The 66,524-nt window shown below is 59.8% G+C and overlaps 4 protein-coding genes and 1 long non-coding RNA gene across 9 annotated transcripts; 3 read left to right on the top strand and 2 right to left on the bottom strand.

Moving 5' to 3' along the window:
- The first annotated feature begins 1,617 nt into the window (after positions 1 to 1,617).
- B4GALNT4 (beta-1,4-N-acetyl-galactosaminyltransferase 4) lies at positions 1,618 to 13,356 on the top strand. Of its 2 annotated transcripts, XM_065936652.1 has the most exons (20): positions 1,618 to 1,929; positions 4,717 to 4,817; positions 5,167 to 5,262; positions 5,335 to 5,430; positions 5,510 to 5,600; positions 5,673 to 5,773; positions 5,932 to 5,999; positions 6,145 to 6,223; positions 7,389 to 7,455; positions 7,576 to 7,710; positions 7,788 to 7,897; positions 8,016 to 8,116; positions 8,196 to 8,293; positions 8,375 to 9,263; positions 10,993 to 11,282; positions 11,384 to 11,537; positions 11,674 to 11,746; positions 11,849 to 12,002; positions 12,326 to 12,452; positions 12,948 to 13,356. In XM_065936652.1, exons 1-20 carry the CDS (start codon positions 1,779 to 1,781, stop codon positions 13,069 to 13,071), a joined length of 3,105 nt encoding a protein of 1,034 aa, XP_065792724.1. In that variant the 5' UTR covers positions 1,618 to 1,778; the 3' UTR covers positions 13,072 to 13,356. The 2 variants fall into 2 exon arrangements, with proteins under 2 accessions (XP_065792724.1, XP_065792725.1); XM_065936653.1 differs by lacking the exons at positions 1,618 to 1,929; positions 4,717 to 4,817; positions 5,167 to 5,262 and having other exon boundaries at positions 5,684 to 5,773.
- A 9,709-nt stretch (positions 13,357 to 23,065) lies between these two features.
- On the top strand, positions 23,066 to 31,660 carry PKP3 (plakophilin 3). The gene is made up of 14 exons (XM_065936651.1): positions 23,066 to 23,395; positions 24,853 to 25,048; positions 26,960 to 27,036; positions 27,170 to 27,795; positions 27,880 to 28,003; positions 28,494 to 28,698; positions 29,044 to 29,218; positions 29,703 to 29,820; positions 29,893 to 30,060; positions 30,140 to 30,325; positions 30,549 to 30,702; positions 30,925 to 31,117; positions 31,201 to 31,288; positions 31,461 to 31,660. Exons 1-14 carry the CDS (start codon positions 23,315 to 23,317, stop codon positions 31,494 to 31,496), a joined length of 2,427 nt encoding a protein of 808 aa, XP_065792723.1. The 5' UTR covers positions 23,066 to 23,314; the 3' UTR covers positions 31,497 to 31,660.
- Positions 31,661 to 32,861: 1,201 nt separating this feature from the next.
- On the bottom strand, positions 32,862 to 40,816 carry SIGIRR (single Ig and TIR domain containing). 3 transcript variants are annotated; one of them, XM_065938122.1, is made up of 10 exons: positions 40,722 to 40,816; positions 36,679 to 36,841; positions 35,690 to 35,888; positions 35,054 to 35,187; positions 34,831 to 34,971; positions 34,330 to 34,473; positions 34,055 to 34,157; positions 33,839 to 33,989; positions 33,466 to 33,652; positions 32,862 to 33,191 (listed from the first exon to the last, which is right to left on the bottom strand). In XM_065938122.1, exons 2-10 carry the CDS (start codon positions 36,683 to 36,685, stop codon positions 33,028 to 33,030), a joined length of 1,230 nt encoding a protein of 409 aa, XP_065794194.1. In that variant the 5' UTR covers positions 36,686 to 36,841; positions 40,722 to 40,816; the 3' UTR covers positions 32,862 to 33,027. The 3 variants fall into 3 exon arrangements, with proteins under 3 accessions (XP_065794194.1, XP_065794192.1, XP_065794193.1); XM_065938120.1 differs by lacking the exon at positions 40,722 to 40,816 and adding an exon at positions 38,479 to 38,671; XM_065938121.1 differs by lacking the exon at positions 40,722 to 40,816 and adding an exon at positions 38,479 to 38,671 and having other exon boundaries at positions 35,054 to 35,151.
- LOC136169893 (uncharacterized) lies at positions 38,796 to 41,824 on the top strand. Its single transcript, XR_010663457.1, has 2 exons — positions 38,796 to 39,103; positions 41,385 to 41,824. It is a non-coding gene; the product is annotated as an uncharacterized lncRNA (long non-coding RNA).
- Positions 41,825 to 42,620: 796 nt separating this feature from the next.
- Positions 42,621 to 66,105, bottom strand: ANO9 (anoctamin 9). 2 transcript variants are annotated; one of them, XM_065938118.1, is made up of 24 exons: positions 65,969 to 66,105; positions 58,477 to 58,551; positions 58,248 to 58,373; positions 57,920 to 58,062; positions 56,719 to 56,765; positions 56,563 to 56,621; positions 56,408 to 56,481; positions 56,052 to 56,186; positions 55,432 to 55,528; positions 55,238 to 55,298; positions 55,074 to 55,156; positions 54,424 to 54,528; positions 54,182 to 54,343; positions 54,063 to 54,099; positions 53,740 to 53,851; positions 45,607 to 45,664; positions 45,403 to 45,500; positions 45,126 to 45,253; positions 44,892 to 45,044; positions 44,035 to 44,182; positions 43,404 to 43,505; positions 43,233 to 43,326; positions 43,033 to 43,142; positions 42,621 to 42,957 (listed from the first exon to the last, which is right to left on the bottom strand). In XM_065938118.1, the coding sequence occupies exons 1-24, from the start codon at positions 65,972 to 65,974 to the stop codon at positions 42,930 to 42,932; spliced, it is 2,241 nt and encodes a 746-aa protein (XP_065794190.1). In that variant the 5' UTR covers positions 65,975 to 66,105; the 3' UTR covers positions 42,621 to 42,929. The 2 variants fall into 2 exon arrangements, with proteins under 2 accessions (XP_065794190.1, XP_065794191.1); XM_065938119.1 differs by lacking the exons at positions 42,621 to 42,957; positions 43,033 to 43,142; positions 43,233 to 43,326 and having other exon boundaries at positions 43,458 to 43,626.
- Between the last annotated feature and the right edge of the window lie 419 nt (positions 66,106 to 66,524).

The following is a 66,524-nucleotide window of genomic DNA, read 5'->3' as shown; positions in this document are numbered from 1 at the left end:
AAAGGGGGAAAAGGATAGTGTAGCAGTGTTAAGACCACACCTCCCTGGACAACCTTCCCAAGATGAGGGGGGTCCACATCTCCTCCACTGGAGCCAGGGGGGCCACGACAGCAGGGGCAGGATTGGTGTGCGGGGATTCTCCAGGTGTGTTGCCCCATTTGCTGAGTGGCCACCCCCAGGCACTCTGGTTAACCATCCCAGCCAAGCCCAGCCGTCCCTGCCAAGGCCCTGACATGAGGTGCAGAAGTCTTCAGATGACCCCAGCCCAGCCACCAGAGTCACCCCCAGCTGGTCACATCTTCCCACTTGAGGCCTGAGACGTCCTGGAGCAGAGGCGAGCTGTCCTGTGAGGCCACATCTAAACTCTCAAACCAGGAACTCCAGGAGCTTAACCAACAGTTGTTTTACAACCCTGATGCTGGGCCGGTTGGTTACACAGTAACAGAAAAGTGGAGCAGATGGAGGGGCAGAGAGAAGAGTCAGGCTGGCAGCAGGGCAGGGGTAGTGGGGACAGGGCAGGCAGGGGTGGAGGTGGCCAGGGCAGGCATGGGAACCAAACGGAGCAAAGTTCAGCATCAGCCCACACCCCCCTCCCACCTCCAGCTCAGCAAGAGCCACACCCTTGGCTCCAGTCAGAAATGGGAGAGCTGGGTTCCCCCCTACCCGCTTCCAGGCAGCCCCGCCCCTCCTGCCTGGGCCCCTGCCCACCTTGCTCTGCCCTCAGTGGAGCCCACCGCCTCGCGTCTGGGGCCCATGTCCACCTGGGGGCCAGGTCAGACCCTGGCCTCCACGCTGTCCTTTGCTAGCTCCTCATGCCCCTCACTCAGTGTGAAGCCAGGTGTGTTGAGACCCTGCTCAGTCGTGCCTGCATGGAGCCTGTGCACCCACAGCGCCCCAGATGCCCTGACCCACCACCGTCACCTATCCTCCCCCCACCCCCGTGTCTCTCCCCCAGACTTCCTTTTTCTTCCCTCCACGACGTCTGAGCCCCATTCCTCCTAGCTTGTTAGCAGGAGGCTCAAGCTGCAAGCCCGAGCTGGCCACATCTCTCCCCTTCCTTCCACAGGCTCTCACTGTCTCCCCATCACGACTCCCTACAGCCTTGTCCCCGTGTCCCCATTGTCCCCTGATCCATAGCCGGCTCCTCCCGCGGCCTCCACCCTGTGACCCCAGTCCCTGTCCCCAGCACTTCGCGTGCCCCGCGTCCCCCGGTCCTATGCACTACCCCGCGCCCCGTGCATTCTCTGACCCTTGACCCCTGGCTCCAGCCCCGCGCGCCTCCAGGTCCATCTCCCGGGTCCTCTGCATCCCCGGGACCCCGCGTCCCCGCGCTGCGCGGGCCGTCTCGCCCAGGTGGATGCGCGCGTTGCGTGGAGACCAGCGGCGCGCACACCCTAACCTCTGGCCCCGCCTCCCGCGCCGCGGATTGGCTCCCCTCAGGCCGGTCGGGCCGGGATTGGCTCGCGCGGCGCGGCGGCCGGGCCCGTTTCACGGTGGGTAGCACCGCAGCGTGGATGCTGCTGCGTCCCGCCGCGGCCCCCGGGAGCTTGGAGCCCGAGCGGCCGGGCGGGGCCGGGCGGGCGAACCGCCGGCAGCCGCTCCGCCGCCCACCCCGGGCCCTCGGCCAAGGGCAGCCCGGGGTCGCGGCCACAGCCCGGGGCCGCGGGCGGCGGACAAAGGGCCATGCGGGGCCGGGGCACGCGGCGCGGAGCGCGCGGGAGTGGGGGGCCGCAGCGACGCCGCTGAGCGCGGCCCCGGGCGGGGCGGGGTCGGCCGCGATGCCGTGGTTCCCGGTGAAGAAGATCCGCAAACAGATCAAGCTGCTGCTCCTGCTGGTGCTGCTTACCTGCGCCGCGTGGCTCACGTACGTGCACCTGAGCCTGGTGCGCCAGGGCCGCGCGCTGCGCCAGCGGCTGGGCTACGGGCGAGGTACGGGAGGGGGCGCGCGCCCGGGGCGGGGGGCGGTGAGGGTCCCAAGCGGCCCCGGGCCCGGGCCCTCCCCTTGCGCTCAGGTCTCGGCGCGGGCCAGAGCTGCCGGGACACCCGGGCCGCCCTTCCCATCTCGGCAGTATCGGGGCAGGGGGCTCGGTTCGGCTCGACCCGGCCGGAACGCCGGATGACGTCAACCGTGATGTGCGCGACCCTCTTGAGCGTCCCCAAACCCCGTCTGACTCCGGGGTCTGGCCCGGGGCGGATAGCGCCGGGGTAACAGTGGTCTTGGTGAGCCCTCGGCTACCAGGCCCTGCCTGCTGGGATTTCTTGGGCCAAGTCCGGCTGCGCCTCCGACTCTTCGTGCTTAGCAGAGCCTCCGTTTCCCCGTCTGCTGGGGAAAAGGCTAGCGGGGGGGAGCTGACCCTCGCAGTCGGAAAGCTTCCTGGAGGAGGCGCCCTAGGTAAACCTGTAATCAGGGGCTGAGACGCTTGTGTGTTGGGAGTGAGTCATGGGGACAGGGGTGCAGCCTGGGGAGCCCCGAACTGCCTGGAGCGGACGCTCCCAGACTCAGGCCCACGGTCCAGTGGGAACAGACAATGAACCCACAAATCAGGTCCTGGTGAGTGATGTGGGGGAGGGCCAGGGGAGGAGTCCTGCCACCTTAGCTAGGGTATCTTGGAAGGGCTCTTGGAAGTGGTGACCGTTGACACATATTTTGGGGAGGAGGAGCAGAATGCCTAGAACGGGGCGGCGGGTGGGGAGGTTGGTGATGAGAGCAGGAAGCACTTCAGGGCAGGGAAGGTCCCAGCCAAGCTGCCCCTGACCCTTCTCAAGCAAGCGAGGTGTCTTTAGGGTGGGTGATGAGAATCTCGCTTCCTGAGGACTCAGAATTATGATTTTGATCCGTAAAGCCCTGGCCACTCCCACCAAAGGGTCCAAAGCTCCCTGTTCAGTCCCACACCTAGGCCAGGGGTCAGAGGCTGGTCCCAACCTACCCCTCCCCAAAGAGCACACATCTTGCAGCTACTACATCCTCTAGGGGCCCTCAGTTACCATCACATAAGGCAGGACCCCAGAGTGTGACCCAGTGACACAGAACAGAACCAGCCTCCTACCCAGCTGCCTTGTGGTTTTCTGAGCAACCACAGTCCTCCCCAACCTGACTTCCCGAGCAGCCAGGGAGCCTAACTCAGCAGCTAGGAGGGGGCGGAGGTGTGGGAACCCCATTTCTGAGGCCTCCTCTTCTCTCAACTGGGCCAGCGGGGAAGCTGTCCTGCTGTTCCTGAGTGGGCAGGAGCTGTTCAAGGTTACAGACCACCAAACCCTCATGCAGCTCCAGCCAGGAGCAGCCCCAGCCGGCAGGTCTCACCTCCGGCGGCAGCTCCACCTCCTGCCTGGCGACCTGGCTCCACCAGGGCAGGGCTTGTGGAAGCTGAGCAGCTAAACGTGTCTGATGCCTTCCTGACTGTCCCGTCAGCACTGTCTTCACTCCCACCAGAAAGGCTACCTGCCCCGTGTCCAGCAACCTGTGTGGGCAGAGGTCCTGGGCGGAGGGGCTGGCAGGCCGCCATCCGGATCTCACTGCGCTGGGGCTCAGCATATTTCCCAGGTGCTGGAGTGTTCTGTGTTTGCCTGCAGGACGGTGGTAGCAGCCTGGGTGTGGCACCCCCGCAGAAGTTTTCCAGCAGTCATAGAGTCACCTTGGCGGGTGGGGAGCATCGGGGCCAGGCTGGGGGGTTTTGCCGGGAGCCTGTTAGGGGCTCAGCTCCCAGCCGGACAAAGGACAGTAACTGGGGAAAGCCAAGCGGACAGGCACCGCTGGGCTCTCGCAGGCAGGAGACCATGGGCAGCCCCTCTCCCCCAGAGAAGGGGCCCAGGCCTGCTGCGTCAGTATGGTACCCTCGCTCCTGGGGTCTGGATTGAAGTGCAGGCATAGATGTTGAAGCCAGACTTGGCCCTGGAGCAGACGGTTCCTGGACTGGGGGTCCCTGGATGGGACAGTGAAGCCTCACCTTCAGTGGCTAAGACCCCAGGGTACGGGACCCCCAGATCCACAGCGTGAGGAGGAGATCTGGGATGCTGAGGGCATTGAGGTGTGCAGGTGGTCTGCCCAGGCTTGGGGGGTTGGAGTGTGCCACGTTCTGAGAAGTCCACAGAAGGGATCCCGGGGACAGTCTCCCCCCAGGGCCACCTTGGCCCAGAGCCTCTGACAGCCAGACCAGTGTGCCAGTCCCTCCTCTGCCCAGGCAGGTGCCAGGGCTCCTTTGGTCTGGGACCATGGCCTTAAGGGCAGCAGGTAGCACATGTACCACGGGCCGGGGCTAGTGTAGCCTCAAGACCACGGCACTGGCTTGCCTGACGACAAGCTCCAGCACTAATGCTTGGCTGTCACTCCTGGCAAGTGAGGCAGACACAAAACACTCCAGCTCATGGGAAATATGCTGAGGACAGGGCAGTCCTGGGGGTCTTCCTGGAGGCAGTCACTGAGGAGGACACCCAATCGGTGTACATGTGCACACATGTCTGCTAGGATGTGCACACACATACCTGCTCCATCACACCAGTGGGGGCTGGAAAAGTCAGGTGGAGGACTCAGGCAGGGCCATCCCCACAGAGGCGGGAGGTGGGAGAACAGCCCAGTAGAAGGCGCTTCGCTGGGGGCGGGGGGGCAGCTATCGGACGACAGGAGGGGAGGCTTCAGAGGGGACACCACTGGCCGTCCTGCCCCCAACTGACCCCGGCAGCAGGGACTGTGGCCTTGAAGAGCCTGGGTCCCACCCACAGACGGTGAGAAGCTGAGTGTGACTGACGGCCGGGGCATCCGCGCTGCGCTGGCCACACAGAGGGCAGAGGACTCCAGCGAGAGCCACGAGGAGGAGCCGGTGGTGAGCAGGGCTGTGGGGAACCACACAGCCACACGAACGAGACCCAAGGCCACCATGTGCCGCAGCCGTGGGTGGAGGATGCAGCCACTCACGTGCCCAGGCCCGGGGGACGCAGATGCTGCACGCGGGGTGGCCGGGGGGCTTCTGGCGTGCGTGTGGCTGAGCTGTGATGGATTCAGGGCTTCGTGGCTAGATGTGGAGGGCCGTGTGACGGGAACCGGCCTGTGTGGCTGGCTGTGTCACGCACTGTGTCTGAGCCCGTGTGTGTGTGTGTGTGTGTGTGTGTGTGTGACTTCTTCCTGCCCTCACACTTCTCAGCTGTGACCTTGGTGCCCTTCCTCTCCCGCAGTCTGAAGGTCAGGACCCAGGCATGCTGTTTCCTAGGGGGGCTGGAAGACCCCTGGTACTCAACCTCACCCGTCAAGTGCCGGCGTGGCGGGAGGAGGTGAGGTCCACTGGGGCTCGGGCGGGGAGGGCCGGGGCCGCTGGGCGGCCAGTAAGCCCCGCTCCCCCGCAGTACAAGGGGCAGGTGAACCTGCACGTGTTTGAGGACTGGTGCGGGGGCGCCGTGGGCCAGCTCCGGAGGAACCTGCACTTCCCGCTCTTCCCTCACGTGAGTGCTGGGGGGCGGTGGGCCCCAGGTGGGCGGGGGTGGGCAGGTACCTTGACGTCAGCAGCCGCTGTCCCCCCAGACTCGCACCACCGTGAAGAAGCTGGCTGTGTCCCCCAAGTGGAAGAACTATGGCCTCCGGCTCTTTGGCTTCATCCACCCGGCGAGAGATGGTGCGGGGGTGGGGGCGTGGGGGGGGAGTCGCGAGCGCCCCGCCCGGCCCTGAGCCCTGTCTCACGGCCTAGGCGACGTCCAGTTCTCTGTGGCTTCGGATGACAACTCTGAGTTCTGGCTGAGCCCAAACGAGAGCCCAGCGGGAGCCCAGCTGATGGCCTTTGTGGGCAAGGTATCCCTACCCGCCCCTCCATCCACACCCCTTCTGTCTTCACGGGCCTCCTGTGGCCTGGGTCGCCTGTCCCCTTCAACTTCTCAGGAAGGGGCTCTGGGTGGGGCTGGTGCCCCAAGGAGAGGGTGAGCCCCCTGCCCTTTCCTGTTGCCCTCCAGACGGGCTCGGAGTGGACAGCGCCTGGAGAGTTCACCAAGTTCAGCTCCCAGGTGTCCAAGCCCAGACGGTGAGTGACTGGGAGCAGATGTGTGTCTGTGCGTGAGGACAGGGTGACGCATGCACGCATGAAACTGCTGCCGGCCCTGGGACTTGCCGTCTCTTGGGGGCTCCTGGGGCGCAGTGGGGCGGCCCCTGACTCCTCCTGTCCCCAGGCTCATGGCCTCTCGGAGGTACTACTTTGAGCTGCTGCACAAGCAGGATGACCGCGGCTCGGACCACGTGGAAGTGGGCGTGAGTGCAGCTGCTCCCCGGGGGGCTTCTGGAGACCCCCCCCTGCCCTGCCCTGCCCTCCTCCCGGCCACTCCCCCCAGAACAGCAGCGTGGATGTGCCCCCCCCCCCCCAGGACTTCCCATCTAGCTGACAAAGCAGCTGCTCAGGGACGGGACTTGTGCTCCACCGCGCCTGCCCAGGGGCTTCACAGAGAAAGTGGCCCCTGAGCAGATTCTTGAGAGAGAGGTTCACAGGGAGACCCGTGGGGAGAGAATCCGGGGCACGAGGATGAATTCCTGGTCTCAAGAACAGTCTTCTGGAACCCCAAGCAGTCTGGTGGCTAGATCAGGCAGGGCTTCCTTCTGAGAACGAGGCAATGGGATTTGCATGTCAGGGAAAACCCTCTAGCCACTGCCTTTTGGGAAAGATTTTCACAGGTGACCATCAGTCCCTGAACCCGCAGGGCGTGGGGGCAGGAGGAGATGCCCAGTGGCTGAGTCCGAGTTTAGCTGGATGTGGGGTGGTGACCAGGGAGGGCTGGTGGGGGGATGTTACAGGTATCTGGTTTGTGTGTGGAGGGCATCATCCCAACTCAGCTTGGCAGAGGATCTAGACTGGAGATGCAGATTTGAGGTGATCTTGTGGAAGCTGAGAGGGTGACTAAGGGCCCAGGATGAGCTGGGAAGGGAAGAGGGCCTGGGGCAGCCCCCAGGAGCCCAGCGTGAGAGGGATGGGGGAGAGACAGTCTACAAGGGAGACTGAGACGCACAGGCACAGAAGCAGAAGTGGGGTGGGGAGGTCCACCAGGGAGTTGGGAGCCACTGGGGCTTGCCCTCGGAAGGCCAGCTCTGACCTCCAGCAGCGCAGTGGCCGTAGAATCACGAGCAGGTGGGGGCAGAGGTCATAACCAGAAGATTAAGAAGCGCCCAAGGTGTCAGGAAAGGCCTGAAGGGGGCAGAGGAGGTTCTCATCTTCCTCCAGGGACCCCAACCTTCTGGGCCTCAGCAGCTTCCCTGCCATGCCTTCTTAGGACTCCTCTCCCGTCCACCCGCCCAGCTTTCTGCATTCTTAAAGGCGTTGCCCTACTAGCTCCCTGTCCCCATGCCAGGAAGATCCACTCCTCCCTGACCCAGGGTGTCCCCCCCACCCCCTTCTTTGGCCCTGACCACCCTCTCCAACCCCCAGTGGCGAGCATTCCTGCCGGGTCTGAAGTTCGAGGTTATCGGCTCTGCTCACATCTCTCTCTACACAGGTCCGGAGCCAGTGCCTCTGGGGAAGGGGAGGCTCACACGGGTGGTCTCCGGGGTGGCTGGATGTGGGTGAGGAGGGCTCTGTGAACTCCTCGGGGACCTCACACATCCTCTGCCCCTAGACGAGTCAGCCCTGAAGATGGACCACGTGGATCACGTGCCCCAGTCTCCTGCCAGTCACGTGGGGGGGCGGCCCCGGCAGGAGGAGCCCAGAGCTGACATGTTGCGGCCGGATCCGCGAGACGCCTTCTTTCTCAGTGAGGGGGCTCACCCACAGGGTGGAGGGGGTGTCAAGGCGAGGGTCCGGGTAGCAGCCTGACCCCCCTTTTCACAGCACCTCGGGTGGAGCCCGCGGAGCTGGAGAGTGTGCTGGAGCCCTGCGCCTACGCCCCGACCTATGTTGTCAAGGACTTCCCCATCGCAAGATACCAGGGGCTGCAATTCGTAAGTGCCCCCAGCCAAGGTCTTCCCTGGGACCCAGGCCTCCCCCTCTCCAGGGTCCCGGAAGCCTCCTCCAGACCCTCTGGAAGACGGCCCGCCCTGAGCCCGCTGCCCACCCCAGGTGTACCTGTCCTTCGTTTATCCCAATGACCACACGCGCCTGACTCACATGGAGACTGACAACAAGTGCTTCTACCGGGAGTCGCCGCTGTATCTGGAAAGGTGGGTGGCGGGTGGGCGGTGCCCGGGAAGAATGGGCGGCCCTCAACCGAGCGGGTCTCTGACGCCCCGCCCGCCCCAGGTTTGGGTTCTACAAATACATGAAGATGGACCGGGAGGAGGGCGGGGAGGACAGGGAGGAGGTGCAGCGCCGAGCCTTTCTCTTCCTCAACCCCGACGGTGAGTGCCCACGGTGAGTGCCCACAGTGACCCCACGCCCAGCTGGGTGGCCCTGCAGTGGCTCACACGCGCTTCCCACAGACTTCCTGGATGACGAGGACGACGGAGAGCTGCTGGACGCTGGCCTGGGGCCCACCGAGGCCCCCCGAAGGCAGGGCAGCCGCCAGCTCCCGGCCCCCGCAGCCCCCTCGGAGGCCCCAGCCACCCCCGCTGCGCCGACACCCCGGCGCTCCCGGGCGCTGAGCTGGGCGGCCCGCCAGCTCCCCCTCTTCTTGGGCCGTGCCCCGCCCCCGCGGCCCGCAGCCCGGCCCTCCAAGGTGTATGTGACACGCGTGCGGCCAGGACTGCGGGCGCCCCCTGGGGCCCCGCTGCTCGGCGCACGCGGCCCACCCCGGCCGCCCTTACCTGGCGTCTTCCTGCGCCCCCGACCCCTACCCAGGGTGCCGCTGCGGGCGCCCCCACGCCCACCCCGGGCTCGAGGCCACAGGACGAGCAGCCCCCCGGCCACAGAGCTGAGAGCCCTGGCCCCAGCGCCGGCTACCCAGGAGAGCCAGGAGGGCCGGGCGCGCGCGCTGGGACTCGCGGCCCCCACGGCGAACTCCAACTCGTCCTCTGAAGCGCAGCCTGTGACCTCCTTCCTGAGCTTATCCCAGGTGTCCAGGCCACAGCTGCCTGGGGAGGGCGAGGAGGACGAGGAGGAGGAAGGGGACGACGACGAGGAAGGAGTGCCTGGCGACGAGAATGCGTCGGAGGACAGTGAGGAGGCGGCAGGCCTGGTGCGCGGCCGCTGGCGCGAGGACGCCATTGACTGGCAGCGCACGTTCAGCGTCGGCAACGTGGACTTCGAGCTGCTGCGCTCCGACTGGAACGATCTGCGCTGCAACGTGTCTGGGAACCTACAGCTGCCCGAGGCCGAGGCCGTGGACGTGGTAGCTCAGTACATGGAGAGGCTCAACATGCGCCACAGCGGGTACGGGTCAGGGGTGCCGGGAGGAGCGGAGCGTGGCCTCGATGGGACCCTCAGCTCTTCCCCAAGGCCTCACCAGGCACTGCTCTGGGAGTGGTACACACGCATGCACACCCGTCAGAAAGTGTTTTCTCTCCCTTCTGGTTCCCCTGTCCTGCACCTCCAAACCCCCCACCTGCCACCTTGGACCTGAGGATGGATCTGAGCCACCCAGGTCTCTCCTTTAAATAGACACACACAAGCAAAGAACCCCAGGATCCCTCCCCCACCTGCACCATGCTGACTGGGGTCTTAGTCCTCAGAGGTGAGCTCAGGGTTCCTGCCCCATTGACCCCTCTGATTGGGGCCCCCAGGCCCCAGGAATTGAATCCTGTCTCCACCTCAAGCAGGTGTGGGGCTGGAGAATGGGAACCCCAATTTGCCCTGAGGGGTTCTTAGAAATATGCTGAGCCCTTAAGGAGGGGCAGGACCTGCAGACATGAGTGACAGGCAGAGGCTGTCCAGGAGGCTGGTGGGCAGAGGACAGGCCTCATGGGCATCGAAGGCCAGGTTCAGGACTTATTCTTGCCTCTGATACAAAGTTTAGAGCAGGACATGCGTTTGGCCCATCTGGATCATAGATGAAGGCCTTGGAGAGGAGAGGGTGGAAGGTGGAGCCTATGACCTACAGGCTTGGTCCAGGGCAGTGATGGGACGGCCTAGACTTGGCAGAGGCAGGGGCAGATTGATTCTAGGTGGCTGAAAAAGCCAGCCTGCCTTTAGCTCAGAGCCTCTTGAGAGCAGCTTATTGTCCCAGGGTATGAGGGCCCGTCCAGCAGAAAGGTCATGGCTGCAGCCCCATCCTCTGAGCAGGACGAGGGTGTGAGTAGCCCAGGAGCGAAAGCACAGACCCAGAGCTTTGGGGCAGAAAGGCCCTGACACTTGGGGAGACTGTGGTGGGGATGGGCGTGGGGCGAGGGGAAGAATTTAGACCCCTGGAGGTCACACTGGTCGGCTCCCAGGTGAGTGACACCGGCTGTGCAGGGGCATCACATGGCAGAAAGAGCAACCTAGTCAAGCTCAGGGCCGTCTCCCCAAGAGGAGGAGAAACCACTGTTTGTGGGCCGAGTGAAGGTGGAGGTGAGGTGCTCCAGGCCAGGCTGAAGGGGAAGGCTCAGAGGCTTCTTCCCAGAACAGGGGAGCCCTTGGACTTGTGCCAGGGAGGCAGAAAGGAGGTTCCTCAGAGGAGGTATCTAGGACCTTGGAGACGGCCCGTGGGGAGGGTGGGGCCCAGCGTCCAGGCAGGGGCACCGGGACAGAGCCCTCCCCAGAAGAGAAGGCTTGCTTGTCTGCAGCACGAGATACCGAGACAAGTCAGACCATTCACCCGAGTTAGAAACAAGGCATCTGAGTCCCGCCCTGTGGGCAGTGGGTCCCCCTGAAGGTTTCTGAGCGTGTGGCTGTGCACAGCAGTGGTGGCTGGGAGGAGAGAGGACGGCCTGGGCGTGGGGATGACTCCCACGTGGGGCGTCGGGGGAGGAGGAAGCCTGAGATGTGGGTCTGCCTTCTGAGACGGCCTTGGCCTTGAGGGGGGAGGGGTGGGTGGGGGCTGGGACACACGGCCGCTGGTGGGGAGGGGTGCATGGCAGCACCCCCCCCCCCCAGTCACTTCAGTGGCCGCCTTTCTGCTGCGGCGATGGGGGGCGGGGGAGGGCGCGCCTCCACTCTGCGGCTGACCAGGCTCCGCCCCCAGGCGATACGCTCTTCTGCGCATCGTGAACGTGGAAAAGCGCCGGGACTCGGCGCGAGGAAGCCGCTTCCTCCTGGAACTGGAGCTCCAGGAACGCGGCGGGCGCCGCCTGCGCTTGTCTGAGTACGTCTTCCTGCGCCTGCCCGGGGCCCGTGCCGGCGACACTGAGGAAGACAGAGAGAGTCCCGAGCCCGCCGCAGCCTCCTCCGCGCGCCCCGACGGCCGCCCGGAGCTGTGCCGGCCACTGCGCCTGGCTTGGCGCCAGGATGTGATGGTGCACTTCGTCGTGCCGGGTGCGCGGGCTGCGGCGGGCGGCGCCACCTAGGGCTGCGGAGGGGCGGGCGGCGCCACCAGGTTGGGTCCAGGCGGGTTCAGTGTCCCCATCCTCCCCCAGTGAAAAACCAGGCGCGCTGGGTGATACAGTTCCTGGCAGACATGGCCGCACTGCACGCCCGCACGGGTGACTCCCGCTTCAGTGTCGTCCTGGTGGACTTTGAGAGCGAGGACATGGACGTGGAGCGGGCCCTCCGCGCAGCACGACTGCCCAGGTAACGGCGCCCCCACCTCCTTTTGGGGAAGGTGGATCGAATCGTTCCTACTCCCCAACAGAGATGGGTTTTCCTGCCCCCGTCCCGCCCCCAGAGACCGCGGTGTGTGATCCCACCCGCTCATCCCCTCTCCCAGATACCAATACCTGAGGCGAGCTGGAAACTTTGAGCGCTCTGCGGGGCTGCAAGCTGGAGTGGACGCGGTGGAGGTGCGTGGTCAGGGTGGGGCCGGCCAGAAAAGCCAGGTGGGCTGGGGCGGGCACGCCCTTCCGGAGCGGAGGGTGAGGCTCAGACCTCCCCGCTGCCCCCAGGATGCCAGCAGCATCGTTTTCCTCTGCGACCTGCACATCCACTTCCCCCCCAGCATCCTAGACGGCATCCGCAAGCACTGCGTGGAGGGCAAGCTGGCCTTCGCGCCTGTGGTCATGCGGCTGAGCTGCGGAAGCTCACCAGGGGACCCACACGGTAATGCCCTGGATGCCCCCCAGGAGGGCCCGGGGTCCCACCAATGCCAGGGTGAAATCTAGGCTCCCCAGGGGCCTCCCAGCCCGCAAGGTAGGCTTGGGGCCCCATCAGGGCTCCCTGTAATGCCCGGGACTCCTTGTGGCATAGGAGAGCCACTCCACAGTGCCCAGGACCCCAAGTCCCCCCGTAGGAACCCCAGGGTCATGCTTGGCCTCTAGGGACCTCCTCCAGCACCCAAATCATGCCCAGGGTTGGAAGTATGACCAACATGTTGGAGTGACCTTTCAGGACCTGGTGTCTGAAGGGCACCCCCTCCCCACCAGGTTACTGGGAGGTGAATGGCTTTGGCCTTTTTGGGATCTACAAGTCCGACTTTGACCGCATTGGAGGCATGAACACCGAGGAATTCCGGGACCAGTGGGGAGGCGAGGACTGGGAGCTCCTGGACAGGTGACCCCCCCCCCACACACAAACACACAGAGACAAACTCCATGTCCTGCCTTCTGGGTGGGGAGGGGCCCCGGGGTCCTCACTGCTGACAAGACTCTGCTGTCTTCCTCTTCCTACCCCCAGGATCCATAGGCCTAGAGAGATTCTAGATGCCCCCCCATTCCCCTAAACCCCTTCCCAGCTCCAGGGTCCTGCAGACTCAGGGAAGCCCACAGATCCTATAGGCCTGCTGATGGCCCTGGGGTCCCCCTGGCCCCAGTGGGGCCCTGCAGTAGTGGAAGCCCCCCACATCCAGCCCCTGGACCGGATTATGACCTCTTCCATTCCACCCCACCCCATGGTTCTGTAGGCTCAAGGGCTGCCCTGACACACATGCCCTCCCCTGCCAGGGTCCAGAATACGGGTAGCCCCATTCACCCCCAATCCCCAGTCTTGATCCCTCCCAAAGACCCTCCAGGCTGCAGGGCAGCCCTGACTACCCCTCCCTACCCCCAGGGTCCTGCAGGCAGGGCTGGAGGTGGAGCGACTCCGAGTGCGGAACTTTTACCACCACTTCCACTCCAAGCGGGGGATGTGGGGCGCGCGCAGCCGTAAGGCCGCCCGAAAGGAGGCCCCTTGAGGACCAGTGACCCCTCCCAGCCCCACCCACTGGCCTGTGTTGGCAGCTGGAGGCCGGGCCCAGAGCCTGGACCCTGGGGACCCGGCGGGCTCATCCCGGGGGCACAGCCACCATCGTGCCTGCCCGCTCGGGCCCCCAGGCTACTTCGCCCTCGACCCCTCCCAGAGAGGCACCTCCATAGTGGGCGGGGCCCAGGCTCGGCCCCCACGCCCTGTGCAATGATTTCTGTGAAATTTTGCCGTAGCGATGACATTGTTTTCAGGATTTCCAAGAGTTCTGTCTGTTCCATTTTTTATTCAGAATGAAATGAAATATTTTTTTTAGTTCTGACTCGTTCTGTGTGCCTGGATGTCTTGGGGGGGCAGAGGGGCCTGGGTGCTGTGCCTGCTCCTGACTCCCCTTCCTGACCTGAGCTTTGGACACCGTGCTGATCCCACCTTCCTGCACCCTCGCGGCTTCCTGCCTCTCCAACACCTTCCTTTTGAGCTTTGGGCCCTGAGGAGAAGGGGCTTTGGACCTCCTCCCACCACCCTGTGCATGGAGCCACTGGTCATGGGCGAGGCACAGGACCTTTCCACCCACAAACAAATAATATCCGACCACGTCCTCAGTCCCGTTTGTAGTGAAAACCACCTTGGATGTGAGTCCTGCCCCATCCACCTCAAAGAAGCGGGAGCACTCAGCACCCCGCGACTGGGGCGGGGGGTTGGCAGGGGATGACCTATGACCAGGTTGGGGGATATGGTTAGGACTCAGTTGCCATGAATGGAGACCGCGGTGGAAACTGCTTTAGTGAGAGAGTTGCTTGTTTTTATGTTTCTCATGTCACCCTTGTTCAGGGTCAGGAGCCCCCGTGGAGTCAGAGAGAGACTGGGCGGTTCTGTCAACAGCCAGCTCCTCCCTGGGCTGCCTGGTGCTGGGTCCACCTGCCCACATGAGTTGCTTGTGTCTGCTGTAACAAATTTCCGAGAACAAAATGGAATTTCCTGTCTTATAGCTTTGGACATCAGAAGTCCTAAAATCGAGGTTTCCAGCCTGCGTTCTCTCTGGAGGCTTTAGGAATGAACCTGCTCCCTTCCTTTCCCAGTTCCTAGAGGGCGCTGAGATTTCTTGGTGCATGGGCTCTTCCTCCATCCTCAAAGCCATCAGCTTACCATCTTCATATCAATGTCTCTCACCTCTGCCACCATCATCATGCCTCCTCCTCTGACTGACCCTCCTGCCTCCCTCTTATAAGGACCCTTAGGATGACATTGGACCCATGCAGATAACCCAGGACAATTGCTCCATCTCAAGGAACATCCTTCATGGATGGAAACACTCAATACTGTCACAATGTCAGTTTTCCCCAACTTGATTCAATGCAATCCAAATCAAAATCCCACCAAGTGGGGTTTCCCTGGTGGCCCAGTGGTTAAAAACCTGCCATGCAAAGCCCCTCTTGCCATGGAGATGACAACCAGAGGTTCTGAGGCTTAGGGCATGTACATCTCTGGGGCTGTTACACTGTGTATGTCCTTCTTCCGTGGGAAGGCAGCATGTCTACCCAGAATTCCAAACAATTCTCAAGATTTACCTCACCATGGGGAGGATTTCAGTGAAAGAGGGATCAGGCCCTGGGAGGACCCCAGGGATGCCCGTGGCACTCAGCTCTGTGGCTGCTGACAAGGGCAGCCAGTGGGTCTGTGAACATTAAGTCACCTGTGACTTGAACTGCACCGCAAGCCCTCCTGGTTCATAGAGGGCAAGTGCCCACAAGGCGAAGCACGCAGCAGACCTGCCTCCTCCAGCTGCCGGATGCCCAGCTCATGCTGCCCACCCCTTCCTAGTCGTCTAGTTCAGAAGGAATGGTCCCCAGTCACAGATGTTCGTAACAAGAAAGAACTAGCAGTGAAATCAAGAATTGTTATTCAGTCACTCAGTTGTGTCTGACTGTGATCCCGTGAACTGCAGCACGCCAGCCTTCCCTGGCCTTCATAATCTCCCAGAGTTTGCTCAAACTCATGCGCACTGAATCAATGATATCATCCAACCATCTCATCCTCTGTTGCCCCCTTCTCCTCTTGCCCTCAGTCTTCCCCAGCATCACTTTCTTTTCCAGTGAGTCAGCTCTTCACATCAGGTGGCCAAAGTATTGGAGCTTCAGCTTCAGCATCAGTCCTTCCAATGAATATTCAGGACTGATTTCCTTTAGGATTGACTGGTTGGATCCCCTTGCAGTCCAAGGGACTCTCAAGAGTCTTCTCCAATACCACAGTTCGAAAGCATCAATTCTTCGGCACTCAGCTTTCTTTATGGTCCAACTATCACATCCATACATGATTACTGGAAAAACCATAGGTTTGACTAAACAGACCTTTGTCAGCAAAGTAATGTCTCTGCTTTTTAATATGCTGTCTAGGTTCGTCATAGCTTTTCTTCCAGTGGGCAAGCATCTTTTAATTTCATGGCTGCAGTCACCATCTGCGGTGATTTTGGAACCCCAAAAAATAAAGTCTGTCACTGTTCCCATTGTTTCCCCATCTATTTGCCATGAAGTGATGGGACCGGATGCCATGATCTTAGTTTTCTGAACGTTGAGTTTTAAGCCAACTTTCTCACTCTCATCTTTCACCTTCATTAAAAGTCTCTAGTTCCTCTTCGCTTTCTGTTATAAACATGGTGTCATCTGCATATCTGAGGTTATTGATATTTCTCCTGGGAAACTTGATTCCAGCTTGTGCTTCATCCAGTCCAGCATTTCGCATGATGTACTCTGTATATAAGTTAAATAAGCAGGGTGACTATATACAGCCTTGATGTACTCCTTTCCCAATTATCAATCAGTCTGTTGTTGCATGTTCATTTCTAACTGTTGCTTTTTTACCTGCATACAGGTTTTGTAAGAGGCAGCTAAGGTGGTTTGGTATTCCCATCTCTTTAAGAATTTTCCACAGTTTGTTGTGATCCACACAAAGGCTTTAGCATAGTCAATGAAGCAGAAGTAAATGTTTTTTCTGGAACTCTTGCTTTTTCTATTATCCAGCGGATGTTGGCAATTTGATCTTTGGTTCCTCTGCTTTTTCTAAATCCAGCTTGTACATCTGGAAGTTCTCAGTTCATACACTGTTGAAGCCTAGCTTGAAGGATTTTGAGCATTACTTTGCTAGCATATGAAATGAGTGCAATTGTGTGGTAGTTTGAACATTCTTTGGCATTCTTTGCCCTTTTTGGGGATTGGAATGAAAACTGACCTTTTCCAGTCCTGTAGCCACTGCTGAGTTTTCCAAATCTGCTGGCATATTGAGTGCAACAGCATCATCTTTTAAGATCTGAAATAGCTTGGCTGGAATTCCATCATCTCCACTAGCTTTGTTCATAGTGATGTTTCCTAAGGCCCACTTGACTTCACACTCCAGGATGTCTGGCTCTAGGTGAGTGATCACACCATCATGATTATTTGGAGAGTGAAGATGTTTTTTGTATAGTTCTTCTGTGGATTCTTGCCACCTCTTATTAATATCTTCTGCTTCTGTTAGAGTGTTTCTGTCCTTTATTGTGCCCATCTTTTTTTTTTTTTTTTTTTTTGGCCCATCTTTATATGAAATGTTCCCTTGGTATCTCTAATTTTCTTGAAGAGATTTCTAGTCTTTCCCATTCTATTGTTTTCCTTTATTTCTTTCCATTGTTCACTGAGGAAGGTTTTCTTACCTCTTCTTGATATTTTGTGGAACTCTGCATTCAGATGGTATATCTTTCCTTTTCTCCTTTACCTTTCACTTTTCTTTTCTCAACTATTTGTAAGGCCTCCTCAATCACTTTGCCAAAAGGGGGAGAGGGGATGTAACAGCCAGAGGAAGCATGTACATCAGAAAAATAATTACCTCTGGAAGCAGAAAAAAAAAAAAAAAGACACTTCATCTAATCTAGAACACATATATACCATGATTTATTAACCATTTTAACAACTCCTGAGTACCCGCTATGTGCCAGGGACTGACGGAAACCTGGTGAACAAAAGAGACAGGAATCCCCGCCCTTGTAGACTTTACATTCTAGTGAAGGGAGGGGGAGCAGACAATAGACAACAACAAAGAGATGTCTAGTATATTAGCTGGTGGCAGCTGCTGTAGAGAAAAATAAAGCCAGGAAAGAGAATAGTGAGTCTCAGTGAGGCTGACATTGTAAATAGTGGTCAGGAAAAGTCTGAGACGGTGACATCCCAGCAAAGCCCTGAGGTTGTGGTGAGTCTGCCAAGGACACAGATGGGGGAGGGGAAGATGTATGTCAGTGTTCACATTTGAGCAAATGTTAAATCCTTCTCATCACTACTTTTCAATATTATACTGGAAGAACTAGTTAATGCAGTAAGACAAGTAAAGGAAATAAAAGGTTTACAGATTTAGGAAGAAGAAATACAATTGTTTTAGTTTGCAGATGACATACTTGTATATGTACAAAACCCAAAAGAATTAGCCTAGAAGAAAAAGAAAGACACTCCTGGAACTAATAATCAATTATAGCAAGGCTTCAGGATACAAGGTTAATATACAAAAGTCAGTTGCTTTCCTATATACTAGCAATGAACTATTTGAAATTTAAAACACAATAAATAGCATTTACATTAGCACCCCCCAAAATACATAAATACCCAGGTAAAAATCTAACAAAACATATATAAGATCTATATGAAGAAGAAAAATAAAAACTGCAAAACTGATGAAAGAAATCAAAAGACCTAAATCAATGGAGAGAGAGTCTTTGTTCATGGATCAGAAGACTCAATACTGTCACAATGTGTTTTTCCCAACTTGATCTCTGTAGATTCAATACAATTCTAATCAAAACCTCACCAACCGGGACTTCCCTGCCTCTTAATGCCAGGTTACAAACCCCCCTCTTAATGCCGGGGATGTGGGTTCAATCCCCGGTCAGGGAACTAAGAACTCACATGTGGAGGGCAACTGAGCCAGCCCCGCACCGTAACCAGGGTCCCTGCACTGCAGTGAAAGGTCCAGTGTGGTGCAGTGAAGGCTCAGCACAGCGAAATGAGGAAAGCTGCTCTGTTACCAGAGTCAGATAAACGTAGTTTCTCCTCCAATTATTTAAAAAAAAAATCCCACCAATCAACTAACTGATTCTTTCCTGGAGAGGTAAAAGACAGAATAACCAGCATAATATTCAAGGAGAAGAGTAAACTGGGAGGGCTGACAGTATCCAACTTCAAGCCCTCCTATAAAGCTACAGCGATCAAGACAGTGTAGCGTTGGCAAAAGATTAGACAGATCAGTGGGACAGGAGAGAGCGCTGGGAAACAGACCCACATAAAAACAGCCAGGGCTTCCCAGGTGACACCAGTGCTAAAGAACCCACGTGCCAATGCAGGAAACATAGGAGACGCGGGTCTGACCCCTGGGCAGGAAGATCCCCCCAGAGGAGGGCATGGTCACCCACTCCAGTATTCTTGTCACAAAGAACTGGACAAGACAGAAGCAACTTAGCACGCATGCAAATGCGGTCAACTGATCTTTGACAAAGAAGTAAAGGCAATACAACAGAGCAAAGGTGGTCTTTTCAACAAATGGTGCTGGGACAACTGGACAATGAAAATTAACACCAGATGACTCACAGACCTAAATGTAAAACACAAAACTATGAAATTTCTAGAAGATAGTGCAGGAGAAAACCTAGATGACCTTGGGTGTGGTGATGGTGTTGTAGATACAACACGAAAGGCTGACCCATAAAAGAAATAACTGAGGACTTCCCTGGTGGCTCAGTGGCAATCCACCTGGAGTTTGATCCCTGATCTGGGAAGATCCCACATGCTACATAGCAACTACGCCCGTGTGCCACAATTATTCAGCCTGTGCTCTGGAGCCCAGGAGGCACAACTACGGAAGCTGGCACACCCTAGAGGCCATGCTCCACAGCAAGAGAAGGCACCCAGTAAGAAGCCTGCACCCGGCAGGTACAGAAAAGCCTGTGCAATGAAGACCCAGGCCAGCCAAAAATAAAACAAAGAAGGGCTTCCCTGATGGCTCAGATGGTAAAGAATCTGCCTGCAATGCAGGAGATCTGGGTTTGATCCCTGGGTTGGGAAGATTCCCCTGGAGAAGGGAACGGCTACCTACTCCAGTATTCTAGCCTGGAGAATTCATGGACAGAGGAGCCTGGTAGGCTACAGTCCATGGGTTCGCAAAGAGTCAGACATGACTGAGTGACTTTCACTTTTCAGTTTCAATTGACACACAGAACTTCATTAGAATGAAAAACTTCCATTCTGCAAAACACGTCAAAAGAATGAGAAGATAAATCACAGACTAGGAAAAAGGTATTTGAAAAAACGTATCTGACAGAGAATTGTTATTCAAAAATATAGAAAGAACTCTTAAAACACAACAAGAAAATGTGAGACCCAACTGAAACATGAGCAGACAACCTTAACAGACCCCTCAGCAGAGAAGATCTACAAATGGCATCTGAGCACAGGAAAAGAAACTCCACATCCTATGTCATTAGAGAAATGCACATTATAAAACAATGAGATATCACTATGCACCTATCGGAATGGCCAAAATCCAGACCCAAGTGCAGCAAGGACGCCAAGTGCAGCAGGAGCTCACGTCCAGCACGGGTGGGGTGCAAACAGTGCAGCCGCTGGGGAGACAGCTGGGCGGCTTCTTACAAAACTGCACACTCTCACCATGCGATCAGCCATCACGCCCCTTGGTATTTACCCAAAGGAGCTGAAAACATGTCCACACAAAAGCCTGCAAATGATGTTTACAGTAGCTTTATTCATAATTGCCCAAACCTGGAAACAATCAGGATATCCTTTAATAGGTGAACAGATGAAGAAACTGTGGTACATTGGACAATGGAATATTAGTCATCTAAGAAGAAATGAGCTGTCAGGCCACAATGAGACACGAAGGAAACTTAAACGCGTATAACTGAGAGAAGCAAATGAGAAAAGGCCACATACTGTGACATTCCAACCTGTGACATTCTGGAAAAGGTAAAACTACAAAGAAAATATAAAGATCAGTGGTTGCCAGAGGCTGGGGGAGGGGCAGGGAGAGATGAACAGGTGGTACAGAGGATGCTCAGGGTGGCCATACTCTGCATGGGACTGGAATGACGGGCGCACGGCACCATGAACTTGTCCAAACACCTAGTGTGTAAAACATCAAGATGAACCCTGATGTAAGCTAGGGGTTCCAGGTGATGATGACTTCTCAGTGCAGGTTCATCTATTGCAACAAATGTGCCAGCTGATGCAATAACTGGGGGGAGCTATGCCTGGCGGGGGCACGGGTATATGAGAATTCTCTGTACCTTCCTGTCAGTTTTGCTGTGAACATAAAACTTGCTCCAAAAAAGAAAGTCTCCTTTAAAAAATGAATGACAAAAACAAAGAAAATTAAAACTATCTGACAACACATGGGGAAAAAAATAAATGAGAAAAATAACATCGTTACAGTGACAAAAGCCACTTTAGGAGTTTCAAACAGGAACAGCTACTGTTAAAACCCAGTCAGGAACAGAAGACACTTTGAGGGATGCACAGAAAAGGAAACGGGAAAGGACAGCAGGAGGAGACAACGGAAAAGACCGGAAATGAAAGAGAAAAGACACCCCAGTGACACACCGGAAGAAAACATTCCTGAAGGAAAGAAACACAGCCCACTGTCAAAAGTTTAAAACAAAAAATTGGCCACACGTGCGCACAGGAAGTCATAGGCCTTGGAGGTGCAGGCCCCCGTGGGCAGCAGGCCGGAGCGCAGCCTCCTCCCCTGGGCTGGACCAGCTGACTGCCCCCAGCGTGCAGGTCCTGCAGGAAAGGGAGTTGGAGGCTGACGGGTAACCCAGCCCTGGTGTTCAAGCAGAAAGGCAACAGCTGGTCCGGCGCCCCAGCCCCCATGCAGAAGGTGAGAGCGAAGAGCTGCCAGGGTGGCCCGGGGGGCAGGAACCCCTTTCAGGACAAGGCTGAAGCTGAACACCAAGAGAAGGCAAACAAACCCAGGCTCAATCCCCGTGGAGAAGGTGGCCCGGCCCTAGCGAGGGGACTATGGGGGTTCTGCTGAGACCCCACCCGCTGGCCGGCCCAGCGACCTTTCCACGCTCCCTGACTGACTCTGTAACTCCTGGAAACCTATTTAGCCTGTGGAGCCTGTTTCCGGGGCTGTAAAATGGAGTGGTCACAACTCGGCCTGCCGGGGCTCCTGTGAGGACAAAGGGCAGGCTGTGGGCAAAGCGCCGACCACTCTCGGGAAGCCCGCACCTGTGGGCGGTGCCCGGCGTCTCCGTGGGACCCGGCGCGGGCCTTCTGCCGGAAGAAGCACCGGGGTTGACAGACTTCCCTCCACCCTCCCTGCCACCGGGGGCCTCCTCCGGGTCCAGGCCACCGGGCACCAGCTACCGCCTCCCCTCCTCCCCCCCTGGAGCACCCAAAGGGTGCCCCGCACTCGTCCCCCACCCATGAGCTCAGGCCCCCGGTTCCCTTCTGGGTCTTCTCTGGGGCCCTGCCGCTCCCCTCTCTGGCCCAGAGGAGCTCGGCTGCCCCGCGGTCCAGACCAGCGTCACTGCGTGTGGCCCGCTCTGTCACACACCTGGGAAGGGCTCAGAACCGGCCGGCGGACCGGAGGCTGAGAAGGGACGGTGGGGTCGGGGTGGGTCCCGCAGCCCTCGGCGACCTTCCCGCCAGGGGGCGCGGAGCGTGCCCACCCCAGAGGGATAAGCGCTGCGCCGGGTATGAGTCCAGGTAGGCGTCGTGGAGGAGGCGGGCCCGAAGCTGGACTTGCCGGGAACCCAGCCGCCAGACGCTGGAAGGTTCTCGAGCCTGGGCGCTAGATCCCCGACAGGAAGCGCCAGGACGCGCTGGCCGGAGCGCGAGCTGCAAGACGGGCGTTTCCCCGCGCCCGCCCACCGCCCTCGCCCTGCGCTGCGCCCGCGCCGGTGAGCGCCTCGCCAGGTCCCATCCCCGCGCCGGCAGGCTGTACCGCCCGCGCGATCTAAACTCTGCGCTCCAGCGCGCTCCTGAGTCTTGTTAATATGATTTTGCTGCCTGCGTCGGCACCATTTCTCCCCATTTCCGCCCTCCTCCAGGCTCTCGACCGAGTGGGGTGCCGGGCCCTCTGTACCTACTCCAGCTCTGCCTGCACACACCCGGCAGCCCCTTCCCCCTTCGCAGTGAGCGCAGCTCAGGTCACCAAAGCCCGCAAAGAGTCCTCCTTCCACCCCGCCCCTACTCTGGCCTCGCCCCCTGCTCATCCCCAACCCCTCCCCCAGAGACTTTTCGTAACAACTGCCTGGGGTCCCCTCCACCCGTAGATGCCCCAACCCGACCTCTCGGCCCAGGCAGTCCTTACCTGTAAATGCTTGCCTGCTCCTTGGGCCCTCACAGCCCTTCCTTCACACCCCCCAGGGCAGAGTCCAGGCTCCCCCACCACCCACCTCCCGAGTAAGAGCACCCAGCACCCTTCCAGGCCTTCAGGTCCTGGGATCTCAGACTTGATAGAGCACCAACACATTCCCAGGTTTTCTAATCTCCCCCCGCCATCCCGCCCGCTAGGGATGCCCTCCTCCAGGAAGCCCCCCATCAAGCCAGCACCGATGTCCTTATGCTGTCTCCCCCATGCACTCACGCCAGGGAGAGGGGGACTCTCAGGAGCAGAAGGCTGGTTCCAGGGGTGGGACTGGGCTCTGAGCTTGAGGTGGGGACAGGTTCAAGGCACAGCCGGCCCCTCAGGCCCTGCAGCGGTTAGAGGACGCTCCCTTGGGTCCCCAGGCTTCCCCTGGACAGGGAGCCACAAAGGGCAGAGATCCAAGGTGGGTGGTGGGAGGGTGCTCAGCACAGCCTGGGGCCACCTGCAGCCCTCCCTGCCAAGAGGAGGGGCGAGTCTACGGAACTGGCCCTGGGGACCCTGCAGGCTTAGAAGACTGGGCCCTGGGGGTGTCTGCCTGACCCCCACCTGCAATCTGCCCCAGAGGCCAGCTTCCCCAGGCGTGCGGCCAGGTGGGCTGGGCCGCAGGTGGACGAGTGCAGGGCGGGCCCCAGGCCCGTGCCAGGCGACTTCCTCCAGGCACACTCAGCACCGCACAAACTTGTCTCCCGGGATTTTTCCACACAAAACGCGGCTCCCAGGGAAGCAACCGGTCTGATGAGCTGGCTGGGCGTGCAGACGTTCCCACCCCGCCCTCCTGGTACCCCCGCAGTCCTGGCCCACAGCGAGGCCCCAGCAGCAGTGCTGGGCCCGGGATGCAGCCCAGGACTCCTCAGCCCGCAGCAGCCGTCTCTGGGGTGAGCCCCGGGGCCAGCAGTCTCCGGACCACCGGCAGGGTAGGTCGCCCACCCTGGGCATCCCCCTTGCCCAGCGGCTCCACCCCAGGCATCACCTGGACCTTTCCAGGGGCCCTCCTTGACCCCTCTCACCCCCCACACTGACCTCTGACTCCCTCCACAGTCTCCTCCCCAGCACTGACCTCACCCCTAGGGCTGCCTTCTGACCCGACCCTACCTCACCCCCAGGACGCTGCCCCCAGCCACCATTCCCACCTGGGACCATGTCCCCTTCCTACAGGGACCCAGGGCCCAGGGTGAGGGTCTCTCACGGGAAGGAAGGCCGGTGAGGGTGGGCCCATGGTGACTCTGCGAGGGGAGCCCAGGAAGAACATGAGGCCGCTGGGCTTGGCCCTCGCCCCACTCAGCCCACCAGGGGTCTGTCCCGGATCCCGGCCAAGCCTCCCCAGGAGGCCGTGGAGCAGGCGAGTCTGGCTGGTGGGGGCGCTCCAGGGAGACTTTGGGGCAAGCCCCAGTCTGCTGGGATCTCGCTCCTGCTCTGACTCCTGGGCCGCCCCTGTCCGTGCACCTCCAACCCTCCGGGTCCCTGCTGGCCTGGACTGCCGGTTCCTCCCTGCATCCCCAGCCGGGGCAGGAGGGCCCCTCTGACTCAACCCCCCGGGGCAGCCCCACCTGCCCTGAGCTGAGCCCTGACTCACGTGTCGGGAACGGCCTCCCACCCCCACAGCCTGGGGGGCAGGAGCCTGGGAGGGGACCAGAGAGGGCCCAGCCAGCCCTTGGGAGGCCTCTGCAGAGGACGGGGCTGGGGGCGACTTTCGGGGTCTACGGGATGGACATCTGGAGGGTCATGAGCCTGGGGTGGGCCCATCTAGCCTCCTGCTTCTGGGGTCTCTTGGGCACCAAGCATCCGGGCCCGGACCCCACAGAGCCCTCTTCACCCTGAAGCTCCACCCCACGCCTGCAATCCTCAACCCAGCCCCTTGGCGCCCGACCCCTGCTAGGCCTCGCACCAGCCTCGGGTTGGCCGCCTGGTGCTCGGAGTTTCCTAGAGTATCCCGTTCCCAGGGCAGGGAGGGCCCTGGCCCTGACACCCCGAGGTGGCCGCCCTGGGCCCTTTCCCAGCGCCCGGGACAGTAGGCCCAAAGGACCAGCTGTGGCCTTTACAGGCGGAGAACAAAGGCCCAGACCCCTTCTGATGGGCGGAAGGAAGGGGAATGCGCAGGGCCTGTTCTTCCGCCCAAATTCCACCTTGAGCGGCCCCGCCCTCCCACCTGGCCCAGGTGTCCCCGCCCCTCGCTGAGCTCAGGGCTGGGCGGTGTCGGTCTCTGAGCCAGCCCTGGGTGAGGCCAGCGGGGAGGAGACTTCAGGGACAGGGCCGCGCGGGAAGAGACGGCGGAGACAGCTCGGGCTTGAGGTGGCGACAGGGCCCAGGCCAGGCCGACCGCCCCGTGCCCGCCGCCATGCAGGACGGTAACTTCCTGCTCTCCGCCCTGCAGCCCGAGGCGGGCGTGTGCTCCCTGGCGCTGCCCTCGGATCTGCAGCTGGACCGCCGGGGCGCCGAGGGGCCGGAGGCGGAGCGACTGAGGGCGGCCCGCGTCCAGGAGCAGGTCCGCGCGCGCCTGCTGCAGCTGGGCCAGCAGCCACGGCACAATGGGCTGGCCGAGCCCGATGGGGCAGCCGAGGCAGCCAGAGGTAGGTGGACACCAGCCGGGTGGGCATCGGAGGGCGGCAGGTGGGGGTGGCCCCAGGGGCGTGGTGGTGCCAGGGCCGGAGGCCGCCGTGGGGCGGGCGACTCTGGGTTCAGCTCCCTGACTCACCTGGGCCGCCTTGAGTCACCGCCCTGCCCCGCCCCGCCAGGCGTGGGAGACGCCATGGGTGGGGCCTCTACCTCACAGCAGGGACCCCAGGGTCCTCACCGTGAGCCAGGGTGGGCCCCACCTGCCCCCTGTGCCCCGAGCCCCCTGCCCCAGCCAGACATGGGAGAAGCCTTGGGCACATGACTGGCCGGCCGGCCGGGCCCATCTTGGTCGGCAAAGCCAGGACACGCACACGTCCCACATCCCACGGGCTCACACGCAGTCTCAGAGACACGCGGACATACACGTCAGTCCCCCGGAGACACAGATGCCCAGACTCTGGCGTCCACCCCTCGGCCCCCTGGGAATGAGCAGACAGGATGGTGAGGGGCGAGGTCTGGGGCTCCTGGAGGAGAGCCCGCTTGTCAGGGCCAGGGTCTCCCTGCGGGATTGCGCGGCAGGGGGCGGGCCTGCCAGAGTGACCTAGATACTGAGAACAGCCCGCAGGGAACGCCCTTGGGGCCAGGCAGCCCCTGCGTGCAGAGACCTGGCTCCACCGGGCAAGCATGTGCATGAGTGTTGCAGCCAGCTCAGGGCACTTCTGGAAGTGTCATCCCCTCCTTGCCAGGCCGCAGCAGCAGGCACCAAAGTCAGGCGGGAAGAAGAGCCTGTGGGATGTCAGGGTCAAGCCCGGGTCACAGATGCTCAGAGGGCCCTTCCCGGTACTGGCCGCCAGTGCTGGTCGGGAGAAGCGGGTCAACCAGCATTGGGGACGCCGGGCTCCTCCCCGCCCTGGGCCTGTCAGCCTTGCTGGTGGCCCAGCTGGATGCCCAAGGGTCATGGGGTTGAGGAGGGAGCAGGGAGGGGTTAATTACCACCCCAGCTACCCTGGCAATTAGGGGGAAGAGAATTATAATTTTGGGGTGGGGGTAAGGTCCCCAGGCTGGGGGTGTGTCCCCCCAGGCTGAGCCTCCCTGGCATCAAAGGGTTAATAGCCCCTGCCCAGAAGCCTCATTAACCAGGGCGGGTCTGCCAGTTTGGGGAGTCCCTCCAGACCTAGCTGAGGCAGAGGCTGAGAGGGGGCCCCCTCCTCTTCACCCCTGCCCTGAGTCCCTTCTGCCCAGTCTCTCTACCCTGGCCTTGGGCAGGTGGGACTCAGGAATCCCCTCCCCATCCAAAGACCCTGCCCAGCAAGTGAAGCCACCCCAGCCAGGCCCCCACGGGGCTGCCTGGTGTGACCTTTGCCCTGCTCCTCTCGGGGTGTTCTCAGCTCTTGCTGCACGCCTGCTCATCCGCAGTCCGTTTAGTTGTCCCTTCAGCATCCCTCCATTCTCCCGGCCTAGATACCCGCTCACGCGCCAGTCTGTTCACCCACCCACCGCGTCCCGCCCACCCGCCCTGTCCACTCACCATGCAGTCTGGCTGGCGCCTGTGTGCCTGAGGGTGGGGATGGCCCTGCCTGGTGGGTGAGGGGACCGGCCCCGGGACACAGCGTGTCCCCAAGCGTCACCGTCCTGCGGCCAACAGCACAGGCCAGGCCCACAGGGGTCAGTGAGGCCACCTGGGCGTAGGGCCGGGCACCGTTCCCTGGCAGGTACGAGGGAGCTGACGAGGGGGCCGCCCCAGGCCCCAGGCCACCAGGAGCTCAGCAGGGTGGGCGCGTCTGTCCCCCCTGGCGGGGGGCGGGGGGCTATTGAAGGGGTGACGAGGCGCCCGGCTGCCCCAGCAGCCTCAGGGCGGAGGGGAAGCAGGAGGCCAGCAACTGCCGTTGGCCCAGCGGGCTGTGCTGCCCCTGCCCCGTCTGCAGGTGCGTCCCGGGCTCAGTGCCACACCTTGCAGGCCGGCTTCAGCTCTCGCTCCCAGGGCCTGAGCGGGGAAACCTCGGTGAGTGACGCCCTTCTAACCCAGAGCCCTGAGAGGGAGGTTCCGAGGGGGGCTGGGCTCCGCAGTCCGGAAGAGGGGCCCACTGAGCCCCCGCGCCCCCTCACTGCCCTCCCCTCCCCTCCCCGCCCCACAGACCTTCCGGCCCATCTCCAAGCCCACCTACAGCCCTGCCTCCTGGTCTTCCCGCTCGGCCATGGACCTGAGCTCCAGTCGGAGGCTGAGCTCCGTCCACAACGGGGGTGGCGCCTTTGGGGCTGCAGGGTACCGGAGTGCCCTGCCTGCCACACCGGTGCCCGCCCGGCCTGTGTCCTTCCACGAGCGTGGGGGGGCGGGCAGCCGGGCGGATTATGACACCTTGTCCCTGCGCTCGCTGAGGCTGGGGCCCGGGGGCCCAGATGACAGATACAGCGTGGTGTCCGAGCAGCTGGAGCCGGCGGCCACGTCCTCCCACAGGGCCTTTGCCTACGAGCGCCGGGCCAGCTCTAGCTCTAGCCGGGCTGGGGGCCTGGACTGGCCAGAGGCTACCGAGGGACCCCCCAGCCGGACCATCCGTGCCCCCGCCATGCGGACCCTGCAGCGGTTCCAGAGCAGCCACCGCAGCCGTGGCCTGGCTGGGGGCGGGCCCGGGGGCGTCCTGGAGCCCGTGGCCCGGGCTCCCTCTGTGCGCAGCCTCAGTCTTGGCGACTCGGGCCACCTGCCAGACATGCGCGGGCTGGACAGCTACGGCGGCCACCGCACTCTGCAGAGGCTCAGCAGCGGGTGAGCTTGGACAGGTTGCGGGGAGCTTCTGCCACCACCCCGGGCCATCCTCGTGTCAGCCTAACCCGTCTCTTGCCTCTGCAGATTTGATGACATCGACCTGCCCTCAGCAGTCAAGTACCTCATGGCCTCAGACCCCAACCTGCAGGTGCTGGGAGCCGCCTACATTCAGCACAAGTGCTACAGCGACGCGGCCGCCAAGAAGCAGGTGACTATCCCTGCCGCCCACACCCGTGGACCCCCTCCAGTCACTGTCCTCTGGCCCCTGACCACCCTCGCTGACCCCCACACTGACTGGGCAGACCTGGGCCTACCCAGAGCATCTCCAGCAGAGGAAGGGTGGGAGCAATGGACTTACACATGTACTCACACCCATACACCCCTGTGCACACCTGAATACGTATACACAAGTTTATCAGTGTTCACACCTGCCTACACCTGCACACCTCTGTGCACACCTGCATATGTATGCACAAATCTATCAGTATATACACCTGCCTATACCTGCCACCTCTGCACACACCTGCACACCTTTGAGCACATCTGCACACCTCTGTACACATTTGCATAGGTACATACACATCTATTAATATATACACTTGCCTACATCTGGACGCTTTTGCGCACATCTGCATACATCTGCACACACCCATCCATTGTGTGCACGCTTGTTAACACCCGCATGCCTGTGCCCGCAGGCCCGCAGCCTGCAGGCTGTGCCCAGGCTGGTGAAGCTCTTCAACCACGCCAACCAGGAAGTGCAGCGCCACGCCACAGGTGCCATGCGCAACCTCGTCTACGACAACGCGGACAACAAGCTGGTCCTGGTGGAGGAGAACGGCATCTTCGAGCTGCTGCGGGCGCTGCGGGAGCAGGACGACGAGCTCCGCAAGAACGTCACAGGTGGACCAGGCCACTACCCCGCCTGCTACCCCGGCCCTCTCCCACCCGACTCCCGCACCTCCCGCCCCTCTTCCCTCGGCCCCCACCTGGGCACGTCTCTCTGGAACCAGCCTCCGCCCCAGGGCCCACGTCCCCAAGGGTCGTCCTCTCTGCCCCGCTGCAGCCCTGTGGCCCTCTGGGTCACACCCAGGCTGTCCCCACGAGGGCTGGTGGGTGAGGCTGGCAGTGCGCTGCAGGGAGAGCTCAGGAGCCTCCTCCCTGCCACCTGAGGAAGACAGAGGGGCCGGAGGCCTCTGAGGTCCCCAGAGGTGGGCCCTCACCACACCCGCGGCCTACCCGCCACAGGGATCCTGTGGAACCTGTCCTCCAGTGACCACCTGAAGGACCGCCTGGCCCGGGACACGCTGGAGCAGCTCACAGATCTGGTGCTGAGCCCCCTATCGGGGGCGGGCGGGCCGCCTCTCATCCAGCAGAACGCTTCTGAAGCCGAGATATTCTACAACGCCACCGGCTTCCTCAGGTGCGCTGGGTGGTCGTGGGGACCTGAGGTCCCAGGGTCAAGGTGGAGCCTCTGGGCTGGGGGGGCGGGGGCACCGGGGGAAGTGGACGAACCCAGCAAGGCAGAGGTGCTGACCCACAGTGGAGTGGCCACCAGGTGTTCCCCCCCAGCCAGATGTCAACAGACTGGGGGCTGCAGGCTCAGATTTCTTTAAATCGGGGACTTGATCTGACATTTCTCACCTGCCCCCACCCCAGACAATTTGAGGAGTGGATGAGGGTAGGCGTGCAAAAGCGTGGGGGGCGACAGTGTCCCACAGGGACCAGGAGCAGGAGGTGCTGGGGGTGGGCCCACGGCGGGTCGGGCAGGGAATCGGTGTCCAGGGCTCAGCCTTGGGCTCAGCCTTGGGCTCAGCTTGCTGTGGGACGGGCTCTGTTGGGGGATTCCCGTGGGGTGGCTCTGCCTGGGGTCCCTGTGCGGGCCTCTCATCTGCCTCCATCCGCAGGAACCTCAGCTCCGCCTCCCAGGCCACTCGCCAGAAGATGCGTGAGTGCCACGGGCTGGTGGACGCCCTGGTCACCTATATCAACCACGCCCTGGACGTGGGCAAGTGTGAGGACAAGGTGAGGGTCGGCCCGGGCCCCGGGGCCCCAGGGGCACCAACTTGCCCTGACCACGGTCCCCTCTGTCCGCAGAGCGTGGAGAACGCCGTGTGCGTGCTGAGGAACCTGTCCTACCGCCTGTACGACGAGATGCCGCCCTCGGCCCTACAGCGGCTGGAGGGCCGGGGCCGCCAGGACACGGGGGTACCCCCAGGCGAGGCGGTGGGCTGCTTCACGCCACAGAGCCGGCGGCTCCGAGAGGTGGGCCCAGACTGGGGTGGGTGGGCAGAAGCAGGGGTCCTGGGCGACCTCAGCTGACCCTCCGTGCCCTCCTGCCCAGCTGCCGCTTACGGCCGACGCACTCACCTTTGCTGAGGTGTCTAAGGACCCCAAGGGCCTGGAGTGGTTGTGGAGCCCCCAGATCGTGGGGCTTTACAACCGGCTGCTGCAGCGCTGCGAGCTCAACCGGCACACGACCGAGGCAGCAGCCGGGGCACTGCAGAACATCACCGCGGGGGACCGCAGGGTGAGGCGGCAGGCCAGTCCGGGCAGGACGGGAAGGCGGGGGCCGCTGAGCGGCAGCAGGAGAGTGAGGTCAGCGCCCCAGATGGCTCAGGCCTTGGCTCCTGAGGACCTGGGTTCTGCACCAGACTTGAGGGAGGCGCCGGGAGGTCTGGGCTGGCAGGGCCTGACCCGCAGGCGGCACAGGGCGCCAAGCACCTCGCTCACCGCCCCCCTTCTGCTGGCAGTGGGCAGGGGTGCTGAGCCGGCTGGCTCTGGAGCAGGAGCGCATACTGAACCCGCTGCTGGATCGAGTTCGGACTGCTGACCACCACCAGCTGCGCTCACTGACGGGCCTCATCCGAAACCTGTCCCGCAACGCCAGGAACAAGGATGAGATGTGTGAGTCTGGCCGTCCTGCAGCCTGGGTTCCGCCTCCCCTGCGGACTGGGTGCACGCCTGGACTCTGCCTTTACTGCCGCCCTGGGGCCAGCTTCTGGGAGGCTGGGGTCAGTGGACAGGCAGGCACGCCAGCTCCCTGGGGGCAGCAGGGGACGGCAGATGCCAAGGTGGTGGCGGGGGGAGGGGGGCGGTGGAGAACCCACCTCCCTGACCTCCTGGCAGCCACCAAGCTGGTGAGTCACCTGATCGAGAAGCTGCCCGGCAGCGTGGGTGAGAAGTCTCCTCCAGCCGACGTGCTGATAAACATCATAGCTGTCCTCAACAACCTGGTAGTGGCCAGTCCTGTGGCTGCCCGGGACCTGCTCTACTTCGACGGACTCCGCAAGCTAGTCTTCATCAAGAAAAAGCGGGACAGGTCAGGGCCCAAACCCCGCACCCACCCTGCCCCCCGGCTGGCCCTGCCTGTCACCCCGCTGACCCCTGCCCCCCACCCCCCAGCCCTGACAGTGAGAAGTCCTCCCGGGCGGCCTCCAGCCTCTTGGCCAACCTGTGGCAGTACAACAAGCTCCACCGAGACTTCCGAGCGGTATGTTCCTGTGGTCCAGGGCAGGCAGGGCTGCAAGTGTGGGGCGTGGAGGCGGGACGGCAGGGACAGGGAAGCCATGTGGCACAGGAGGCCTGGATGACCGGGGGCCTGCTGCCAGCACGCTGGATGCGGGGCAGCACAGCCCTGACTCTGGGTCCCCTCTCCACTGCAGAAGGGCTACCGGAAGGAGGACTTCCTGGGGCCATAGGCGAAGCCTTCCTGGAGAAGGAGAATGCGATGTGACCCAGCCTCCTAGGGAAGGGCTCAGCTCAGGGCTGCTCACCAGCCGGCCTGGAGGAGAAGGTTGAGGATGGCCCAGGGGCCTCTCGCTGGAGCCCTGTCCACATGCAACGTGAAGGCCTGGGCCACGGGGGAGGGGACGAGGGTTTGCAGCTGGGGAATTGGCTTCTGCGGGGCATGGGGGGGCAGGGCTTGAGGCTGCTCTGATGCGTGGGGTGGTGGCCAGGTCACACTGGCAGAGGTAGCGCTGACTGTGGCCCAGGGTGCCCTGGGACAGCCAGCAGTGGGAATAAAGGTGGCCGTGAACACAGCCCCTCGTGCTTCCTTGGCTGGTCAGGTCTGGGGTCAGGTCCAAAGCCAGGCATGGCTGTGCTTGCCCCTAAGGACACTCCCCCAGGGCCCATGCACAGACCTCTCTGGTCAGGGGACACAGGATAGGGGGAGGGAGCGTCCCAACAGCAGGAGAGCCGGCGGAGGGCAGAGGCGCTGAGGTGGACGGCAGAGGCGGCCCCGGGCTGAGTGAGACACATGTGCGGAGGAATGACCTCTTTGGGGGCAGTGTGCTCCCCGCAGTGGGGGCTGGCGTTAGTGCCACCCTGCTGGGGCGTGCTCAGGTGGCATCTGCAACCCAACATCTCCCTACCCTGCCCCGCCCTGGGGCGCCCTGACAGCTTCACTCATACTGAGGCTTGGGGTCCAGGAGCCCTGGGACTCCTCCCCATCCCACCAAGTCAGGCCATTTGGTCGTGACGCTCCCACAGATATTTTCAACAGACTTTTCCGCAAAGCTCAGCAGCTGCAGTCTGTGAGGGGCCTGCCCCCCAGGGGCCGTCCGGCTCATAGTGGGACTGCAAACAATCACGACCTGTAGCAGGGAGACCTGAAGAGGGCACTGAGAGGGGTGCCCGAGCTGGCTCGGGAGGGAGAGGCAGCGTCTGAGTGGCGGCCAGGTGTGCCAGCCAGGTGGCCGTGAGGTGAGGCAAGGGCAGGGTCCAGGGCCCTGGATGCTGGAGCTCCAGCACCCTGGCCACATGATGCAAACAGCCAACTCATTAGAAAAGACCCTGATGCTGGGAAAGATTGAGGGCAGGAGAAGGGGTGACAAAGGATGAGATGGTTGGATGGCATTACCATGATGGACATGAATTTGAGCAAGCTCTGACAGGGGAGGTTGGCATGCTGCAGTTCATGGGGTCGGAGATTTAGACACAACTGAGCAACTGAACAACAACCAGGGCCCTGGAGGACCCAGGATGGGAGTGAGGGGCCTTCCACCCAGGACACTGCACACCCACTTCCTGCCCCAGGGGAGAGGCCAAGACTCAGGTGGGATTCAAAAGTTCTTTATTTGTGGCATGAGGCGGACAGCTGGGGCTGGGGCCACTCTCTTTCCCTGAGGTCCCAGGACTACAAGTAGACAGGTCCTGCTGTGTGGGATTAAAAACACCCGGCCCTGCCCCCCGGCGCCCCTGGCAACCCTACTGCTCCAGGCAGCAGGGCTACACGTCGTCCTCCGATACCAGGCAGTAGAAGTCCGTGCGGGCACTGTAGTTTCGGGAGCCAAGGTCTGACACATCCACTTCACTGCCTTGGCCCTCTCCAAGCGAGACCGCACTTGCATGTGGTAGAGCTGGTGGCTCCCCAAAGACAGGCCCTCGTACACCTGGGGAGGGGCACCGCCAGGCCTGAGGCTGGGCTGCACACTGCCTGCCTTCTGCCAGGTCACTCCCAGCTGCCCCTGCTGCAAGGTGGCAGGCCCTGGGCCCAACCACCTCTATGGAAAGAGGCGATGGGAGGTGCTGGAAGTTAAAGCCATCCATGGCTGCAGGGCACGGTCCCCACCACCTGGACCCCTCTGGGGGCTCCATCACCTTATGCAGCCTCCCTCCAACTCAGGCTGAGCTTCTCGGGGTCAGGGGTGGGGCTGGTGGGCATACCCAGGTCCCCCTCGGGGTCGGGGTCCAGCTCAGGGTCCAAGGTCCGACCCTCTGGGAGCCGGCGCACAATCAGCATGGGGTCCTTGTCGTCCTGCAGCCGGGTCTGGGGGTCTCCCTCCATCGATCTGTACTGCACCTTCCGTGGCAACGCCAACCGTAGCTCTTTCCAAAAATCGGAGGAAGGCGTCTGGAGGCAAGGTGGGGCAGTTAATGGTGTGTGAACACGTGAATGGGGTTTGGCGGAGTGGTGCCAACATATAAAGACCCCGACTTCCTCGGCCCCAAAAAGCCCACTCCTCTGGGCGGCTGACCACGGGGCCTCCACTCACGGAGTCCCATCCACAGCACCCCGTGCCCCCCTGCCCCTCCGCACCACAGAGCCGGGCTTCCAGAGCAGCAGGGTCACCAGGTGGCGGTGCTGGCGCAGCAAGCGCAGCGCAGGGTGCGCGGGGTCGCGCCGCTGGCCCTCGAAGGTGATGAAGATGGGTCTGCGCGTGAGCTCCAGCAGCCGGCACAGGCCCTCCCTGCGAGGGCGGCACTGTCAGAGCGGGCACGGCTGAGGCCCACCCAGCCCAGCGCGGGGACCCACCGGAAGCTGTGACTGCACCAGGCCCGGCCCAGGAAGGCATCCGACAACACCACCACAAGTCGCCGGCAGCGGCTCAGGTTCACCAGGAGGTCTGCCGACGGCTCTGCGGGATCCGGGCATCAGCCGGGGCAGCACAGACTGGGCCCTGGAGGGGCGGGGCCCCGGGAGGGGCGGGGGACACGACGGGGCGGGGCCCTGGGGGCGGGGCCTTGGAAGGCGGGGTCTGTAACCCAGCGGGGGCGGGGCCCAAGGGGAAAGGGGCGGGGCGCCGGTACCCGCACGCGGCAGGAGGTCGCGGTCGTCCAGAAAGAGCTTGTAGCCACGATGCCGCTCCAGCTGCGGCTTCAGGATGAAGTTCACGAACTTCCGGTCCTCAGGGCTGTCGCTGTAGGAGATGTAGGCGTCGTAGAGCTTCCCGTCTGCGGACGGCGGCGGGTCAGCGCGGCCGCTTTCCCGGCCTGCACCAGCCACCTTCAGGGTCCCCTAAACTCCCCCCGGTGCCAGGAAAGCCAGGCAAGCCCCCCAGAGGAGACTCAGCAGATCCCGGCTCAAGCACCGCCTGGATTCGTCCTCTGCACAGGATTCCAGGTGGCGGCCTGGAACCAGGGTACCGTGACCCCCTTCGGCCCGCCCCGTGCCGTCCTGGTCTGCACAGGGACACCCCTCTTCCTGTACTGAGCACTCGCCAGAGCCCTCCAGGGACAGATGCCTCCTCACCCCCCCTGCAGAACTGAGCCGAGGGAGGCCCCCTTCCCCCACGTCCGGGCCCCACGCACCGTTCATCTCCACCTCCCCATACTTGTCTTGGTACCAGAGCAGCACATTGAGCCGACACTTCACGTACAGCAGCGCCACCAGGAGCAGGGCCAACAGGACCAAGAGTGAGGCCAGCACCGCGGCCACATGTCCAGCCAGGCCTGGGGACAGAGCCGCTGTCTGAGCCACCCCAGCACCCTCCGAGGGCTCCCTTCTGCCTTGTACCCCAGTGCACCCCCTCACCAGCTCTCCAAAGAGTGAAGGAAGAGGAGCTGACGTTCTGGATGGAGCAGGTGAAGGTCCCGAAGTCCTCAGCTCCGGTCAGGTTGATTCCCAGGACACTGGACACAAGCACCTCTGACCAGTTGGCCTTGACCCTGGGGAGACCAGGCCCTGCCCCCTCACCTGGGGCCCAAGAGCATCACTAGATGCCCCGGAGCCCCAGCTGACTGGGACTCACCCAAAGAGGTTGCAGATTTGGGCCTCCTGGCAGTCATTAGACCGTAAGCTAAGAGAAACAGCCAGAACATGAAGAGGATATGGATCTCTTTTGGGACAGTCACCCTGATCCTGGGTCCGGGTCCTGGAGTTACTCAGATCCCAGGCTTGGCCCAGCAGTCAATGAGTAAATTCAGGCCGTAGCACTCTGCTGGCACCCATGGCCCTGGGTGGTCTACAAGGTGAGTGTCTAGAGGGGCCATCTGTCCCTGTAGTCACTGACTTAGTGTGCATCCAGAGTGTCACTCTGCCCCTGTCATGTCTGGCCAGTCGCTCCCCAGCCCGTGTCCAGGTGATTATAGACCAGAGTGCAGGTCAGAGAGGCCACTGGCTGTGGGTATATCCAGCATGTCCCCTGACCCTGGACACCTCTTCTCTTACCAGGAGTCCTCATGGAGGTCATAGATGCTTCCATTGCTCAGCAGCAGCCCATCTTTCAGCCACTGTACTGAGGGCAGGGGGCAGTGGGGTCCCGAGACCACCAAGGCTGTGCAATTCAGTGTGACCACACTGCCCAGGGCAGGCCCCAGGACCTGATTTCCAGACGGGGACAGGAAGTCAGGGGCCTTGTCGCAGGCTCCTGCAGAAAGAGGACCCAGTGGGTTACCTGTGCCTGTGATGCCAGCCTCACACTGTGCACAGATGGTCGGTGGGCCAGGAAAAAACCACGGAGGCCAGTGGCACATGCTGCTCGGTAACCACACCGTGTCCATCCACAAGTCCCGGGGGACAGGGCCTGGCCCTTGGCACGTCTCCTCCCAACAGCAGCTGGTTCTTATGTGTTCTGCCTGCCCTGGATGTGGCTGCCCTGTCCTCAGAGAGGATGTCAGTGTGGAAGGCAGTGGCCAGAGTCATGGCTGAGGTGACCCCACCCCCACCCCAGCACAGCAGGATCCACCCAGCTGCCTGTGTGCCCAGGACTGGAGCAAGCACATATTTTCTGTGTGCACCCGTGGCCCACTCTGTGACGTCAAGGCCCTGACCCCTCAGCTGGACAGTAGTGACTTGGGAGACTTGGGTTGGACATGCCAGCACCTTTTACCTGGTAGAAAGTTGGGGTTCCAGGACCCTCTATGCCTAGCCACAGGCAAGCATTCTCACCTCCCTTAGACCTGAACTTCCTTGTCCACCCAAGCCAGCCGTCAAAGAAGAAAGCCATCATCTTGGCAGTGAGGTCTCCCAGTAGCCCACATCTACCCACCTAATCCCCAGTGGGCCCCCATCGGTGCCCACTCCCAGTATCCCTGGGCTTTACCGACCCCCCATGAGCAGGAGAAGAGGAGGGCCCATTTTAACTACACTGCAGAGTGGAGCCAGCCTGGGGCAGGAGGTGGAGTGGAACCCATGCCCACCCCTCTCTGACCGTCTACCTGCCATGGTCTGGCTGGGGCCTCCTCGAGGCAGGCTGGACACTGGTGCCACCTCCAGCGCCACGGGGCTCCTTGGTCGAGCAGACTGATCCCCCAAGGGCTGAGCAAGATTCACTCTCTTTCCTTGTGGCCGGTCAGTCAGGGCGCCAGGACAGGTCAGAGGCTGCCGCCATCCCCAGGAGCAAGTTAAACAAGAACAGGATGAGTTAACGTGTAACTCTGACCTCGGAAGCACTGCCTCTGCCCCAGCTGTCTTGCGGAAGCCGCAGAGCACCGGGCATGGCCTGGACTGAACTTCGTCTGCCCCAGGGACACCCGACGGCCCAGGATGGGCAGCACCCCTGGCACCCTTCCTGAGCCCAGGAGCTGGCCTGGTTCCCAGGTCCTCTGGGACAAGGCCGCCTCATACAGACAGGGGCTGTGTATGGCCGTACTCAACCTGTACTGAGGCTCCAAGGGGCTGGGGGCTGTGAGTGCCTGGCAGCCTGACTGGGCCTCACTCCCAGCCTGGATGCAGCATGCACGCAAGAACAAAACACTCGAGGCCAAGGTGTCAAGGCAGGAGGGGACGCGGGGCTCAGGCTGGTCTCGGGGGCAGCCTTCCTTCCAGGTCCTGTGTGGGCGCCCCCACCCATTTGTCATCTTCAGACCACAGACTTTCATCCACATTGTCCATCGGTTCTTCAAGGGAAACCCCCACCAACCCACAGGTGACCTTTCCCACGCAGGGTGGGACCACTGCCCTCCAGACAGGTGGCAGCTGCACACACACACACCTCTTGACACAAAAAGCTCTCAGTGACCTGGGCTGTTGGGCAGGGCAGTGAAGCCCGAGCTTCAGAGCCTGAGGACAGCCTCCTGGCTCCCGGGCCTCGGGTACCTGCTGCCTGGTGCCAGGCAGGTTCTCACTGGGCACCCAGTCCTCTCCCTCCTCCCTGTGAGTGGACGCACTGGGGCCTCGGCTCCTTCAGGCCCCTCCCCACTCACGGGCCCGTGAGGCTTTGTGGGGACGAGTTCCCCCAACTCCTTTTGCACGGGGGGGCACCCAACGTGGACCCAGGGTCAGCTGGAGCCCCTGCCTTGGCTGGGCTGGGACTTCCTCACAAACGGGTGAAGCACAGGCTCCCTCCCAGCAGGCGGGGGCAGAGGGTCCTGCCAGGAGCCATCTGGAGTGGAGGGCGGTCGGGGAGGTCCCTGAACCAGAAGAACTCTGGGGGCCTGGGCAGCTCGCACCCCCGACCCAGACCAGCAGGTCCAGGGCAACGCCAGCCGTGGCCCCTTGGCCTCCACACGCTCACACACCTCTGACCCCTGGAAAGTCAACTAGGTGGCTCCTGGAAGCTAAGGCCAAACCACATGGCCAGGTGACAGGTATTCCCCTGCACACCATGCCCAGTAACCCCCCTACAACCCTCCCTCTCCTCTGCACACTCTCTGTGTTGTACACCCACCCCCTGCACACCACTCATGCCTGCACGTGTGGTCCCCCTGCACACACACACACTCCCCACACCTCTGACACCATGGTGATCCACATACCTGGCACACAGGTACCTGCTGCAAAATCCCCCAGGGCACACCGCCAAGTGCATCTGTGTACACCCCACACCGCACACACCGCTCCTCACACCCACCCTCGGCCTCCCATCACCCCTCACCCTCTCACAGGCACACTTGCCCCACGCACACACGTGCACACACAAGCTCACAGGCCTGACTTTGAGGGCAGGCCTCAGGCGGGGAAAGGCATCTGAGGACAGCGACGCAGGCTCACGCTAAGCAGGGAAGGCATGAAGTCACCTGGTTCCAGCTCTTTCCTCCTGAGGAGGGGATGCCTGTCACTGAGGTCATTGACGCGAGGTGGGATGCAATCGCTTTGCTCAGCTGGGCCCCCGGCCCAGTCTAAAGCGGCACAGCGGCCCCGGATGCATCGCCAAGCACCGCGGGACCTGGCTCTTGTTTGTGTGTTTTAATCAGAAGTTTCCCCGTAGCTTCCTGGCTTTGCAGTCACATCCTCTCCTAAACCTAAACCCCACCCAGGCTCCCCTCCTCCCCGGCGGGCTGGCGGGCAGTTGGTGGTTCTCCCCGCCAGCCCCGCCTGCCCCAGTCTTCCTGTAACTCTGAGTCAAGCGGCTCCTTCCTCTGGGGCCCGCCCCAGTCCACTGTGGCCCCGGCCTTCCCTTCTCAGGCTAGGTCTAGAAGGCCAGGGCCCATGGTGATATGTGGGGGTCCTGGCCAGCAGATCCCCAATCAGGGCTGTCCCGCACACCAACGAGGAGCTGGGCAGCATGGCCCTGTGGTCCCGGCACCTGGAGAGGGCAAGCATCTCGCCCCAGCGAGCATCCCGGACCTCGCCAATGATGGAACTTTGAGCAGGGCTCTCCGGCCCCCGCCCTGGCCACCTCCAAGGTGTAGCCTCCAAACGGTGAGCAGTTACAAGGGGCTTGGGTTATCACGTTTACCTTAGCCCCCTTTTCTACATAAGGAAGCAGTCAGGAGGCCTCAGTGAGGCTCCCAGATCTGAACCCAGGTCGGGGGCAGCCTGAGGTCACCACAGATTCCTCTGCACCCTCACCCTAGACTGACCTGGCACTCTCGGCCCAGCACTGGTGGCTGATGGCCCTGCTCATGGAAATCAGGCAGGGTCCTTTGTGGCCCCGTCCCTGCTCTCGCCGATGGGGCAGGGCCTTCCCCTGGAGCATTCTCATCCTACATCCTTAATCTGACCTTTTCCAAGGCGCCCTGCTCAAACACCCTCACCCCGTGGCCCTCAGGGCCTGTGGATGATGGTGCATCTTGGGCTCAGGTCCCATAGACCCTGCCTGCGCGCCGTCCCCATTGAGCCGCAGCTCCTCCAGGTGCCCCGGAGGGCCCTGAGGCTGAGTGAGCAACAAAGCACCTGATGGACAGGTTAATGGCCGCCGGCGGTCAGCGACCTGCCCAGAAGCACCCAGGCGGAGGCAAAGAGCTAGGTAGTCCCCGGTGTCCCCACCAGCCTTGCTGCCTCCCAGAGCGCCCGTCAGGTTGCCTGCCGCCCCACAAGCCCGCCGGCGTCCCCGCCTCACACCCGCGACTGGGCGCCCCGCCGCCTCCGCTCACGGCCGGCGTCCCCGCCGCGTCCCCTAGGCCCCTTCCCCAGAGGGAAAAGAAACCCCCGCGCCACAGGCGCTCCAGCGAACAGCCCGCGGAGCCGGAGCCCGCCCCCGGCACCGCCCACCGCGCTCGGCCGCGCGCCCCGCGGTTCCTAGAAAGCCCAGCCTCGCGCGGGCGCTCCGCCTCCCCCGGGCTCCACGTCGGCCCGGAGGCCCGGCCCGCGCCCGCTCCCTGACTGCACGCTCTGCCGTCTGGCCGGCCGCTTGGCACCCAGAGGGCCTGAGCGACCCCGTCATCTGAGACAGGCGGCCCTCTGCGCCTGGCGCGTGCTTCCTCCCCGGACGTCTCTCCCGAAGGAAAGAACCCGCCCAAAGGGCTGCGGCCTCGACAGCCGAGAGGCCCCTGCTGCACCCCGCGCCCTCACACCGTACTCCCCGCCTTCCGGAGGGTGGGCCGGCCTCAGTACCCTGCCCTCTGGCTGCGGCGAGCGGGGAGGCGGGGCGCGTGCGGTTGGAGGGCGCGGAGGGCGGGCTCGCGGGGCCGCGCGGCCGGAGGTAGCTCCGCCCGGAGACAGGTGCGCGGCGGCGCCGGCAGGCTTCCCGGCCGGCGGCTCCCCGTGAGGCCTCAGGCCTGGGCTCCGCTCTGGGGCGGAGGCGGGCCCCGCTCGCCGTGGCGCTCCTTTTCCCTTTTCTGGCCGAGGGCCGCGGGCGGAGCGGGGAAAGCTGCCCTCGCCCCCGCAACCCCGAGGGCCAGGACTGAGGTAAGCTCCGGCCACGGGCGCAGCGGGCCCGGCTCCGAGTCGGTTCCTGCGGAACCGCACCCGTCACAGCCCAGAGGCTCCGCGGGCGAAGAGGCGCCTCGGCCCCCCCAGGCTCCAGGCTCGGTCCTGGTTCCTGAGAGCCGAAAACCGCCACGCACTTCCGCCGACAGGAGCAGCGATCTCCACTCACCTGCGGCCCAGACTCGAGGCTCGCGAGGCCGCGAGGGCGGAGCGGCTCACCTGGGCCAGGTGCGCAGCGGCGACAGCCCCGGCGACGGCGGCAGGTGCGGCCCCGCCCAGCGGCCGGGGCGAGGGCGGACCCAAGTGTCTCGCTTCGCGCCCGCAGGCTGGTTGATGCTCAGAGATGTCCTGCGCTCAGCCCTGTGGAGCCGCGGCCGCCTGGCCTGGAGGCAGAGGCCAAACCGGCCCAACCGACCCGGACAGTCTTGGTGCCCCACGGACTTCTTGGAAATTCCGCCGCCCCCAGGGGCCCTGCGGCAGTTGGGCCCCTCCGCCCAAGCTCTTCCTCTTCCTTCTGGAAGCCCGCCTTGACTCCTGCCCCAATAGGTGCAGGCACTCCTCATTTTTCCGTGGAAGCCCACGGAAAACCAGAGGAGAGCGGGAGGTTGCTGCATTCCAGGCCTTTGCCCATGTGGACCTCAGTTTCCCAGCTAACGCTGTTGTTCAGTCGCTAAGTCGGGTCCCACCCTTTTCTACCTCATGGACTGCGGCACAAGTCAGGCTCCCCTGTCCTCCACCATCTCCCAGAGTTTGTTCAAATACCTGTCCATTGAGTTGGTGACGCTATCTAACCATGTCATCATCTGCTGCCTTCTTTTCCTTTTGCCTTCAGTCTTTCCCAGCATCAGAGTCTTTTCCAATGAGTCAGCTCTTCGCATCAAGTGGCCCAAGTATTGAATTTTCAGCTTCAGCAACAGTCCTTCCAACGAATATTTAGGGTTGATTTCCTTTAGGATTGACTGGTGTGACCTCCTTGCCGTCCAAGGGACTCTCAAGAGTCTTCTCCAGAACCACAATTTGAAAGCATCACTTCCTCACTGCTCAGTCTTCTGTATGGTCCAGTTCACATCTGTACACGACTACTGGAAAAACCATTGCTTTGACTGTGTGGACCTTTATGGGCAAAGTAATGTCTCTGCTTTTTAATACTCCGTTCTAGGTTTACCGTAGCTTTCCTTCCACGGAACAAGCATCTTTTAATTCCATGGCTGCAGTCACCGTCCACAGTGATTTTGGAGCCCCAGAAAATAAAATCTGCCACGGTTTCCACTTTTTCCTCTTCTATTTGCCATGAAGTGATGGGACTGGATACCATTCAGTTCTTTGAATGTTGAGTTTCAAGTCAGCTTTTTCACTCTCCTCTTTCACCCTCATTAAAAGGCTCTTTAGTTCCTCTTTGCTTTCTGCCATTTAAGTGGTATCATCTGCATATCTGAGGTTGCTTTTTTCTCCCGGCAATCTTGATTCCAGCCTGGCATTCTGCATGATGGACTCTGCATATAAGTTAAATAAGCAGGGTGACAATATACGGCCTTGATATAATCCTTTCCCAATTTTGAACCAGTCAGTTGTATGTCTGGTTCTAACTGTTGCTTTTTGACCTACATACAGATTTCTCTGGAGGCAGGTACAGTGGTCTGGTACTTCCATCTCATTAATAATTTTCCAGTTTGTTGTGATCCACACAGTCAAAGGTTTTAGCGTAGTCAGTGAAGCAGAAGTAGATGTTCTTCTGGAAGGCCCTTGCTTTCTTGATGACCCAACAAATGGCAATTTGATCTCTGGTTCCCCTGTTTCTTCAAAACCCAGCTTGTACATCTGGCAGTTCTCAGTCCACGTACTGCTGAAGTCTAGCTTGAAGGATCTTTAGCATAACTTTGCTAGCATGTGAAAGGATTTTTAGTATAACCTTGCTAGCCCTGAGGGGAGACACAATGCACCAGAGACCCAGAAATCTACAGAAAAGTTTTTATTTTATTATAGAAAATTCTGCTGGTTGAAGGGAGCCAGGGGGTGGGGCAAGATCTGGGGCCCGAAGTCAGAGGGCAGCCCAGGAAAGAGCCCAGCCCCCTGCACTGTGACTGCACGGGAGCCCCTGCCGCTGCCCGCCCTCCCCCCCAGATCTAGGGGTGGCAGAGTCACTCAGAGTTCAAGTCGGGCAGTACCAAGCCTGAGACCTAACACATGGAACAGGCCTCGTAGACCATGGACGAGTGTGCAGTTCACAGGCACCCCAAACACACAGGGGCTCCCAGGGCCCCCACACGTAGCCGCGTCCTCCTAAAGCTCCCCACACACAGCCAGCCAGGCTGGGGTAGGAGGCTGTGGTGGCAGCTCCTGAGTCCTGGGTCTCCAGGCACCGCCTGCTCCGGGTCCCCTACACGTCTGTGCTCCTGGGGCTGCAGCTGGAGGCAGGAAAGGGGCTGAGTGGCCCCCCCCCCCCAGCCCTGCCCCACCCCCAGCCAGCCCAGCCTCTCCACCTCTTTTGCTCCAGTCTCTGGTACTTCTTCTTCAGGACTTCATTCTTCACAGACTGTGGGATGTCAGGCACGAACCAGGCCGCAATGAGCTTGATGCATAAGGCCACGTGCTGGGCAGAGAGGGGAGGTCAGGAGGGCTGCGCAGGGACATCAAGGGTCGGAGAGCTGGCCCACTCCAGGGCCCCTGCCTGCTGGCTCACCTCGAAGAGGATGAGGAAGGCCAGGCGGATCGCCAGGAGGAACCAGTGCTGCTCCGAGAAGTTGGAGTCCTGAGCAGAGAAATAGTCCCGGTACCTGGGGTGGGGAGCAGATGAGGTCAGGGGTCAGGAGTTCAAAGGGTGCTCACAGGGAGTGGGTGAGCTCACCCGAACCTGCACTCAGTCACATTCTCCGAGCCCTCGATTTTGGCAGGATCCTGGAAGTCTTTGGTGTAGAACACAGACAGGCTGTGGTTGACATAGCCCGTGAAGCAGCTGTGGGCAGAGGACAGGAGCTTGGTGTGGCCCCTCAGGCTTCCGGGGTGCTGGCTCGAATCCGGCCCGACGTGGTGGGGGCCGTCAGGGTGGGCCGCAGTGCAGACCCCCTCCTCCACCTCTGTATACAGGAGACAGGCCCTCGGGGAGGCTGAAGGGACTCGAAGGGGCTGGGGGAGCCTTCCTGGGAGAGACCCCTGGAGACCCAGCCCCATGCAGGGCTGGAGGAGCTGGATGAGGACAGTGCACAGACCCCACAAAGCATCTGAGTTTGGAAGGGAAGCCGTTCCCATAGCACCTGCTCAGAAGATGGCTAGCTCTGGGACATCAATGCCCTCCTGGGGTCCCAGTCCGCACTCCCAAGCTCCACCCACGGTCTGCAGGTCAGCACAGGGCAGGGGCAGACCACCCCAGGAGAAACTGGTAGCATCGAGCCCTGCCCCGGGCTCCCCTGGGGTGGGGCCAGTTTCCCAGGGGCCTCTGGACAGTTTGAGACTCCCCCAGGGGCTGTGTGGCAGCATCCCCTTACTCGACTTCAGACTGGGCCCCGCTCCGGCAGGGGCCGTAGCGGTATTTGTACACCACGCGGGGGATGAACTCGGACGTGAAGGCGATGACCATCCCATTGGCGATGACTGCCAGCACACCGATGATCTCCAGCACCTGCAGCCAGGTCCCTGGGCCAGAAGAGGGAGGGAGCCCCGGTCCACCTACACGCCTCCTCCCCCGGCCCCACTGATGCCCCAAGGCTCGGAGCCCAGATGGCCAAGGGCGTCGTCACACTTATGCCTGTGGCGACTGCCAGGCCCCTGATGAGGACAGTCTTGGCCAAGGCCAGCGGAGGGCAAACACCCCTCTCCTGCACCCCACTTCTTGACATGGACAGGGAGGGGTCAAGTCTCTATCCCCCATGTTATGCCTGAACCTTTCAGCTGCCCCAGGCCTGCTCTGCCTCCTAGGTCCCCCTACCCCCTCACAGGGCAGGGGCAGACTCCCGGACTGGTCACGGGATGGTGGCCTTCCTCCCAGGTCTCTCTCCTGCTGCCCTGCCAGTACTCCATCTCCTTGCTTCATCCCTGACCCCGTCCGCCCCGGCAAGGCCAGCCGAGGTGACCCAGGTCCCTGCCCCAGCTTCCTGCTCTGAGAGTCCAGCCTTTTTGCACCAGCTTCCCATTGACTCTGGCCCTTCAACCCGACTCGGGGGGCAGTAGGGGGCATGCCAGTCCCTCCTCTTCCTGGGGCCTGGGCTCAACCCCCAACCCAGGCAGACCCTGGGAAGGGCTGGGGGCCGCCGGGGGTGAGGGCCCCTCTTGCCCCCCAAGGCTTAGAGCCGGGGTTTCAGGGAGATCGGCGAGCTGGCCGCCCCGCCCCCGGCCGGCCCCTGACCAATGTCCTTGGCCTTGCGTGGCACCAGGCGCCGCTGCAGCCGGACCATCTTGATGGCGTCCAGGCGGATCTCCACGAGGTTGCTGAAGAGGGCGAGCAGCGGGGCAAGCGGGAAGGCGGCCACGAAGATGGTGGTGAAGCCATACTGGATCACTGCGGGTGGGGGCGGTCAGCCTGCACTTCCCCACCGAGCCCCTCTGCCAGCCCCTGGGCCCCCAGCCCCGCGCTGCGCACTCATCTCCATGAACTCATCGAACAGGCTGAAGGTGTAGACCGGATTCAGGCGGTAGTTGCGCTGCCAGTGGCCCAGTTCGGGGTCCTGAGACAGGGCCCGCAAAGAGCGATACTTGTGCGCCAGCCACCTAGAGGCATGAGAACCAGGTGGGAAATGGGGAGAAGCCTGGGAGCAGGGGGCCCCGGGTGGGGTGGGGGGGGTCCTGCGGTGGGCGGCACCCTGTGCGTGCAGGACTCCCTGCGGTGGGCGGTGCCCCGGGAGGGGGGGCGTCCTCACGGTCTCAGATACTCCATGCAGTTGCTGAGCGTTTGCTTCAGACCCATGATGATGGCCATCTGCACGAACAGGTCCATCATGCAGCCGCTGAGGTGGCACTGCAGGGACAAGGGTGGGAGGTGCGCACGGGCAGGGGGCACTGGGAGAGGCCAGGAACGAGGGCAGTTCGGGAAGAGGGCAGTAGGGCACCCGGGACAGGCTGACCTCCTCTAGCTTCCACAGCCCTGCCAGGCGCACCGTCTTCCCGGGGTGTCCATTGATCCTGTGAAGGACAGCCAGGCTGAGGGAGGCGGCAGGACAAGAGTGGGGATCGGGGCGCTGTGGGCCCTGAAGGGGAAGGAAGCAGACTTGCCCCACAGGTGAGCCGCGGCCGGATGTGAGCCTCATGCCCAGACACGCCTGTGGGCACATGCTCCACACACAAACCACTAGACCATCAGTTACGACTTAAATCAAATCCCTTACGATTATACAGTGGAAGTGACAGATTCGAGGGATTAGATCTGACAGACACAGTACCTAAAGAACTGTGGACGGAGGTTTGTGACATTGTACAGGAGGCAGTGATCAAGACCATCCCCAAGAAAAAGAAATGCAAAAAGGCAAAATGGTTGTCTGAAGAGGCCTTAAAAATAGCTGAGAAAAGAGAAGCGAAAGGCAAAGGGGAAAAGGAGAGACATTCCCATCTGAATGCAGAGTTCCAAAGAATAGCAAGGAGAGATAAGAAAGCCTCCCCCAGTGATCAATGCAAAGAAATAGAGGAAAACAATAGAATGGGAAAGACTAGATCTCTTCAAGAAAATAAGAGATACTAAGGGAACATCTCATACAAAGATGGGCAAAATAAAGGACAGAAATGGTATGGACCCAACAGAAGCAGAAGATATTAAGAGGTTGCAAGAATACAGAACTGTATAAAAAAGATTTTCATGATCCAGATAATGTCATGATAGGTGATGTGATCACTCACCTAGAGCCAGACGTCCTAGAATGTAAAGTCAAGAGGGCCTTAGGGAGCATCACTACGAACAAAGCTAGTGGAGGTGATGAAATTCCAGTTGAGCTATTTCAAATCCTGAAAGATGATGCTGTGAAAGTGCTGCACTCAATATGCCAGCAAACTGGGAAAACTCAGCAGTGGCCACAGGACTCGAAAAGGTCAGTTTTCATTCCAATCAAAGAAAGGCAATGCCAAAGAATGCTCAAACTACCGCACAACTGCATTCATCTCACATGCTAGCAGAGGAATGCTCAAAATTCTCCAAGCCAGGCTTCAACAATACATGAACCGTGAACTTCCAGATGTTTAAGCTGGATTTAGAAAAGACAGAGGAACCAGAGATCAAATTGCAAACATCTGTTGGACCATAAAAAAAGCAAGAGAGTTCCAGAAAAACATATAATTCTACTTAGAAAAACATCTACTTCTACTTTATTGACTACACCAAAGACTTTTGACTGTGTGGATCACAACAAACTGGAAAATTGAAGAGATGGGAATAACAGACCACTTGACCTGTCTCCTAAGAAATCTGTAGGCAGGTCAAGAAGCAACAGTTAGAACTGGACATGGAACAACAGACTGGTTCCAAACTGGGAAAGGAGTATGTCAAGGCTATATATTGTCACCCTGCTTATTTAACTTAAATGCAGAGTACATCAAGCAAAATGCTGGGCTGGATGAAGCACAAGGTGGAGTCAAGATTGCCGGGAGAAATATCAATAACTTCAAATATGCAGATGACACAGAAAGTGAAGAACTATGGCAGAAAGAACTTATGGCATAAAGCAAAGAAGAAATAAAGAGCCTCTTGATGAAAGTGAAAGAGGAGAGTGAAAAAGTAGGCTTAAAACTCAACATTCAGAAAACTAAGATCATGGCATCTGGTCCCATCACTTCATGGCAAATATATGGGGAAACAATGGAAACAGTGACAGACTTTATTTTGGGGGGCTCCAAAATCACTGCAGACGATGACTGCAGGCATGAAATTAAAAGATGCTTGCTCCTTGGAAGAAAGGCTATGACCAATCTAGACATCATATTAAAAAGCAGAGACATTACTTTGCTGACAAAGGTCCGTCTAGTCAAAGCTATGGTTTTTCCAATTGTCATGTATGGATGTAAGAGTTGGACTATAAAGAAAGCTGAACGCTGAAAAATTGATGCTTTTGAACTGTGGTGTTGGAGAAGACTCCTGAGAGTCCCTTGGACTGCAAGGAGATCCAATCAGTCAATGCTAAAGGAAATCAGTCCTGAATATTCATTGGAAGGACTGATACTGAAGCTGAGACTCCAATACTCTGGCCACCTGATGCGAAGAGCTGACTCATTAGAAAAGAAAATGATGTTGGGAAATACTGAGGGCAGGAGGAGAAGGGGGCAACAGAGGATGAGATGCTTGGGTGGCACCACCGACTTGACGGGCATGCGTTAGAGCAAGCTCTGGAGGTTGGTGATGGACAGGGAAGCCTGGTGTGCTGCAGTCCGTGGGGTCACTGAGAGTCGGACACAACTGACTGAACTGAGAGTAGAGTTCACATGACAGCTGAAGACCATCAAAACAAGACTCGGGTAGAGAAGCCTTGTTCTCTGATAGAAAAAATTAGGATTGTATGCTTGAGAGACAGAATGACAGGCCCCCAAGGGCATCCACATCATGATTCCTGGCATATGTTATATGACACGGCAGCATTAAGGTTGCCAATCAGCTGACCTTAAAATGGACAGAGAATCCTGGATTATCTAGGTGTGCCTGTTTTAATCACCAGAGTCCTTAAACGAGGAAGGAGGAGAGACAGAGACGTGACAAAATGAAAGGGACTCAGTCTGACACCACTGGCTCTGCAGACACAGGAGGGAGGGACCAGGAGCCATGGGATCCAGGCAGCCTCTAGAAGCTGAAAACAACAACAGTATGGATTCTCCCCGAGGGCCTCCAGACAGAACGCAGCCCTGCTGACACCTTGATTTTAGTCCAGCAAGACTCTTCTTGGACTCGGCCTCTAGAACTGAACATACTGTGCATAGTTTAAAGCCACTACGTTTTGGTAAAAGAAAATTAATACAGTGGGTATGTCAGTTCTCCCTAAAAGAATGTCTAATTTCCCTGCAACCCGAAGGTAAGTCCCACAGGATTTTGATGGAGTTTGACAAAAACTAAAGTTCACCTAGAAGAATAAACATGTAAATAACTACAAAAAAGAAAATTAATGCAAGTCCTATCTGATAGTAAAGCGTAACACAGTAATAATTACACAGTAAGATACTAGACTAAAATGATCAGAATTCACAGAAAGACCAAAACATTCAAGTGAATGATGGGACTTGGCATGTGCAGAAGGTGGTGGTGGTGACGAACAGTCAGCAGCTGGTTTGGGGACAGCTGGCTGTCACTTGGAAACAAAACAAGCTTCCCTCCGGTGCCCCTTGCAGCAGAACCAGTTCTTGTGGATCAAAGATCTGAGTGTCTGAAAATGTTGACACCATAAGCATAAACGAAATCACAGCTAGACACATTTTTAATTTTGAGGAAGGGGAGGCCTTTTTGAGCATGGCATGAGAAACAGGAACTGTGAAGAAACGTACTGATAAACCTCATAACAAAGAAGGAACTGCCTTCAGAGGAACACGAGAGATTGCCTAGGCTTTTGCCTCCTCACCCAGAAGCGCAGCGTGCACGCTACGGTGCACAGGAGGAATCAGAATCGGGCCTCGTCTGCTCCTCCGTCTGCTGACTGTGTGACCCTGGGAGTTTCTCAGCTTCTCCGTCAACCCATCTGGCGGAGATGGGGTTTAGAGTCCCTACCCCACAGGGCTGTTGTGCAGACTAGAGTTGACTAACATGACTTAGGATAGTGTGTGAGTGTCTGTGACGTGAGCTGTTGTTATAAAGACATATCCCATCCTGCCAGGGAAAATCAGCGGAGTCCTTTGTTATCCAAAGTCAGTGGAGGGTTGCAAATCTTCAGTCATGAAGAAAAGCAACAGAGAAAGACTGTGGCAAAGGAACAGGATCGACACTTTAGGAAATGAGATGAGGAAAGGAAACGGGATTTCTCTGGTGGCCCAGCGGCTAGGACTCCGAGCCCCCAGTCCCGGGGCCCCAGGCTTAATCCCTGGTCAGGGTACTAGATCCCATAGGTCGCAATGAAGACGTGGTGCGGCCAAACAAATATTTAAAAGAAAAAAACTGAAGGGGAGAAAAGAACACTGATATCTTCAAGAAAGTACTGTATCTATGGAAATAAGGACACTATAAGGATAACAAAGGACCAAAAATCTCTTGAAAATTAGGACTTTCTGTTAAAATTCTTAAACTTAAAATAAAACAACAGAAGGCAAAAAAAGACAAAGTGAAAGAACTCTCTCCAGATCTGGAGTGTAGAGACAGAGAGATGGACTATAGGAGAGAAAAAGATAAGAAGCACAGAGGACCAGGAGTCGCATAAAGAGAAAGCAAGGGGAAATGTTTTTAAAAACCTGTGGTTAAAAAGAAAAAAATTTCATGCACTTAAGCAGGACATGGTTTTTTCATTGGAAGGTGCCAACAGTTGCCCAGCACAGTGCATGAAGAAAAGACTCACCCCGAGGCTGTCCCCCTGTTTCAAGAGAAGGTCCTAACTTTAAACAGAAGATCCCTCTTCCAGAGGGAAAAAAATCTAGGTCAACTAGGAAAAAACAAAAATCAGATTTTCTGCATACTTCTCATCAATTTTGCAAGTTCAAAGACAATGGAGTTCTAGAAGGAAAACTGTGTCAAAGTTAGATTTCTCACCCGGCCATGTCAATCATGTGCCAGGGCAGAACATGACACCTTGAGGCAAAAGAATTCAGAAAATTTACCTCTCCAATATACTTTCTCAGAATAAATGAAAGCAAAAATCAAAAAGGAGGCAGCTTAGGAATCAGGAAATGATGGTCCTAACCCAGGAAAGCAGCAACGGAAGTCCCAAGAAGACAGATATACAGGAGGCTCAGAGAGCAACCAGCCCAGTGTGCATATCATCTGAGCGTTTTCATAATCTCAAGATCAAATGGGTTCTTTTGACGTTATTCGTTTCCTAAAATCATGGCATATTTTACTTTGCTTCTTATTTGACCATTTCTTTGTCGTACAGCTCTTTATTTTTCCTGTTGTTTCCAGCTGCCTTTCCCCCCTTGCGTGTCTTTATCGTATCAAGGTTATCTAGCCCCTCTATGGCAAACTGTTAGTTGCACGGAGTCCCTTTCTCCACAGGGCCCTCCTTGGGAGCCCTGCTTTCTCCAACAGTTTATAGAAAAGGAAATTTAATGACCAATAAATATCTGGGAAGAAGCTGGATTCTCACGAATAGGTTTTAATAAGGCACCTTAAAAGGTGAGAAGCCTTTGTTCATCAGACCAACAGAGGTGTGCACACACACACAGTGTGTCTTTGTGAGTCACCACAGCGCTTCTGGAGGTTGCTTTAACAATGCTCACCTCCACGTAAATGTGCACTCCCAACTTTCAACTGAAATGGCTGGCTGCCGACACCCACGGCTGGGCATCACCTCAGAGCTGGGAGGGAGCTGGAGAGGCCTGCAGCCCACTCAACACATCCTGCTGGATCGAACCTGCGGGGCTGACGTCCAAACAGCGGGCAGCCCTGCCTCGCCCAGAGCACCCAGGACTTGGGCCCCTCTGGTGGGCCAGAGGCACCCACTGGACGGGACGCCCCTCTGGTGGGCCAGGAGCACCCGCTGGATGGGACGCCCCTCTGGTGGGCTGGGGGCACCCGCTGAATGGGATGCAGGCCCAGCTGAACCCCTGGGCCTCCTATCTGACCTCTAATCCCCCCACACAAGCAAAAAGACAGAGACACTTCCAGGGGGTTGAACAACCAAAGACTCAGATCTCAGGGCTGAGTCAATGGACACCGAGACCCCACACTGTCCCTCCCCAGCTGGGCTCCCAGCATGCCAAGGGCATCCTCCTTCCTCCAGGCAGGACACCAGGGATTCCCCTTCAAGAACTGAAGGGGTAAGAGGCCCCACCAGGAGATACGTGGTCCAGAGCACACTGGCACATGCCTTTCTCAATTAAAGACATGTGTCCAAGAAAAAAAGACATCTAAGGAAGGTCTCTAACACCAGAATCAGAGAGCAATCAACAAAAGAGCATAAAACACTTGGAAGGAACAGAAGCAATGCCAGAGTAGAAGAGGCCACATTCTCAGACAAGAAAAACCCTGGTTTCCAGGTAACATGAAGAGGAGGCTGTAAAGAACCTGAAACATCAAAAGGAGTGCTCTGAAATTAAGAACATAAGCAGAAGTAATGCATTCAACAGAAAAATTCTGAGAAACTGGGACAAGAATGGAAGGAAAATGCAAAGAAAATTCGGTGATCAAATCAAAAGATCCAATTTCCAAACAAAAAGAACTTCCCAGATGAGAAGAGAGGGAACCAAAGGAGGGGGCTATCAGACACATCAGAAAATCACTAAAACGGAAAGGACCCGAGGATCCAGGCCCAGCGAGCACGCAGTAATTTCTTTCCACTTGACCAGCATGGATTCTGCATACCTGGCCAGCGCGGGGGTTGCGGGCTATGGAGGGAGACAGGGCAGGGAAGGGAGCAAGGCAAGCGTGGGGTTTGAGGGACCAGGGTTCTGGGTCCAGTGAGCTTTAGGGGCCAGGAGAAGGGCAGAGGTCAGTGGCCAGAGGCGGCCCGGGTGTCGGGGGGAGGCATGAGCTGGGGAGAACTGGAAATTGGGCACGAGGAGGACTTTTGAAAGGAATACGAGGGCATGTTTGTGTGATGTGGAAATCATCCAGCAGAGACAGAAACACTGGTATGTGACAGGGAGAGGTGTGAATTACTGAAGCAACGCTGAATGAAAAGGAACCACCAAGTCACACTGCTAAGAAGTTTCCAGAGATGGAGGATCGTGAGAAGACGCAGAGTCAGAATCACGTTGATGTCAGGTCTGTGGAACAGAACACTGGAAGCCAAAAAAGCTATCCCTCAAGTCTGAGGAAAACCACATCCAACTTAGCATCCTGTCTCTAGCAGGCGGTCAGTCAGGTCCTCAATAAAGAGGAACTCAGCACAGATGATCTCCAGCGTAACCTTTCTCAGGAAGCCACTGGAAAACTCGGGGTCCCACCTGGCAGAGAGGGATGGGCTCACCAGGATGGGAAGGCCAAGCAGAGCCCGAAGACAGGGGGACAGATGCTGGGAAGGCCTCTCCAAGGACCTCACCAAGTCTTTGAACGAACTGGGAGGGGTTTTCTGTTTTTAAAGTTCCGCTAGAGAGTCTGGAGTTAATGAGTCTGAGCAAACTCCAGGAGGTGGTGAAGGACAGGGAGGCTGGCGCACTGCAGGCCATGCAGTCGCAGAGTCAGACATGACAGCAGCTGAACAACAACAATACAACTTACAAATTTGAGCAAACAGAGAGAACACATGGAGCAAGTGTTTTCTTCCGAAAAGATAAGAAAATGTCTGTGAAAAAAAAAAAGAAAATGTCTGTGGATTGAATCAAAAAAGTTAACTTCACTAATTTGGACGGTGAGGGGAAGTGTGTGCATGTGCCTGGTATATGAGATGCCCATTGCCACTTTACTTACAAAGCTCAAAACTGGAATTAACCCAAATGTCCACCAACTGAAGTGCTTAAATAAATTCAAGGACATCTCTCAAAGGAATGCTCATGTATGGTTTTAAAAACAAAGCCTCACCACCCTTGCAGACGTGGAAGATATCTATTGTATGTTTTCAGGGTAAGGCAGAGAGGATAACTTACATGAGAAACCACTTATGTCATTAGGTATATCTGGGACTTCCCTGGTGGCCCAGTGGTTGAGAATCTGCCTGCCAATGCAGGGGACACAGTTTCAATCCCTGGTCCAGGAAGATTCCACACGCCGCCACAGGACAACGAAGCTGGGGCACCGCAACTACTGAAGCCAGCAGACCGACAGCCCGCGAGACACAGGTACTAGAGCCCGTGTGCCTGGAGCCCACCCTTTGCAACAGGAGCCACGGCAAGGAGAAGCCCTCACACCGCAACTAGAGAGCAGCCCCAGATCACCACAGGTGCACAGCAACAAAGACACAGCACAGCCAAAGCAAGTACATAGAAACTTTGAAACAGGTGTATCTGTGTGTGCTTCAGTGTGTACGAATATCTGGGGAGACGGGACGTGAGCTGGACAGGTGGGATGTGTGCCTCCGTCACATGTTTCTGTGTTAGGTTTCCACGTGTTCTGAGCATGATTTGTTTTAAAAATTAAAAAGAACATGTGTTTCCATTTTCAAGGTGGGGAGAAATAAGTTAGAGGGAGGCATGTGAGAGCCAGTGGCCCCTACCTGCCCAGGATGAAGGCGATGTAGATAAGGGAGGAGAAGTGAGCAAAAAACTGCAGAGTGAAGAACTTGATAGTGAACTTGCTCTCTCGCTCTGAGAAGGTCCTGGGTTTCTCTGGAATGAGATGTGGGGCCATCCTTCCCCTATCTCTCACCCCAGTGACAGCCCACGCCCAGCCTGTCCATATCCTGAAAACTCAGGGTCACCTGGGAAACTCACCTGTCCCCCAGGCAGGATGCCCTGGCCTCTCATGGGCCCCACTTCCCCACCCCAGGGTTCCAAGACCCCCACCCTGAATCCTCCCTCTGAGAAGCTCTCCTCTCACCAAAGTCACAAAGCTTCAGGGCCACATATTTGTTGATCTGCGGAGGGGAGACAGGGCTCACCCTGGACCTGGGCAGAGCCCCAGCCTGCCCCCGCGCCCTCCTCTGCCCCGACCCCTACCTTGGTCATGATGAGGATGATCACATAGTGAACCAGGGCCCCGCTCACCACCACAGCTGTGGTCACCTGCTCCCCCAGGAAGGGCAAGGCCGAGTTGAACAGGGCGGCAGCTAGGACTCGGTAGACCACCAGGACGTGGGCCATGCCGATCATGAGGCAGATCTGGGGTGGAGGCAGGATAGGCGGGGCTCAGGGGGCTGCCCCAGCTGGTCTCCAGCCCAGCCGCAGGAGCCCCGGAGTACCATCAAGAGAGACAGGAGGAGGATGACGGTGCTCCGCAGGTAGGAGTGCTGGTGCAGCCGCGGCTGGTAGTCTGGGCAGCTGATGAGCCCCAGAGCCATTTCCTCCTGTGGAAGGCACCCAACTCTTCTCAGACGCCGGAATTGCCCCTGATGCGGAACCCCGTGGGGCCTGGGACGCCACCCAGACACAAGAACCCCTTGGACACTGAACCCACTCAGACACGGAACCCCTGGGATGTGGAACCCCTCAGACATGGAACCCCTTCGGACATAGGAAACTTTAAGCGGGAAGCCCTTGGACACGGAACCCCCTCAGACACAGAACCCCTTGGATACGGGAACCACTCGGACACAGAACCCCTCAGACACGGAAACCTTAGACAGGAAGCCCTCGGACATGGAACCCCCTCAGACACAGAACCCCTCGGACACGGAACCCCCTAGGACACGGGAAGCCCTCGGCCACGGAATCCCCTCAGACACGGAACCCCTCAGACATGGGAACCTTAGACAGGAAGCCCTTGAACACGGAACCTCTCAGACACAGAACCCCTCGGACACAGGAGCCTTCGACGGGAAGCTCTTGGAAACGGAACCCCTCGGACTCAGCAGCCTCTCAGGGCCCAAACCGGCCACAGGCTCAGCCTCACCTGGTCCTCGTCCCAGCCGTACAGCTCCCACCGCAAGACCACTCGGGCTCGCTCCCGCTTCCACATCTCCAGGAACACGGTGGCTGCGGCAGAAAGCAGAGGCCTCAGGGGCATGTCCCCCTTTACGTGTGGTGCTCAGCGGGCCCCAGGTCCGCGCAACTCACCCCACAGCGCCATGAAGATGGCGAACAGCACGGTGCCCTCGTTGTCGAAGAGGTGGGTGAGCTAGAGGGAGGGGCACGTGGGGCTGGGGCGGACTTCCCCCCACCCCCGGCCCAGGCCTCCCCTTCCCTGGGAGGACCTGCTGGGCCCGCCTCCCCAGGGCCAGCGGCCGCAGGGCCCCCCGCCCCGTGCAAACCTTGGCATAGGCGCAGGTGTCTGAGAGTCGCTGGAACCTGCGGTTATGGTCGCCACGAGGGCACATGTAGATGTCGTGGGCCTTGCAGATCTCCTTGCTGAGGGCGCAGGGACCGGGTTGGCGGCAGCACTTTCCTGTGGACCCTCGAGGGACCCCACCCCGACCGCCCCTTCCCTGACTCAGCCCACCCTCAGCTTCAGTCCCGCCCCTTCCCTGGCCCCGCCCCACCCTCAGTTTCAGTCCTGCCCCTGCCCTGACTCCGCCCACCCTCGGCTTCAGTCCCGCCCCTTCCCTAACCCCGCCCCACCCTCAGTTTCAGTCCCTCCCATTCTGATCCCGCCCCACCCTCGGCTTCAGTCCCGCCCCTTCCCTAACCCCGCCCCACCCTCAGTTTCAGTCCCTCCCATTCTGACCCCGCCCCACCCTCGGCTTCAGTCCCGCCCCTTCCCTGACCCCGCCCCACCCTCGGCTTCAGTCCCGCCCCTTCCCTAACCCCGCCCCACCCTCAGTTTCAGTCCCTCCCATTCTGACCCCGCCCCACCCTCGGCTTCAGTCCCGCCCCTTCCCTGGCCCCACCCCATCCCCAGCTTCAGTCCCGCCCCTTCCATGGCCCCGCCCACCTGATCTGGCTGGCTTCGAATCGGGAAAACCCGCTCAGGAAGACGATGAGGCCCACCACTGCGGCGGGCACCAGCATGTAGGTGTACCAGCCGAGCCAGGCAAAGTACAAGGCCACTTTCTCTCCAAAGTAGTCCCTGCGGGCACAGCGCCCCGTCAGGGCCACTCCCACCAGGGGTGACTGTCCACCGCCAACACCTGGGTGAAGCCCGCCATGCTGGGGGCAAGGGTGTACTGAGGGCATCTAAACGTGTGTCTAAATGGTTCGCCAGACAGCTGTCTGCTGGAGGCATGGGTGTATCTACAGAGGGGCAGCCTGCCCGCGGGGGCACGGGTGTGTCCGCGGGGGCAGTAGTACCTGATATCACTAATTGGCTGCCTTTGGAACATGCTTCTCCACCGGGCCCATTTCTTCTTTAGGTGTTCCTCCCCCTGGGCACAGGTGAGACACAGTGAGAGCTTCCTGCCTCCAGTCCTGCCCTCAGGGCCTCTCCCAGCCAGCCCACCCCTCACCTTGTGCAAGGGGAACCCGTCCTCAAAGACCCCATCCTTCACCAAATCCTGGAGCGTGTCTGGTGGTCACAGGGGTTCTCGGGTCAGAAGGGGCGGGGATGAGGCAGGACTCTGTCCCTTTCTCCCCATGCTCGCCCCTCCTGGTCCAGTCCTTACCACCCGCTGCCATCTTGCTCTTCAGGACAAAGTTGACAATTCGGATTCTAGAACACAAGAACTGGTTCAGAACGGTCCTCTGTCTGGCCGGGTTCCAGGCCCCTGTTCATCCTGACAGAGCCCCCAGACCACCAGCCAGGACTACCTGACAGAGCCCAAAATCCAGGACTCATCTGGGAGCACACCTCCTCAAATCCTCCCAGAGTCCAGCGGCACCGTGGTTGCAGGGTGGGCCTCCCTCAGGGTGGTCTCTCTAGTCCCAGGGCCCCAGTGCTCAGCCCTACAATTGGCTGTCCAGCTTCCTCCCGGATTCCCCACCTCCAATCACACCTCCCACCTGGAGCCCCAACATGTTCAGAGCACACCCTTTATGTGCACAAATAAATCCTCCTTACAGCCCTGTGAGCCATTTTGCCTACGGGAGACTGAAACTCAGGGAGGGTGAGTAACTCAGAGAGTCTGGCCAAGGCCACACAGCCAGGAGGTGGCACATCCAGGCATCTGACTAGAGAGTCCTGCTCCGCTGGAACACCTCCTATGAGGCACAGCCTCCCAAGTATCTCAGGGCCTCCCACGGCCTGCTCCTTCCAGGCCCCAGCAAGGCGCCTCTGCTCATGTATTCTCCCAAACCAGCCAGTCCTCCTGGACTCACAGGAAGCCCCCCTCCATTGCCTCATATCCCAACTCCCAGAGTGTTCTTTGCTGACCTCCCTGACTGGTCCCAGGTGAGTTCAGAGGGCTGGGGCTAGGACCAGGAAGGTGTTGGAGGTGGGGTGTGGGGATGGCAGGTGGACTGGCTTGGTGGGCTAAAGGATCAGAGTGGGGAGAAGCAGGTTCCTAGAGAGAGAGGGGAGGTGTGGGGTGCCTGGGAGGCAGGGACAGATGTCCAGAGAAGAGCATCCGGTCTGGGGAAAAGAAGTGGAGACTGAATCCAGGGAGACGACCTCAGAACCCAGGAGGGACAGCTGGGAGAGTCCTCCCGGCCTCTGCAAATGCCACCTGCCCTTTAAGGCTGGCTTCTGGTCTGTATCTGGGGACATGGTCACACGTTTTCCAGTATTACAGACATGGTAAGTAAGGCACAGACGGTTGCTCCCTGTGGCCTCTGCCCCGGGACCACACCTAGGAGCCTTGCTGCCTGTCTGGACCACCGTATAGGCGGGCCGGGTCCTCCTGGCCCCGCTGTGGGCCAGCCTCTCACCTGTTGGTGGCTCGGATGGAAGCGGGCCTGGACAGCTCCCCTCCGGGGACAGTGTCCTCGGGCTCCACAAGCCTCTGGTACCGGCCAAAGACCCCGCTGTCAGCTCGGATCCCAAAGAACTCCTTCTCCTGGTCCTCCATTGCCTGAGGGTTGGGGGCAGCATGGGACCCTCTGCTCCACCTCGGGACTCTCCCCCTTCATCCAAGGCCAACAGTCTGTCCCCTCCAACTCTGGCATGAGGCCACAGGCAACCTCCCCAGACTCCTTCCTGGGACCCACCCAGCCCCCTGTGACCGCTGCACCCAGGCAGGGCCCTCAGCCCACCCACCTTGTAGTGAAAGCCTTGGTTCTCAAGCTCTTCCAGGAACTGCTGCTGCCGCTGGACCTGCCCGGGGTTTCTCTGGGTGCGACGATCGACCACAAGGACATAGTCCCACAACTCAGGGGCCTTGGTCTAGAGGAGAGAGGCGTGGGGCCCGGGGCTGGCAACCAGGGCGGGCTGGGTGCAGGGCATGGGGGAGTGGGACCAAGCCCAGGAGGAGCTCGCGCAGGCTCACCTCACACGTATTCATGTCCATCAGCGGAAGGCTCTCACCTTCAGTCGGCACCAAGATCCGGAGACTCTCTTCTCCCTGAGGGTGAAGCGCAGACGGAACAGAGGCTGGCACTCGTTGCCACAGTAGAGCGCCTCCCAGGCTGGGTGCTCGGCATCAAAGGGGTGGTTTCCAGTGGGGCTACGTGCACACTGAGGCTGCAGCACAAGTGGCTGGCAAAGGTTCGTTTGGAAACACACAAAGAGCACCCCGAATTCAAAAGAAAAGGCAGGCAGCCCTGTGAAAATGGGCCAAAGATGCAAATGGACACTTCACAGAAGAGGAGCACTCAGAAGGTGAAAACATGGAACTCCAACGCGGAAACCGTTTGGAAAATGCAGGCTAGGTGACCAAGGAGGCACCACCATCCACCCATTTGGTAGCAAACATTTTACGGTCAGACAGTGCTAACTGTCCAGGTGTGGGATCCCCCAGCAGCCCAGTGGTTAGGACTCGGTGCTCTCACTGCCGGGGCCTGGGTTCAGTCCCTGGTCAGGTAACTGAGACCCTGCAAGCACACTGACCCAAAAAGAAAACCTGGGTGATTTATAAAAACACTGAATGTAATATAATACTGTAAATCAGCTGAAAATCATATAATATTGAAAATAAGCTATATATGTAAAAAAAAAACAAAGCCCAGGTGGCTCCGCAGGACCCCAGGCGCTGCTGTTGCATGCGCCGTGGTGCCTGAAGTTCAGAAACCTCCCAGACCGGCTCCCGCCCCAGCCACCTCTGGAGTCAGACAAAGGTGCTCGCATATTTCATGCCAAAATGGTGAAAATAATCCAAACTCATCCGTTTTCTCTCCAGGTCGCGCTAGTGCTAAAGAACCTACCTGCCAATGCAGGAGACACAGGGGGCGTGGGTTTGATTCCTGGGTTAGGAAGACCCGTTGGAAAAGGAAATGGAAACCCACTCCAGTATTCTCGTCTGGGAAATCCCATGGACAGAGGCGCCTAGGGGGCTACAGTCCATGGGGTCGAAAAGAGTCAGACATGACTGAGCGCCTAACACTCTGTCCACTTCTTATCGGCAGGCAGAGGGATGAAAACGCGGTGCTGTGACCACGTCAAGAGGAGCACGAGGGCCTCGGCTGCACTTGCGGCGCTGGGGGTCAGCGTGACACCGCACTGAGCTTCCAAAAAGTACGTCCAGGGAGAGCTGTGCCGGAGTGACTGGCATAGGGCAGACGGCCAGGACAGACAGAGGGACACAGGAAGTGGGTGGTACACAGCTTCTGAGTCTCCCTGACTCTGTTAACTGTGACCGCAGCACTAATAAGCGACATGGAGCTTCCCTGGTGGCTCAGACAGTAATCCTCCTGCAATGCAGGAAACCTGGGTTCAACCCCTGGGTCAGGAAGATCCCCTGGAGAAGGTCATGACTACCCACTCCAGTATTCGTGCCTGGGAAATCCATGGACAGAGGAGCCTAGTGGGCTATAGTCCATGGGGTGGCAAAGAGTCAGACACTACCAAGTGACTAACATTTTCAATTTCACTAACAAACAACACATGTCCTTCTATGCTCCTCCCTTCGGGGGATGAAATCCTCCCTGTTGAGGGTGGCCTGGACTCAGTGACTAACGAAGAAAGTATGAAACAGAAAACGAGTCATGTTACAGAGGAGAGACCTGGCAGAGGCGTCCAACCCAGGAGATGACGGTCCAGGTGATGGCATCAGTAGCACGTGGTCCTGAAAGTCTACAGTCCCATCTCAGCAGGAGGAGATGGCAGGGGGACTTTCACCAGAGCCCCAGCGAGCACACCCCGGAGTCAGGTGGCCAAGGATGAGGGGGACAGAGAGACCATCACAGACGGGGGGGACCGTGGAGACGCGGCAATGATGCCGTGAGGGGCCTGCATGACACACTCGGAAAAGCTGGTGACCTGAGTCCAGGCCGAGTCAGGCTGTTCACCTGCACCAGCGCCCCAGGCAACGGGCATGGCAGGCCCCTGCACTGTCTTTATGACACTTTAGGAAAACTTACAGATTTGCAAAAACCACACAAGTAGGAGTCAGGGGCTTCCCAAGTGGCACAGTGGTAAAGAATCTGCCTGCCAACGCAGGAGACGTGGGCTCCATCCCTGGGTGGGGAAGATCCCCAGGAGTAGGAAATGACAGCCCGCTCCACTACTCTTGCCTGGGAAACCCCATGGGCAGAGGAGCCTGGCGGGCTGCAATCCATGGGGCGCACAGGGTCCGAGCGACTAAGCACACACAGGAGTGGGGGAGCGGAAAGTGCTGGGACTGGCATCCAGGTGGGAGGGGTGTCGTGAGGCCTCACTGATTTCCAAAGAGCAGACAGCAGGCTCAGAGGGCTTGCCAGGGACCCTTCTCTGGAAGAGCCACTGGGCTGAAGGGAGTCGGGGACACGGGAGATGGGAGACCGGGGCAGACAGGCAGGCAGGTCATCAGGGGGCGCCCCAGGGCCGAGGCGGAGGAAAGACACCGCCTCCGGAGCCAAGAGTCCGCAGGTGCTGAGGCTGTGTGCCCTCAGGCAAGAGCCCACCTCTCCCAGCCTTGGGGGGCTTGAGGCAACGCGGGGGGCATCCTGCAACCCGGGCAAAGGGCTGGCCAGGCCATGTGCCCAGTAAGAGGGCCCCCAGCCATGTCCCCGCCGGCAGCACCCCAGGGAGCACAGGGCCCGGAGGGACAGGAAGCCCGGGGTGAGGGCCTGCGGGCACTGAGAGCTGTGTCCGCCGGAGCCCCCTGCCTTCCTCGAAGGGCCTGGTGGCTCCCCACCCCACCGTGGGCCCGCCGCCAGCCCACCACCCACTACCGCCCCTGGGCGGCCCTGCCCAGCTCACAAGCCTGCACCCACCCCTACCCCTGTGCATCGCAGCCAGCTGGGGTTCTGCGTCCTGCCCCAGCCCCTGCCCTGGGGCTCCCCCCTCTGCTCCTTCTCCTCCCCGCATTCCTGCCTCCTCCAGAAAGCCTCACTGGACTGCTCCAGCCAGTCTGCCCTTGAGGACTGCCAGAGAAAACAGAGGCCACCCATCACATTCGAATTTCAGATAAACAATAAATACCATTTAGTATAAGTATGTCCCAATTATTGCATGAGGTGGCCAAAGTATTGGAGTTTCAGCTTCAGCATCAGTCCTTCCAATGAACACCCAGGACTGATCCCCTTTAGGATGGACTGGTTGGATCTCCTTGCAGTCCAAGTGACTCTTAAGAGTCTTCTCCAACACCATAGTTCAAAAGCATCAATTTTTCGGCGCTCAGCTTTCTTTACAGTCCAACTCTCACATCCATACATGACCACTGGAAAAACCATAGACTTGACTAGATGGACCTTTGTTGGCAAAGTAATGTCTCTGCTTTTTAATATCCAGTACTTTGGCCACCTCATGCGAAGAGTTGACTCATTGGAAAAGACCCTGATGCTGGGAGGGATTGGGGGCAGGAGGAGAAGGGGACGACAGAAGTTGAGATGACTGGATGGCATCACCGACTCGATGGACATGAGTTTGAGTAAACTCTGGGAGTTGGTGATGGACAGGGAGGCCTGGGGTGCTGTGATTCATGGGGTCGAAAAGAGTAACTGAACTGAACTGAATTATTGCATGGGACATAACTTATACTAAAAAAAAAATACTGTTGTTTGTGTGAAATTCAGCTTACTGGGGTCCTGTTTTTTATTTCATTTCACTAAATCCGGAACTCGGCCCCAACTCTACACCCCCAGACACTCCCGGAACTACTGGGTCCAGAACCAGGCCTGGGTCTGCCCCCTCTCCCCTCTGTCTCAGCCACAAAACGGCCGGCTCTGGGGCACGGGATGCCAGGGTCTTCGTGCCCCGGTGCAGCCCCCGCTCAGCCCTCTGCCCTGCTTTCCTGGGGAGCTCTCACCTCCCTCCACAGGCCTGCCCCCTTCTGCCCCAGCTCCAATCCTGTACCGCCCCAGCCCTCGAACCACAGTGGGGTCGGGGCCAGAGGAGAAAGCCGCGTCCTCGGGCTGGTCGGTGCGTGCGCGTGCACTCTAGCCTGAGGCGCCTGTCTCAGCGAAGGGAGTCAGGTCTCATGTAGATGGGGCCAAGGGACACTGGTGCATTTCTGTCACCAGCAGCCAGTTCTGTGACTTGCCCACTGTAGGAGCAAAGCGTCATGTCGGACAAATTTGTGAGTGAAATGGGTCCTCACGTACTCAACCTCAGACCCAGGAGGAGGGCTATGCTTGCTGGGCTGGGACCCCCTGCGGGATGACACTTTGAGGGTCCCTCGCTGACAGGCACACAGAGGCTGAAAATAGAGGCTCCCTCACATGAGCCTGAGGCTGAAGAGTGGGCAGAACCAGCAGCAGGAAGACGGGGTCCCAGCTGGGGAGACGGGACGGGGCGGGGAGATGGAACTCCAGGGTGGAGAGATCGGGTCCCCAGGGTGGGAAGATGGGGTACCTGGGTGGGGAGATGGGGTCCCCGGGTGGGGAGGGACGGCACAGGGGTTCAGACAGGAGGAGGGAGCCTGGGGAGGACCACCCCCAAGGGGCTCCCTGAGGCAGTGGCGGGAGGCTAACCCTCAAGTGGCCCCAGAAATGAGGCTGGGGCAGCTCTTTCCCCAGAGACATCACATGACTTTGGGGCATTACCCAGAGCCTCTTGGAAAAGGGGAGTCAGCCTTCCCTGGAGGCTGCTGTGTGACCTGGACCAGAGGGGTCCCACAGGCACTGACCCCCATCACTGGGACACAGCCCCACCCCAGTCATGACCTGGTTCCCCCTGGGAAAGGGCCGGCAGGCACAGGAGCAGCCAGGCCTAAGTCCCCGGCCCCGTCCTGTCGAGCCACCCCGCTCTTGACGTCTGAAAGGCTGGTGCCCACACACTCTGTGCCCAGCGGCCCCATCCCCAAGCCACCTGCCTGGGCCCCAGGCTCCAGGCTCAGGCTGTCCATTGCCCGCCTGTCCTCCAGGGACAGAGGCCTTCACAGATTAGAACCAGCTTCCCCTGAAGTCACCTCCACCTCCAGCCAACCAGATTGCTTGGTGCACCTGAGGCGAGGTATCTGGGGGTTCCCCGTCCACCAGGCCCCACCTCCAGGAAGCCACGTGTGCATCAGGCTCCCAGACTCCAGGCAGGATCAGAGGCTCCCCGGGCCCACTTGGCCTTGGGGGACCCAGCCCCACCTCATGCAGGTCCCCAGCAAGTCTGTGCACAGGGACGGGGAGGTTCCAGGCACCCGGCTCTCCGTTGTCTTCCGTGGGGCTCCCAGCCCCAACTCCCTGCAGGCCATGCACCCAGTGGGCCAGGCCCAGGACCGAGTCCAGGCCAGAGCCCCAGTCAACCCACCCACTGCCTGCTTGACTTCTTTAGAGGCTGCAGCTCCCCGGGAGACCAGACCAGGCGTGGGGGCCAGGCCTGGGGATCCACACTCTGTCTGTCCATCCCCAGGCAGCTTGCAGGTCCCCGGCAGGGCACAGGGACTGCTGTGCAGGTGTGCCTGCCCTTCAGCTCCCGACCCTGCTGGCCGGGCAGTCTACCTGGAGCACACGACGTCATCCCAGCTGCACGCAGCAGGCAGGGGCCTCCCCCCACCATCTATGGCCCGCCTCAGGCTTAGGGTCACACCACAGCCCAGCCAGCACTCCACGCCCCCCTGGCTAGGCCCTACCAGCCTAAGAGGTGGTTTCATCACCCAGCAAAGGGACCGCCCACCCCCACCACCAAGCTCAGATATGGAGAGGCCTGCCCACACTTGCAATCCCCCACCTGGCTCTGTTTCCTCATCTTTGGGGGGGCCACACCATGAAACATGTAGGATCTCATCTCTCTGACCAGGGATCAAACCAGTGCACCCTGCAGTAGGAGCGCCAAGGCCTAACCACCGGGCCACCAGGGACATCCCGGCTTCCTTCTGTCCTCTGCCTCCCTCCTCCCTTGGGCCCCTCCTTCCCACCATGCCTCCCACTGTCCATCCATCTCATTTGTCAGATCACATGTCTGTCTGGTCATCCACCCCAGAGGCAGCCTGCTGTGTGTGCAGCCCTCACGGGCAGTGCCCGGCGTGAGTGGACATGGGCCTGGAGAGGCAGGTACCTGCTTGGCAGGGGAGGGAGCCCAGAGCTTGCCCTGGTAGTGTGGACAGGGCCTGAGGGGCAGCACACAGCTGATGTCTAAGGACCTGCTAGAGACTCAGGGGCTTGATAGCATAGAGCCTCGGTACTCAGCACTTCAGCTCTGCAGAAGTATAAAGGGCAAGAGGGCAGCTGCCAGGAGGTGAGACCGGGAGTTAGCAGAAGCTAGACCATAGGGCTTCTGAACTGTGGTGTTGGAGAAGGCTCCTGAGAGTCCCTTGGACTGCAAGGAAATCCAACCAGTCATTCCTAAAGGAAAGCAGTCCTGAATATTCATTGGAAGGACTGATGCTGAAGCTGAAACTCCAAGCCTTTGGCCAGCTGATGCGAAGAACTGACTCATTGGAAAAGACCTTGATGTTGGGAAAGATTGAAGGTGGGAGGGGAAGGGGACGACATAAGTTGAGATGGTTGGATGGCATCACAGACTCAATGGACATGAGTTTGAGCAAGCTCCGGGAGTTGGTGATGGACAAGGAGGTCTGGCGTGCTGCAGTCCATGGGGTCGCAGAGAGTTGTACACGACTGAGCCGCTGATCTGAACTGAGACTAGAGGGCTGCTAGGACTGCAGCTGGCGCCGGGGGTGGGGGGTGGGGAATGGAAGGGACCTGGGCAGGAGAAGGGGATGCTCAGATCCGGCTGCAGCGGAGCTCTCTGCTGTCTGTGTCCATCTTTGCCCAAAGGCTGATATTCTTGCCTTAGCTCCCTCTCCACCCCTCAACCCCATCCCCAGGCCCCCGTCCTCCCCCCAGCACAGGGCTGGCCTGGGAACCAGCCTCAGCTGCCAAGGCTCCACAGCCCTGGAACGGCGGAGGCGGAGTGCGAGGCCGCCTGCCTGGCCCACACCTGGGAGCGCCCGGAGGAGGGCGACGGGGAGGCGGGTTTCGCTCTCCACCTCAGCTCGGGTCTCCTCCCGGCCACCCACGGCTGCCCGGGCCTCGAGACCTCGTGCCTGGCGGAGGAAAGAGAGGAAGTCCTCCCGGGCGCTCTCCTGCTCTGCCCCCAGAATCCGAATCCAGCAGCCTTCAGAGACTCCCACCCCGGCCCAGGCAGAACCCCCAGGGAGCGGAGGGCCCTGCCGGCCACCCCGGGTCTCCCCAGCCCCTGCCCGCCGGACAGAGCCGCGGGCTCTGGGGTCAGAGCCTGGGGTCAGCCTCCAGGCACAGCGCCCGGGGGTGGCCACGCCCGCCACCTGACCCCGCTCTTCCCCGGGCTCCCGGCGCAGGAGGCAAGCCCCTTCTTCCGTCCTGCCCCAGTCCCGAGGGGGCGGGGGGACACGAGCCCCTACCGACCCCTCCCGCTCTGCAGGAGCCGGGGGCGGGGGCAGGAGGCAGGGGCCTGCCGGCCCTGGCGGGCGTGGCCTCACGCGGACTCACCCGCATGCCGGCGGTCGCGCTGGGCTCGGGGTCGGAGGGGCCTGAGCTGCGGCAGCCCCAGCGCCGCAGGGAACCCGAGTGCGACCTGGAGCTCGCCCAGCGGTCCTACCTGACTTCCGCGTGGGACTCACCCCGCCCTCCTGCCCGCCCTCCTCGTCCTCGGGTCCCTGTGCCGCCGTCGGGAGCGGCCCGCGCCCGCCGGCCGGAGGGCACACCCCTCCCCCAGGCCCCGGGGCAGGTGCACCTTCCGGGGCCTCCGGCGCCCGCCGGGGCTCTCAGCTCCCCGGCAGAGGGGCGTTCCCCTGCCGTGAGGGTCACATCGGCGTCCTTTAGGGGGAGGGGAGCGCCTCCCATAACCCCGCTCCCTGCTCCTGCCTGAACGCACCGTCCCCAGGCCCCTCTGGGGCACCAAGCCTCCCACCGTTTCAAGTCTCGGGTCGAGTCCCTTGGAGGAGAAACTGGGGCCCGGATGAGGGAAGATGAGACACAGACCCCAGAAAGGAAAAGTCTGCTCCACCCAGAATCCCTGCTCTGCGCACCCCAGCTCAGTGAGGGG

The sequence above is a fragment of the Muntiacus reevesi genome, chromosome 5 (assembly GCF_963930625.1).
Source record: "Muntiacus reevesi chromosome 5, mMunRee1.1, whole genome shotgun sequence".
In the NCBI taxonomy this organism is placed as follows: Eukaryota; Metazoa; Chordata; class Mammalia; order Artiodactyla; family Cervidae; genus Muntiacus; species Muntiacus reevesi.
Note: the sequence above shows the minus strand (reverse complement) of the source record. Positions and strands in the feature narration are given on the sequence as shown.

Coding starts and splice junctions, on each gene's coding strand:
- B4GALNT4 (XM_065936652.1), top strand. CDS start 1,779: ATGCCGTGGTTCCCGGTGAAGAAGATCCGCAAACAGATCAAGCTGCTG. Junction 11,283..11,383: donor GGTGCACTTCGTCGTGCCGG/GTGCGCGGGCTG, acceptor ATCCTCCCCCAG/TGAAAAACCAGGCGCGCTGG. Junction 12,003..12,325: donor CTCACCAGGGGACCCACACG/GTAATGCCCTGG, acceptor CCTCCCCACCAG/GTTACTGGGAGGTGAATGGC.
- ANO9 (XM_065938118.1), bottom strand. Junction 56,622..56,718: donor GAGCAAGATGGCAGCGGGTG/GTAAGGACTGGA, acceptor TGTGACCACCAG/ACACGCTCCAGGATTTGGTG. Junction 42,958..43,032: donor CAGAGACTGGAGCAAAAGAG/GTGGAGAGGCTG, acceptor TCCTGCCTCCAG/CTGCAGCCCCAGGAGCACAG.
- SIGIRR (XM_065938120.1), bottom strand. CDS start 38,529: ATGACCTCAGTGACAGGCATCCCCTCCTCAGGAGGAAAGAGCTGGAAC. Junction 34,972..35,053: donor CTTCACTCTTTGGAGAGCTG/GTGAGGGGGTGC, acceptor CTCTGTCCCCAG/GCCTGGCTGGACATGTGGCC. Junction 33,192..33,465: donor CGACCCCGAGGGGGACCTGG/GTATGCCCACCA, acceptor GCCCCTCCCCAG/GTGTACGAGGGCCTGTCTTT.
- PKP3 (XM_065936651.1), top strand. CDS start 23,315: ATGCAGCCCAGGACTCCTCAGCCCGCAGCAGCCGTCTCTGGGGTGAGC. Junction 30,326..30,548: donor TCACCGCGGGGGACCGCAGG/GTGAGGCGGCAG, acceptor TTCTGCTGGCAG/TGGGCAGGGGTGCTGAGCCG. Junction 31,118..31,200: donor ATCAAGAAAAAGCGGGACAG/GTCAGGGCCCAA, acceptor CCCACCCCCCAG/CCCTGACAGTGAGAAGTCCT.